Raw genomic sequence first — 72,089 nt, 5'->3', positions numbered from 1 at the left:
GCACACATACATCTGGAGATAGAGCCCTTAACAGTCTTCTAATCTGTAACACGTTATTGGTGTTGATCCTATTAAGCGCAACCATCCAGATAAAAGCTTTGATTTTAAATGGAACTTTGGCCTTCCAAATAGTTTTATAGAGAGGAAAAGAAAAACCAGAGCTAGTCAAAAGCTCAAAAAAGACTTGCAAGAATAAAACTCTCGAGGGATCCAAGGAAGTCTCTCATTATTCTCCCCATCCTACTAGCCGCCCCCAAAGAATTCTGAAAATAGACAGAAAAAATAGCAGGATACTAGAAAGACAAGCTTGAATGGGTGTAATCCTACCTCCTAAAGGAAAAAAGCACCCTTTCAACAATCTAGTCACTTAGACACTCTCTCAACAACAGGGCCCCAAATTCTAGCGGATCTAGGATCCCCCCTTCCCCCCCCCCCCCCAAAAACAAGAGGCTCTCCTAAGGCACTCCTAAATAAGATATTCACCAATCCAAATCAAAGCAACCTACCTCCGAGGCTAACTCCCTACCATCCTCCTCCAACAAATTAATAATGGCGATACTGCTCTACCCCAAATTGATCTTAAGCCCTGAAACCCTTTCGAAAACATGGAGACTCTCGAGAATATTTGAAAAAGATGACCTATGATCCTCCAAAAAGAAAATAGTATCGTCAACAAACTAAAGATGTGAAACCGTTACCTCTTCCCTCCCCACTTGCAAGCCTTTCACTAAACCTCTGACCACAGCTCTATAAAGCATCCTACTCAAGGCATCTACCACTAAAACAAACAAAAAAGGGGAAAGAGGGTCTCCTTGTCTAATCCCCCTCATAGCTTTAAAACCAATATTTAGTAAGAAAGCTCATATAATAGATATACATGTACACACAAATATTAAATTACACTTTGTAATATCTGTTTATAACAGATATAATTCCTTTCATCAGATATTATAACAGATATACACGTACACACAGATGTACATGTATATCTGTTATAATAATTTATGAAAGGAATTATAAATATGTTATACATGTACACACAAATATTAGAAATACACATATGAATTTGGGATTATCTTTACACTTTGTTATAGTGACAAAGCTAATATAAGAGATATTATAATTCCTTTTAATCAAATTCATATTATTTTTAGAATATATATGTATTTTATATTTTTAAATTAAAAAAAAAATTAAATCCACAAAAGACTAACGCCTTATTACCTAGAGGCTTATGCCTTCACCTTTTTAAACAGTATATGTGATTATATGCTCAACTAAGGTTGTTGTTCAAAATCTTAAATTGAGGTACGCCGCATTTTGGCAGCACAATATTCTTCTGTTGTCTAACCTGTACAGCCTACAAAAAGTATTAATACAACAAGAGACAGCAATATTCTGGCCTAATTCCTTGAATGAATAGTATAAAAGCCTTGAATACACATTTTCTATTTCAACTTCAACCAATAAAAAGATCATAGAGCATAAAATCAACAGGCAGTGAAATAAAAAACTTAAGAAAGGAAAACACATACCATTATCATCAGATAGTAAATATCTTCCTTGCGCCGTAGTTCTGCAAATTTGTCTCTGTTGAAGGCTGATATCCTTCCTATGTTCCAAAAGTGAAACAAGTTAGGAAACAAAGAAAAGGCATCATGCATACAAAACAGAGATAAATTTTGGATAAAAACCCACATAAAGCATTTGCATGTCCATACAAGAGGTGATTTTCTAAGTTAACAGAATCACTACATCCAAGCCTTAACCTATTATTCAAATTTTTTTTTTTAAATGAAGTTTTTACAGTGTCCACCAGTAAAAGTAGAACAGGACATTTGCTACATAAATTAGATATAATACAAAATGAATTCAAATAATTTTATAAACTACAATGTTTTTAAACTGCAAGGTCTACCAAGCCGAATAATACTTTAACAATCAGCATAATTGGACTTATCATAAGCTTTTCTAACTAAGAGAACATTATGCCCCATTTTGTCAAGATCAAATACTAGAATGTGTCATATATAAATATATTATTTTACTTTAGGTTGCTCCTTGGCGGCGACTGATTGGTCATGTGTTCGAGTCCAAGGAAACAGCCTCTCTGCATAAAAAGCAGGGGTAAGGCTGCTTACACTATGACAACCCTCCCCCTACACTCGCAAAGCAGGTAGCCTTGTGGCCCAGGGATGCCCTTTTACTTTACTAGTTTAAATCCTAGCTTTTTTTTGTTTTGCTTCATTTCAAGCTCAACTAAGCATGCAACCCACTCAAACTTTCATCTTTCTAATTCTCTCCCAAAATTCTCTTTTCTTAGACCCCTGCCTGCTCCTAAAAAAAAATATTCAATACTTGTGATATTTTATTCTCCCATCACAGGAAACTTGAACTTCAATATTTTAGTTTTCAGCATAAGGACATGATGCAGCATCTTTTGGAAGCAAAAAATAGTCAGTTAAATACTTGCTCTCTGCTGATTGGCTTCGTTGAGCTTCTTCAATAGGCTGATTAACTAAATGATTGAGAAAAAGAATCTGTCTTTTTTTCAACGACCAAAACTTCTCTGTATGTTAACTTCCACAAATAAAGTGATGGATATCAGCATCCAAAAGGTGTACAGTTTTAATTTGGGACTGGAAAAGTTGGATACCCAAGCTACTTCTCTTTTCATTTTTTGTGAAGGCTGTGAATGACGTATGTCTTAGGATATGTAATGTTTGCATAAATATATAATAAAATTTTCCTTTATGAACAAAATAATTGCAAAAAATAGTCTTCTCTTTGACTGTGTTTCTCTTATAGGGCCTACTATACCAGGAAAAAGTGCAATCTATGAAGCCCCATCCACATACAAAAGTAAACAATCTGAAAGCCCTACCAATGTTTTAAAATTTGAATCTCTACAACCTCTCATGCAAGAAAAATATATAATTATATTTATATTACAGTAAATGAAATGTTTATTTTTGAACTTGTCTTCGAGTTGGATTTACCCTTTACAGTACCCTGAATAAGAGAAGTACTACTAAAAGCAATGGCCAAAATCTTAAAAATGGAGCATCTTCCTCAAAAAAAGCTTATAGTAATGCCAGTTGTTAGATTACCACTTCAACTTAAAGCTTAATTTGTTAGGTTGTGTGCCAACAATGTATATCAAGGTGTAAAACTAACTTTAAGACTCCGCTGCACGTGGAGATGTAAACAAAATATAAGTAACACCCAACCATGGCATAATAAAAACAGGCAACAAGACTAGAACCCAAAACCTCCTAACAACCATAGCTTTGATACAATGTTGCAAAGTTAGAGATGGAGAATAGAAAAGGAGGAGGAGAAAAATAGAATAGAATAAGAAGAGGAAAAATCAGGCGGCAGCTTCCTGGAGCATATGTGCAGCTCCAGGTCTGCCCTCTTATATAATAACAATAAAAAGGCATGAAAGACAAAAATGCCCCCACTCAACCACATAATTATTGAAAAAAAAAAAACATATTCTCTACTAATACCAGTCATGCTGGTTCCTTTTTTTTTTACCTTGGCTTGCATTTGGATTCATGGATTTGGTTTTGAAGTTGGATTTCATTTCTTCAGATAAAAATCTTTGGGATCAATCCTGCCATCCGACAGCTCATAATAGCAACATTAGAGTCCTGTCAGTCCAAAAAAAAAAAAAAGCAAGGTTCAAACCAGAAGTGGGACCCGGGGGTGGAGGATTGCTAGGTGCAACTCTCTCAATTGACCATTATCGTACCTGGGTGGTAATCCTTTGTCAATTGCTTTTTGAGATACAGTGGTTGAGAAACAAAGGAGACTAGATGGGTGGAAGAGGGCTTATTTACTGTTTGGGGGTAGCTGGGTAGGATTACTCTTATCTCTTTTTAGAATTCCCACGAGGATGCCAGGGACTTTCAGAGAAAATTATGAGAAATTTCTTTTGATATAGTTTTGGGGAGGATAAAAAGGGGTCACCTTTGTTAGCTGGTATGTGATTAAGAGACCCAAATGTGAGGGGGACTAGGGCTTGGTAATGTGGAATCTAAAAACATGTCCTTAATTGGAAAAAATAGTTATGGAGGTTCCCACTTCAGAGGCTAATTCCTCATGGCACAACGTTATTAAAAGTAAGTATGGAATTCATCAAAACAGCCGGGATAAAATGGGAAGTGGCAATGTTTTCTGCATGAGTCCCTAGTAGTCTATTTCCCAAGTCACTTGTCTTTTCTTTCTTCCTACCCGCTTGAAAGTGGATAATGGTAGATTTCATTTCTAGAGGACATTTGGATGGGAGAGACTATCTTGGAGCTGTTGGTGTCTCAGCTTCTTAGACTGTCCACTGTTCATAATGCACTAATTTCAGCTTTTATTCTTTTCAAAGGGGAGCTCTCTTTCATGAAACTTCCATTTCTTCAAGAGTCTCAATGAAAGAAGCGTTGACAAGCTTACTTCCTCACAGGGTGAGCTAGATTTTTTTGTTCCTACCACAGGGGAGGGTAAGGATGCCTGGCTTTGAATTGGGGACTTCTCAGGGTTTTCCTCTTCTAAGACTTTCTTGGCTCATATTTAAACCTTCAAATCCTATATTTTTCCATTTGAATAAAGTTGTTTAGCAAGCAAAAGTTCCTTTTCAGATTTGGGCTTTTATTTAGACTCTAGTTCTCAACAAGATCAATACAAATGTCTTGCTTCAGATAAGGAGACCTTATAAGGCGATCAGCCCAGATGTTTGTCTGCTATGATGCGAGTCAAACAAGACTAACGCTCATCTCTTTTTCATTGCAGGGTCAGGAGGTATCATTGAAATTCTTTGCTTTCTTATTGTGGTGAACTTGCAAAAATGTGTATGATTTTTGTGGGAGAGACTTCGGAACTTCAAGAAAAGTAGAAGTGGGAAATCATTATGGACCTGTGTGGTGTATGACATTTTTGGACTCTCAAATTAAAGAGGATCACAAGAATTTTCAAGGATCAGAAGACTTCTTTAATTTTGCTTCAGGAGAAAGTTATTTTTCTTGTTTCTTTCTATGCACATTCTTTGGGATCTTTGAGGGGTTTCCCTTTTCCAATCTTCAACAAGATTAGAAGGGAACATTACTATAATTAATTTTTTGTTTTTGCTGAAGATGCGTTGTCCCCCATATCTTGTATTTGTTTAGTCATTAATTTAATTTTTGTTATCTAAAAGAAATAGATAAGTGCAAAACTAACAAAAAAAGCAAGGTTGTGGAGCTAATTTCCACCAAAAGCAAGAGGAATAAATTTGAATGTCATAAATATACTTGGATAAAACCGTAACATGGAATGTTTCACCCTTTTTTTTTTTGTCTAATGGTTGTGAACTTTGAAATTAAAACTTATTGAATGTCAAAAAGAAAAAGTAATCATTCAAACATAGAGCAAAAGATAGATGACAAATCTACAACAAAAATTATTAAATAACCAAAAAAACAAATGACAACCAAAGAACCTCAACCTAGGGTAGCTTCTTTTATCTTTTTGCCTCTTTAAACCAAAATTGGATGGAATGGTGAATAAACTGAAAACAATGCATTTACAAGTTGCACATGACAACCCTGACCAATATATCAGCCAGTTTGCAAGTTGAAATTTGTATGGTTTAAAAGAATTGTACAGATTTCTCATGGCGCAACAAAATGGGAAACAATGAATAAAAACCTCAGAGTAATGACAGAGCACATAGTCCTTTATCTGCCGAGTAATACCAATCAACACAATTAATAGAACGGTCAAAAGTTCACATTTGTAAGGATTTTACAAATTGTATGAAGTATTAAAATATTAAAATAGATAAAGCTTTTAACATCAATGTAGCCAACATATTTATGGAAAGATCAAAAACTCAGAACCACATAGCACAAAAAAAAAAAAAAAAAAAGATAGTAAATGTAAAGCTGTTAAACAATGCTCTACAGGACTAACACCCAACCATGACAATGCCCAGTGAACCAGAAACATATGATTAATTAACCAAATGATGTCCTTCCAAATTAAATTTATCTTCAAATTATAATTTTAAGTATGGAATTGAACAATTTGATGAACTCCAGTTTCTTCTGTTTTGCGCCCAAATTGCTAAGTAATTTTACAAAATACCATCCACATACATATGAAAGGTGAAATTCTTTTAGCCAAACAACAACTCAATTACCACCAAGACTTCATTCAAAATCAACTCACTTGCCTAAAGAGGATTCAGAGAAGTAATCACAGCCAAAATGCAAATAATTTAGAAAACCGATGCAGGAAACATCTCCCGAACTTCGATGGGTTTGCGTAATTGTCCTTTCGAATACAAAAATTGTGTCCTCGAAGTGGACTATGACAGACAATTTCATAAATTCCCAAATTCCTAATACTCGCCGCACACACGGACAAACTTACGAATTGAGAGCTCGGTTCCGTTGCCGAGAAAAATTTAGAAAATAAACTACAATTTTAAATCATGCATTTCTAATTGTTTGCAATCCTAAAAAGCATAAACCTAGTGCTTGCCTTATTGCCTAATATGGGTTTTACTTCTTCTTAGAGAAAAACTAAAAACGATTTTGGAATTTTCTTTTCTCGTGCTCTATTCGCTTTTCTTGGCAACCAATCATTGCAGTAGATGAGAAAAGCATTACCTGATCGATGAGACTCTGGGTGAAAACTGAATTATGAGCAAATGCAACACTATGAAGCAAATATTCAAATGCGAGTTCGGCATCTTTTGTCTTCGAGGGAAATGAGGATTGTCGGAGAATGGCGACCGAACCTCCTGATGGGGTGTTCTTCTTTTCCCATGTGTAAACTACTGGTTTTCTTTTTTCTTTTTTTCTTTTTTCTGAGAAATATAGGTTGTTGGAAGAGCATTTTAGGAAATTGAAAAATAGACCATCGTACGACAAAAATATTATTCATATCAAAGCTCAAACCCTTTGTTAACTAAGTTATACAACAAATTGGATTTTTAGATTGAATAAAAATGATAGGGAGAAATTTATAATTATGTGATGTTAGATTATAAAAAAATACAATATATTATTATATGATTACGATGTTTGATGTTTTTTTTATTAATAATTGTATTATATGACTCAAGCTCGTAGTGATACAAGTTGACGTATTAAGACATTATGCGATGTGTGGATTCTAGGCACTAGTACCCATTGTTACCAATCTACATGCCTGCACCCACTGATGTCTTGCCACATAAATCCGTGCCATCATGGATTTTTTGAGAGACCTAACATTTTCCATTTATTAAAGGTTCGGAGTTAAAAATATGGGATAGACTATTTTTCATTGTGTAACTTATGCTCAACTATTCAAAAAAAAAAAAAAAAAAGGTTAGCTTATTATAATATCACTTTATTTTGTGATTTTTCAATCACAAAATATGGTGTGATGGCCTTTTAAATTTTTAAGCATATTAGTGTAGAGCACATGTTTTAACTTTAAAATTTCATTAATCTAATTTTTATGATAACAAACTATTGTTGACTAATTATTTTGTACCGAAGTTATTTTCAACAAAATTTAAGTCATTAAAGTTGAAGAAAAGTAAGATAATCAATAGACGATATTTAAAATTTGTAATCAATTTATTCCTTTTATTTTTCTCTCAATCTTAATGTACTTTAATTTGTAAATTTACGATAAAATGTAAGACATAACACTTAAGGACTTAAATCAGTATTTTAGGAGCAAAAAGTTAATCAAACCCTGGCCTTGTTCCAAAAATGATCTATCGGTTCTAAGGAGTGATTAACTAATCCCTAAAGATGGTTGACCGATCTATCAGCTTTTTGCCTGTAATTGTCACTTTTTCCTCTCTAACAACTAATTAGCGGTCGATCGAACCCAATGAGAGGTCAACTGAAACTAGTAAACGGTCGACTAGTATAACAAGCTAAAAGGCTCAAACGGTTAAAAAGAGTTTGTTTTCATCCAAACTTTATATGTGTGTCCTCCTAAACCTTGAGAACATTAAAAAACAAACCGACACTAAATATTTAAGTGTTTTTGTTTGCATTTTTTCTTAATCTCTCTTTGTTCTTTCATTTTCTCATCTTTAAGAGAAAAACTCTTCAGCAGCGGTCTTTATTATTTATTAAAAGTTTGTCTTAAGATTTTATTAAAAACATTTCCTTGCGAGGAATTTTCTTTTGTAAACTTTGTTATTTTGGTTGTCTTGTCTCCATAAGAAATAAAGATTGTAATTTGGTTGTCTTATCTCTGAAAAACAAGGGATTGTATTGATTTCCTTAGTCTCTGTTAAAACAAAGGAGAGTTAGTAAAATCTCAATATAATTGGTCTTGAAAGAATGGACGTAAGCCGGTTGCTAAACTATTATAACAAAGAGTTTACAATTTCTTTTCCCTTTTTCTTTAAATTGCTTTTATGTTTAAGTGTTTTGCTTAATTGTTTAATTTGTCTTAAATTTTATACCAAGTTTTTAATTTTCAGTAAACCCAATTTACCTTTCCTCTTGAGTTGCCACTTATGCCAACATCATGTTGTACATGTGGTGTCACATTTTAAATTTTACCTCCCTCCGTGTTGAGCGCTATTCAAGGTAAAGATATGCATATAGAACTAACTCAAAGACACATCCGAAAATTATAATTTTATTTTTTTCAATAAAATTTAATAAAAAAACCTCGTCATGATTGATTGAAAAAAAAAAAAGGACACTTCAAAACTTTGGTTTTAGTTTATAAATATTCAATATATGATTTATGTAGTGATCCTAAAAAAATTTAATTAAATAATTAATTAATTAAGTAATAAGAATTATTAATTTAATTATATAATATATTAATATAATATAATAATAATATTATTATTATTATATGTAAGGATACTTCACAAAGTAGCCTGATTCAATTCCAATGGAAGATTGGAATTCAATTTCAAAACCCCCGTAGAATGCCCGCACTCTCTCTCTCTCATCAAACTTTCTCTCTCTAAATTTTCTCTCGATTTCTTGGCCAAATTGAAAAATGAACATTATTTCCGAGTCTCAGTTCCGCTCCTCAACGTTTTAATCGTAGAGATTTCATCGTTTGAACGTCATAGGTACCACTCCAGGGTTAAGGTAAAGGGAATAGATTATGTCAGGTTTCTATTTTTAAAAAATTTAACCTCTAAAATTTGAGTATATGATTTTGGGAATATTTTTTTAGAATAAATTAAACTGTAGGAATTTGATCAGATCGGGTTTTTGAAAATATTGTTGGGATTAAATTAAATTGCAGGGATTTAATCAGATTGAGTTTTTGGTAATATTTTTGGTATTGGAGTAAACTGCAAGGATTTGATCAGATTAGGTTTTGTTTGGAAATATTTTTTTGAGTTAAATTAAATTGCGTGGATTTGATCATATTCGGGTTTATATATATATTGTGAATTAAATTTTAAAACGGGTAGTTGATCGTACCGTCATTTTAATTAAATTACCAAGTATATATATACATTTTGAAAATTCTGCAAGCAATTCGTGAAATTATAGTTATTGTATAAATTGTGTGGCATGAGTTAATTTATTTAATGCATAAATAAGCATGTTGAGATTTTTTTTTTCCCGGTGTTATATTTGGTATGTGTTTGATTTGGAATATTGATGAGATTTATGGCAAATTGTATGATAAAAAAAGATAAAATTATTATTATATGATGTTATATGATGAAAGAGCCACGAAATGAGTGAATTGATCATGAAACGTGTGAAGGGCCATGAAAGAGGTGAATTGGTCATATAATGTGTGAAGGGTTACGAAATGGGTGAAATGACCATATAACATGTGAAGGGCCACGAAATGGGTGAATTGAGAAATGAGTGAAATGGTCATATAATGTGTGAAGAGCTACGAAATAGGTGATAGTCGATTTTTATACATATTTGTAAATTTATATAAATGGAGCTATTAGTGAGCCAGTGTTATATATATTTATATATTGAAGGAAAATGTAACAACCTCAAATCTCATACTATTTTTTTTTTTATATTCACATCCATACCTAAACAACGAAAACACATATCATGCAGTCATTCACATATTTACTATACAGTACTAGAATTCAGTATATACAGACCATAGTCATACAAAAATACCCCTCCAGCATCATCTACTCAAAAATACACCGCTCTAACAAAAACTCACCCTATAACCAGGGTGATTAAACTACTTTCTATTCGCAAGCCTGATCTGCTCGTCTAATTGGTTCACCTGAAAAATGGTGAAGTAATGGGGTGAGTCGACGCTCAGTAAGTGAAAATATGCTATTACTAGTGTGTGACAACTAAGTTAAGAATACTTAAAATAGTACTGAACTGTAATACAATAAATCATCTGTAAAGCATATCATTCTTTCACAATTTAAAATATATTGCATCTTCTGTTTTTTTACTTTTCATACTGATAGTATCATACTATATTTATCATATACTGTAAAACTGTATACATTTACATATCTATGCTTTATCCTTAGGACTCTGTACGTCATGATTTGACCCCTCATGACAGGGTTGTGCGGCCCGTAGGCGGGACTTCATCTGGTCGGCCCTCCAGATAAGTCAATATACTCTACACTACCTTAACCCGGCCAAACTGCATCTTCTCCTAGGCACGGAACTGGCTGCTACCTTGTCTAACCGGCCCCCTCTACCCAGCGTACTGGGGAGTTGCATCCTCTCCGAGCACGATTAGACGGTACCTACACACTATCTGAAATATGTGGTTGCACTCCATCTGTATATAGCAACGGTACCGTGCTCTGTAAACTGTATCTGTCTGTAATCTTTCCACAAGGATCTAATACTATATACATATATACTCTTTTACTGTTTTCTTCATGTTCCTAAAGTTACCATAATCTCTGTATACTATATCGGTAGCATCTTGATGCTACCCCTGTATATCTGTCTATACACTCTGTCTATATACTCTGTATGTTATGGTAATAGGAAACATGACATACTATAACTCTGTATATACTATTCTATATAAAACTGTGATATAAATACTGATTTGAACAAAATTGTACACAAGTATACGTGTATGATATATATATATATATATATATATATATATATATATTTGTTTCATGAAATTATTCATAGAAGAGCTGTATATGCAGGTACATTTCCCTGTATAATCTCTGTGAATATATATATATATATCTGTATGTCCAGTATAATATGATTCATTATGAAAGTTGTATACATTTTTTCATTACATAAAAATCTACTCAGGCCACACAAGTATTTAAACTCATATTCTATAAATACTGTATAATAAACTGATATCAATATGTATTTATGAAATCTCTGATAGCATTATAAAAATTCCTAGCATAATATATTTTCCTTACCTTAACTTTGAAAAGCCCCTATAAAATTCTGACTCTATACCCACAAGGTTCCTAACCCAACATCCTGAAAACACAATCCCTCAGAACAAAACATCAGTATTTTCTTACCTACAACATTTCTTATAGCTGAGGGAAAGACAAATACTGAATAAAATGTCATACCCTGAGATTGGGACGAAATCCAACCCAACTTTTCCAGCAATCAGCTCTGACAGACTTGTAGAGAATCTCGCCAGGAGCGTCGTGGTAGCCTCAGATCGTCGATCTGGCAAAAACAGGCCTGGAAATGAAGAGAGAAGTGAGAGAGAGTCGTAAAGAGAGAGAGGGGTGCGGATAAGTGATAAAAATCTGAGTTTTCCACTTTTATACTGCGGCCTTCGTCGACGACACACATCATCTCGTCGACGAATCTTTCAATAAATTCGCCGACGAGTCCTTGTATTCGTCGACGAAATTCAAACTACCCCATAACCCCTCTCGGTATTTTTTCATCGGCGAGGCCCTGTATTCATCGATGAATTTCCTTATGTACTCGTCGACGAAGCCCTGTATTCGTCGACGAGTTCTGACAATTTCTTGAAATTATTTTTCGGGTCGTTACAGAAAATATGCATTTTTAAATTATATAGGTGTGAGTTACAGTTTACAAATGTTTTGTTTATTTAAAATTACATTAATGGTTATATTTGTTTACACTAAAACTCATGTTAGCCACACACTGATAATACTTTATTCCGTCTTACCGAAAAGTGTCTCCCCCCAAAAATTTTATCACATTTCAGGAAATACAGGGAGTCGAGTTTAGCGAGCTTCGGGCGGGAGTTTAGTTATTATAGCTTAGAGTAAGTGCATGTGTGACACTGATATGTATATAGATATGCTTTTGTCTATTTGGGATGTAGTATAAATGCTTTTGAGGTACATGTGTAATTATGGTGGTATTAGAACTCTGGTATAGTTTTGAGGTTTAAAATATTTTCCGCTGCATGATTTTAAATTGAGTTATGGACAGGTGTACTCGATACCCTACTTTGGGTTCGAGTCATTATATCATGGTATCAGAGATTATATGAATTTATTTATGAAGAGTGGCACTCCGGACCCACGCCGGGTTTGGGGCGCTGCAATTTATCTTCATTCCTAGAACATTAATATATCATAGGAATATTTTGTCAACATTGTTTAAAGAGCATACTTCTAAATCAGGAGTCAATATGCGTGATAAAACATAAATATCGCTTTTCATTTGTTGTAGTTTGCATATATTCAACACTATTCATCATGCCTAGTCAAAAGAAATTATATATGCATTAATAAAGGATATATATATATATATATATATATATATATATATATATATGTTTGCATCCCCTTGGAATAAATAAGAAACAATTAAAACACTACACATATAAGTTACAAGATATTATTTGATTAAGTGAAAAGAAAAAATTACAAGAATCAAAAGAAATCACTATCCAAATAATGACCTAAAACCTTCAAGCCGACAACCAACAACTGCTTAAAAGTTGGTACTTTTGACCCATCTCTAAATATACAATCCCCTTACAAATTATTATTAGTCAGTGCTTATTTTTCTCATTGTGTATGAAAATGCTAATTGCTAATTATGTGAATAATTACTTGATATCATAGAGATAAACAATGATTATCAATTATATTAACATTTCTAAAAGCAATATTACAAAAAAAAAAAAATGTTTTTAATGTCTCTAAAGAACTAAATTTGAGTTTAGATTAAAAAAAAAATTAATTTGTGAACAAAAGTGCCCGCAAACTGAATATGTGTGTGTTGTAGGGAAAAATAAACATCTAAAAAAGAGAAAAGTGCTTCGAGGTAATATGTTGTCGAAAAAGTATTTCATTCACCATATTATTAACCAACAAAATTTATTTATATACATTATTATATCATTGTCACTATTTCTCTGTAAAAATCATTTATCAGAAAGATGGTGGTTGAAAGATGCATTTACAAGAAAGTAGTAGTTCTCAAATACTGTGGATCGCTGAGAGAGAGAGAGAGAGAGAGAGAGAGAGAGAGAGAGAGAGAGAGTATTACATGTTGATTCAATTGGCTAGCTACTAATGTAAATAGTTAATACCGAAGAGCATGTCATGTTTTAACAACCAATATCTTAGGAGAAAAAAAAAATAGACTAACAATTGTCATATAGGCATTGGTAAATGACTATCAACTTTGATGCTGATGTGGGAACTCAATAGCACCTAATATTTTTACTAATTTTACTACGCACAACTTGTCAAAATAAAATAAAAAAGCTTTCTATGTATAAAGAAAAATTAAGGAGACAAAAGGACATGCGGAGAAATGACAATAAGTGGGGAGAGAGAAAGTCATTAGGAGATGAAATGCTAGGGAGTTAAGTGTGTAAGAGATAAGTTATTTGAATTAAATGAGAAAATGAAAATTGTGAGAAGAATGGAAGAGTATTGAGGCTTTAATGGGAGTATTTTGGACATCATATAGCATAAACAAAATAGAAAAATAAAAGTTAAAGGGTAGTATAGGCATTATGAAAGTTGTCATATAAGGACTACCAATAAAACTTATTTCGCCTTTTAACTAGTTAATTACACAGTGAGAATTCAAAGATTATTTGTTATTGCATCTTTCATCATAGATTTTGATAAATAACTATTAGAATCAAGGAGTCTTCATGCTATCTTAGCATTAACTTTAACCAAAAGTTTAAACTATTTGGTTTTAGGTTCAACCGTATATATTAACTCATTCATTGTTCAAATTTTGAATGTGAGACAAAACTCTCATAAGTAATTTTCAACAACAACAAATCATAAAGAAGGGAAAAAAATTATTATTTTATCATTTAAGGGAATCTCTTTACTATATTGTTTGGTCAGGACATCTACTTTATTGCTTTTGTACGGATATTTACTTTATTGCTTTTGTTTGTTGTTGTCACGCCATCTTCTTTATTGTTCTTGTCAGTTTATGTCAACAATCCTTATTAATGTAAGAAATCGATTTCAAAGTAATCATTTTCATTGTCTTGCAAATAATTTATTTGGAAACTATTGTCTTCACTTGTGTAGGTAGACATATATTCATTGAGGATTTGAAGAATTTATTCTCTAGTTTTTGCCAAGGCAAGCCTTCCATGCATTTGAACCTTTGCCATTAAAAATTCTAATTGGTCATTAGACTTGTTCAGTTATGGATTTTATTCAAACCATTTGGATATAGCCAATTTTGTCAAATTGCTCAGATTTATATCGTTTTATCGTTTAATTTTAATTTATCAGTCAAAATATGAAACCTTGTATTTATGACTTTAACTTGAATCGTGTACTCCATTATAATAATCCATGTCAAGTCAAAAATCTAGTAAAATATAGATAACATAAGGTATTCTAGCCAGTGGTCCAAGAGATTAATATTGTTGTTGTAGAATTTGTAAGTCTCTTTAAGTTGAAGGGTAAAGAAATATTTAGATAGACTAAATTTAATCCCCAACTTGTGAAATCAATAACGGACTTCAATTGTCATATTTCTGTCAAAATATATAAACCAAGCAAGGAAAAATCCCTTATTCTGCCTATACAAAGTTTTGTCCAACCATATTTATAATCCCAATAATTAAACTCCGATGAAGAGAATGGTTGACAAAATATTGTTGTTGAGTTCGGGGTTGCATCCCCAACGTTTTAAAGACAACATACGATTAATTTTCATTTTAATAAAAGTTAATTTTGTTAGATCATGTTTGTCAATAACTTCAAAAATCTAAGTTGATCAATCAAGATAAATTCATTAAAAATTTTGTTGCTTCTTGCCATGCTAGGGAATTTGGTGGAATTCATCGTCAATAATTTTTTCAACAATTTTTTTAGGATTATCAAGGATTTATGGGGTAAAAAATTCTAGCTCGAGAAAAGAATTTGTCAATATATGGTTTGATCAAGTAAGGGAAATGATCACGGTTGGTCTGAATAGCGAGGAAGATGTTGTATGTGCAGTTGAGGATTTCAAGACTTTGTCTTTGTAGGTGCTTAATTTAGATTGTAAGTGAGGAAAGGATTGTCCCAAAATAGAACATCTATTGGTCAAGGGGATAGTATTGGATGATTTTGATTTAGATGATGTGGTAGGGAGAAGGGAGAAAGTGGGAATTGGTGGTAAAGTTTTATACTGTAATGGTCGTGATTAAGGTGTCTTAAAGGTAGGAGAAAATTTTGTCATGAAATAATTTTTCATAGCATTTTTTCTATAGGATCAAGGGGGATATATAATTTTTTATTACATATTTGTATTTGGAATTAGTCTTAAGTTTTTTCATCACTTTTGCTCTGTAAAAAGTCACAAGTTAGAAAATCAGGTAAAGAGTTTGTCTCTCCTTTAATATCTTCAATATCAAAATCAAAAACGGATAATAAAGTCTGTCATCTAACAAAGATTTATTTTGATGTTAAATTTTTTATAGCTATTTACAATCAACCTTAAAGGGTATTTCTTATTTAATAGGCCATCTTGGAATTTTGTGATACACAGACCTATTGCTGGTATTTTTATTTTTATTTTAACGATGGAATATCTCTCCCGAGTCTCATTTCATCCTTCAAAGTGAAACTCACTAATTTTTTTTTTATTGTCAATTACTTGTTTTAGGATTCAGCCATATCCGATTTCTAACGCATCTGTCTTGCAAATCTTAAAAGTGTGTGGATTGCAAATTATCATATAAATGAGATTCTTGATATTTGCAAATTATTGTTAGTTAGTGCTTAGTTTTCTCATTGCATATGAAGATGCTAGTTGCTAATTATGTGAATAATTACTTGGTATCATAGAGATAAAAAGTGATTATCAATTATACAAATATTTCTAAAAGCATTTATAAAAAGAAGTATTTTTAATGTGTCCAATGAACTAAACTTGAGTTTAGATAAATTTATTTAACTTGTGAACAAAAGTGCCCACATACTGAATGTATGTGCATAGTAGGAAAAAATATAAATATAAAAAAGATAAATGAGCTTTCACTATATTATTAACCTACAAACTTATTTATTAGCATTATCTCCCTAATTATATATCTCTCTAATTTAGGTTACTCTTGTAGTATGCCTTCATCACCTATAAAAGAATGGCCTCGTACAATTTTATATACAAAAAGAATAATACAGAGTTTTTGCTATCAGAGCCTTCTAAACCTAGGTTTCGAGCCTTCTAATCTCCTAACGCCGCCGCGAAACTCTGATCATAGCCCACCCCTTGCTCTCGTCTGTCGTGCAGCGTCCTTCTTGATTTTCTGGCGTTCTTGTCTTCTCAGACGTATCGTGGACTCTGCTGCTGCAACTCTCGGTATCCTCTCTTCTTGATTCTTTGGCGTTCTTGTCTCCTCAGACGTATCGTGGACTCTGTTGCTGCAACTCTCGGTATCGTGGCCTTCTTGATTCTTCGGCGACATTCTTGATTCTCCGGCGCTCTTCATTCAACATCATCATCTCGCTCGGCCACTCTATTTCTCTTATCTCTCAGCGTCGTCTCTCAGCTTCGTCTCTCGGCGTCGGCTTCGTTCTCCGGTAGCAGCAACAGCGGTTACGCTGCTGCAACATCTGGTGGTGCCTTCGCACGGCCAGTGGGCTGTAGAACCAGTCTCCGCTCTGATTGTGAGCCATAGAAACCCCACCGAAACCCAACATTGCTGGAATCGCAAGTATTTCACCGAACCAGAGAAGAGCACTTGCTGGCGTTCTCTTTTTTTTTTTTCCTCTGTTTTCTGACGATCTCTCTGACACCACCATAGCACTGATTCGGGACTTGATTATTTTTTACAGTAATTCAAAATTTAAATATTGTCCTTGCATCTCTCTTTTTTCTACATGACCACCACATGCAGGATATAGATAGCTCTTGTAGCAAACCGCCTCACCTCTCAGTTCCGTACTCAGCTCTCTCTGACAATGTTCTTTCTTTGGGGAAGCATTAGTTTTTTGGCGTGTATCTCTCAGACTTGCCTCCTAGAGTGCTCGTAGATCCCAGATTCGTCTCTCAGATTATGTTAAATTGTTTTTTATTTTAAATTGGTAATTATTATCCATTTTTTTATGGCATTTTTAACTAATGTTACTCACCCTATAAAGATTGTTTTGAATGACTCCAACTACAATGCTTGGGCCCAACAAATATGAATTTTTTTGATTGGTCGGAGATTATGGTGTTTTGTTACTAGAACAAAACAAAAATTCACAAAAACTGACACGTAATCCACAAAGAAGTTTGATGAGACTCTTGATGAATAGGAAAGTACTCACAGTAAGATCATTTCCTAGTTTAGTAATACATCAGCTCCTATTATTCAGAGTCTACTTCCTAAATTTCATAATGCCAAACTTGCTTGGGATTTTTTGGCAAAATGATAAAACTATGGTAGCAATGTTGCTCTCGAGTTTCAGTTAAAAACTAGGCTTTCCCAAATGCATTAGGAACCTGGACAGTCTATTGTTGAGTTTCATGCTTAGATTAGTGGCATTTGGGATTGGCTTTCTCAAGCTGACCGTGCTTTTTCTGATAAGCAGTCGATTAAGCTTTTTGCTGTATATCAGGATCGTTGTCAGTTTATATACTTTATGATGCATATCCGGGATGAATTTGAGAATACTCGAGCTTTCTTGTTACATTGATCTCTTTTTCCTACACTTGAGGTTGCTCTTGTCGAGCTCATTTCTGAGGAGACATGACAACAGACTCATTGAGTTCATTCTACCGATATGGTCTTGGCTACTTCTCCAAGTAGCTCCTCTACTCCGGCTACTCCAACTGTAGTTGTTGCTTCTTCTAAACCGCGCTGTTTCAATGGCCAGTGCCACTATTGTAAGGAAGACGGTCACCGTATTTCCGATTGTCCTAAGAAGAAGGCTAAGGATGCTAGGGATGCTCTCCAGGTTAAGGCATCTTACTCTTCCAAGCCTATTGTTGTTGTCTCCACCAGCTACTCAATTTCTGCTCCATCTTCTACACCTCCTTTGTTATCTCTTTCTGCAGTTGACCTTGAGGCAATTATTACCAAGGTTCTATCCCGCACTTCTACTGCCTTATTGGTCTCCACAGGTACCTCTACACCTTGGTTTATTGATTCTGCCTATTGCAATCATATGACCTCTGATTCCTCTTTAGTGATACATAAATAGTCTTTAAATCTTGTTCCCTTAATTTATACTGCTGATGGTTCACATATGTTTGTTAGTCATCTTGGTTATGTTTCTACTCCTACTTTTTTTGTACTTGACGCATATGTTGTACCTAACTTGTCTCTTAATCTTCCTTTTGTTGGTCAACTTGTTGAAAGTGGTTTAATCTTAATCTTTTCTCACAAAGGTTATGATGTGCAGGATCGGAAGATGGGCCAACTTTTTGGGACCCGCATAAAGTTGGCCTCCTTTTCGAGCTCACATCTCTACATTTACCTCGTTCATGTTCTCTTCTGTCTCTTTCTGCTGCAGTGTCTTCCAATGTTTGGCATTCTCGTCTCGGTCATACCTCTTTGTCATGTGTTCAGTATTTAACTTCTAGGGGTTGCTTAGGAAATGTTAAGTTTGAACCTTTTGATTGTATGCCTTGTCAACTTGGGAAATAGAAAGTTTTACCTTTTAATGAAAGTAATTATTTGTCTTCTGCACCTTTTAATTTGGTTCATTCTGATATTTGGGGACCTACTCATGTCCTTACTAAGGGCGAGTCTTGTTACTTTGTCATTTTTATCGATGATTACTCTCGGTATACATGGATTTATTGTTTGCATGATCGCACTGGGTTACTTAATGTTTTTCGTGACTTTAAGCAGATGATTAAAACTTAGTTTGATCGCACCATTAAAGTCTTTTGGTCCGATAATGCCCTGGAATATACTTCTACCCCTTTCATTGAAGAACTTCAAGAGGCCGGCACCTTATCCCATCGATCCTGTCCATCCACCTCCCAATAGAATGGTCGTGCAGAACATAAGCATCGCCACATTCTTGACACTATTCGCTCTCAATTCTTCTCTGCATCCCTCTCAAAATCCTTTTGGGGTAAAGCTGCTCTTACTGCTGTTTACACTATTAATCGGGTTCCTACCTCTACTCTTTCCAATAAATTTCCATATGAGATTCTCTATGGAAAGGTACCTGATTATTCTCTTCTCAAAGTATTTGGATGTTCTTGCTTGGTCTTACTCCCACCTTATGAACATAAAAAACTTGAACCTCGCTCTTGTCTCTGTTGCTTTCTTGGTTATGGCATTGAACACAAGGGTTATTGATGTTACATCCCCATAGCCAAGCGTCTTTGAGTCTCTCGGCATGTTCAGTTTTGAGAACACAAAATGTTCACTAGTATCTCTCTATTTTCTTTCGATTGTTCCTCATACTTTCCCATTTTCACTAACCCAGCCATTAATCCCTCTCCCGATTTTTCCTCTAATGCAAGTCATGACAGCTTATCAGGTGATCACTCCACGTATGCCTCTCCCGAACCTAGACTGTCTGATGATCATGTTATTGCATATACTCTACCTGAGTCCTCTAATTTGGATGTCTGTCGTTCTAGTCAAGTAATGGCACCTCCTACCTATCTTAGTGATTATCACTGTTTTTCTACTCTTAACTCCCTTCACGAGCCTTGTAATTATTGCGAAGCTTGTTTTTTTCCCGTTTGGCAGCCAGCTATGTCTGAAGAACTTGATGCACTTCACAAAACTCATACTTGGGACCTGGTTGACCTGCCTCCTAGAAAGACTGTAGTTGGGAACTAATGGGTGTATAAATAGAAAACGAACTCTGATGGTTCTAAAGTAAGACATAAAGCTCGTTTAGTGGCAAAGAGCTTTACTCGGGAATATGGCATTGATTATGAGGAGCCATTTGCCCTTGTTGCTTGTATTACCTCCGTTCGCTCCCTTTTGGCTATTGCTTTTGCCGAACGACGACCATTATTTCAGATGGATGTCAAAAATGCCTTCTTATATAGTGATTTGGATGAGGAGGTATATATGCAGCCCCCTCCAAGGTATCCTCATCCACTTGGTAAGGTCTATCGTCTCTGTCGTGCTTTATATAGGCTTAAGAAAGCTTCCCGTGCTTGGTTTGCAAAGTTCAGCTCCACTGTTGCATAGCCTAGGTTTGCTTCTAGCCCCTATGATTCGGCCTTTTTTACCCGTCACATTGCTACTTGCAGCACTATTCTACTACTTTATGTTGATGATATGATCATTACTAGTGATGATACTTCTGGTATTCATGAGCTTAAGTAATTTCTGTGTCAGCAGTTTGAGATGAAAAACCTTGGTTCTCTTCGCTACTTCCTCAGCTTAGAAGTATCCCCTACCTCTGATGGCTACTCTTTGACCCAAGCCAAATATGTTTCTGATCTTCTCACACGTGCTGATCTCAGATTGTAAGATAACTGACAGTCCGCTGGAGCCTAACATCAAACTTTGTTCTACTGATGGGGAGCTCCTTCTCGATGCCACTAGTTACCGACAGCTTGTTGGGAGCTTGATTTATCTCACTATCACTAGACCATACATTGCCTATGCAATGCATCTTGTTAGTCAGTTTATGTCGGTTTCTCATTCCGTTCACTATGAGTAGCTATTCTTCGCATCTTACGATATATGAAGGGAACATTAGTTCATGGGCTTTTTTTTCCTCTCACTCATCCTTGACGTTGCAGGTTTATTCAGATGCTAATTGGGCAGGGGACCCTACTGATCGTCAGTCTACCACTGATTTTATTTTTCTACTTAATGACTCTCTTATCTCTTGGTGGAGCAAAAAGCAGACTGTTGTTGCTCGCTCTAGCACTGAGGCTAAGTATTAGGCTCTTGTTGATACTACTTCTAAGCTTCTTTGGCTTCATTGGCTTCTCCAAGATAGGGTGTTCCTCAGCTTTCGAGTACTCGACTTTATTGTGATAATCATAGTGCTGTCCAGAATGTTCACAATGATGTCTTTCATGAACGCACCAAACACATCGAATCGACTGTCATTTTATGCGTCATCATCTTCTGGAAAGGACACTTCGCCTTTTGTCAGTTCCTTCGGCTTATCAGTTGACTGATATCTTCACGAAGGCTCATCCACCTGGTCGCCATTGTGCTTTAGTCTGCAAACTCCAATTGACATGTTTTGTAATGACCTGACATTTATCTGGTTTTTTTTTTTTATATATATACTATAACAACTATAATGCTCTAATACCAAACTGTCAACCTAAGCAGCAAGAAGCGGGATTCATATAACCATATCCAAATTATACAATACTAGAGTGCTAAAATGTTCCCAAAATATACATGTACGGCTGTTCCGCAAAATACCCTCAACTGGGCTAGGGCTATACAGAAATGCTCCAAAAACATACTCACTCTCTACTAACAGGGTAGTACTGAGGCCCCTCTATCTGCGAGCCTGGTCTACTCCCCTCCCTGGATCACCTGAAAAATGTTAAAGTAATGGGATGAGCCAACGCTCAGTAAGACGAAATATGTTATTACTAGTGTGTGGCAAATGAGTTTCAATACTATGAAAACCTGTTGTTATATAATCATGTATAACTTAATCTATAATTACAACACAATTAATAGAAACCACCACCATTTCCATGTTGTTTAACATATCAGTATTTTAGGTTACTATTCAAAATACTTCTAATGTACATAAATATATTCCCTCTCCTTGTAATTCTGTATATACATAATAATAACTGAAAACTTCTCGGTGGATAACTGTGTGTCATGATTTAATCCCTTATGACAGGGTTGTGTGGCCCGTAGGCGGGATCTACCCTGGTTGGCCGACCAGGGTAAACCACTATACTCGCTTGGTCTGATCGCTCTCCTCAACCCATATCTGATGGGGAGCCTGTCCACTCGTGGGTACTGTATGATCGACCTACTACCACGTATTATCTGAATTGGTGGTTGCACTCTGAACTAAATATTTGTAGCTACGATACTGTGCTCTGTAAACTGTATAGTCCAACAGGGTCTGATACTATATAATACATCTTTATATACAACTATCTGATTTACCATGATTCTGAAATAACTGTATTAACCATGACACTGAAATAAACTGTAACCGTGTCAACTGTATTTCTGAACTGAACTGTAATCTATAAGTGACCGATGCAAACTGCAAGTGCACAATATCGTAATTTTATAATATAATGATGTGTAGAGTATCATCCTTAGGGATTGATGTCTTAATTTTACCAAGTACCGAAATTTTACTAACCTTGATTTTATTTAGAAAAATTAATAATTTTAGACTGCATCATTTAAACAAAGCTACTTTAAATAAACTATTCAGGAGAATTTAAAACTGGATACCGCGTGTCAAATTGATGATGTGAAAACTTCTAGGAAACCGATTTCACCTAGTTTCTCACTATACTTTACTCATTTAGCTAATTCAACTTCGTTTTCTTTGTTTGATAGCAAATCGCCAATTTTTCCAAAAGCCTCTTTCAATAGTCAATCAGAACCTATTCTTGTTTATTATTTAACATAAGAGTATGCAAATTAATAACGCAAGAACGGAGTAAGACCCTCGATTTTTAATGCTACGTAGGTTTATACAAGTCTTTCGATCTCTATATTTACCTACGCTGAATTATCCAAGATCTATCCTATAATCCCCCCCTTTCGGTAGCAAATCATAAAACTAAAATCATTTAATTAATGGTCAGTTAATTAAAAGCATTAGGCACAGAATAACTCAAACAAACATTAATGAAAACTACTTCAGATTAGCATCAAAGAGCAAGCATAGTTCGAAACTGGCTACATCGTTTTCCTAGAATTCAAAAATTTAGTTCATTCCGAAAATTAAATCCAACATAACAAATTTCACCATATTTTCTTCAATTTGGAGCATACGGGAAAGATCAACACTCGCCGCATTGCCGTCGCGCGTCACGAACACTCCGAACACCGCCGTTGTTCGCTGCCTTCCGATTCTGAAAAAATATTATTTTTGCGTGCTTCCAACTCTCTTTTGCTGGCTGTGTGTATATCTTCGCAGCACCCCCAAAAGAAAACCACAAGAAAGCTTCCAAAAAATAATTTTTCCTCCAAAACCTTCTGCAGTTTGGCCTCCCTTGTGTGTCTCACCAAAAAAAAATAAATTCTTTTTTTCTCCTATGGTGCGGCCTTTCTCTCCAGCACAGCGCATGCTGCCCCCCTCTTCTCTTCTTGCGCACCGCTTTTTCCTAAGGAAACCGTCCTCTTTTACTTTTTCATTCCCTTCCTTTTGTCTTTCCTTTCTTTGCTTTTCTTTCCTTTCTTTTGTCTTTCCATTCTTTTGTCTTTCCTTTCTATATACCCAGCGCCTCACCCTTCTGAGATGACCCGGCTGCACGGCCGGGTCACATCTCATTTTTTATTTTTTTATTTTCTTTTTTTCTTTTTTTTCAAAGGTACACGAACTGCCCTCCTCTTTCAAGCCTACTTTCGACCCTCTTATAACTTGTAACTCTCAAATCTTAAGACACAAAAGATGTAGAGCTCTTTTTTAGCTTTTCTCATAATTTTGAATCATCTCAATTGGAGCTCGGATGAGAAAGTTACGCCAAGATTACGAAGAATTGTCGAAATAATCCATAAAATGGCGTATGCTAACTTCACGTCTGATTTCGATCTTGATACATCCATTATTTCGTAAAATGCAAAACATGAAAATTGTAGAACATTTTCTTATCTTTCTATGGCATCTTGAATAATCTGAATCGAAAGTTGGATGAGAGAGTTACGCACAGATTAAAAAGTGTCGTCGGTTTTTAGCTTCCGATAGTTGCCCTACAAGAAAAAATACCAAAATTTCATAAATTACTTAATAAAACTCAAACATTATAAATAGAACATAATGTTAAAATATTGAGAGTAATTAAGCATTTAAATACAAAATAGGATTCCCAATGCATGAATTAAAGCACCTAATTACGCAATTTAAGCGCGTAATTAGTAAGTCATGGTACTGAAACTGTATAATCATGGTACTAAAAACTGTATAATCATGGTATTCTGTAATTACTATAAAACATATCCACTGGTTGTATATTCTATAAAACATACTCTGAAAATACTGTAAAACATAATTTTGTACTATTTTCGTATTCTTAAGCCACACAATAATTTAATACATAATATTCATAATTAATAAACTATATAATGTCCCGTTGTGAATAATAACCTAATAAAAATATACATTTCATACTGAAAATCATTTTAGAACTACTTAGCATAGCATATTTCCCTTACCTGTTTTCTGCTAAAACCCTCATACTAAGACGAGTCCTACACCCGCAGGATTCTCCACTCAATACCCTAAAAACCATATATCTCAGAATAAAACGTTACTATTTCTACGTCTATAGCATTTCCTACAATCGCTGGAAAGCCAAATTTCAACAAAAAGACCTTATCCTGATTTTGGGGAGAAATTCAACTTGATTCCACTGACGATCCGTCCTAGCAGACTTAAAGAGAACTCTGTCAGGAACGTCGTGGTGGTCTCAAATCGTCAATCCGATGACTGACAAGGCCGAAATCAAAGAAAATTGAAAGGGAAACTATAGGAGAGGAAGAGAGGGTTTCTCGGCTGAAATTTTCTGCGTAAAATCCGAGTTTAGAATTATTTATACTGCGGAATTCGTCGACGAGCCACGTCACCTCGTCGACGAGCCTTGTAGAAAATTCGTCGACAAACCTGCACCCTCGTCGATGAATTTCAGACATCCCAAAAATCCTCTCTTTCGGTATTTTCTCGTCGATGAGATCCTGAAGAGCCCTTGTCGGCGAAACCCCTGTGTTCGTCGACGAGGCCTGAGAAATTTCTTAGAATTATTACCTCCAAAATGCAATGTCGTCGACGGTCTCCTTCTGTTACTGTTTCCATTTTCCTCTCTCTTTATTATTTAAATATCATTATTCTTTAGGTTGTTATTTTTTTGATACCACCTTAAGTTTGAGGGGGGATGTTAGCATATCTCCCTAATTTAGGCACATCTGTATATTTACTGAACCCTTGTAGTCTGCCTTCTTCACCTATAAAAGGATGGCCCTTGTACAATTTTATATATACAAAAAGAATAATACAAAGTTTCTTAGTCTTAACATTATTTATCTGCATTATTATATCATTGTCACTATTTCTCTACAAGAACCATTTATCAAAGGGTAGTGGTTGAAAGATGCATTTACAATAAAGTAGTAGTTCTCCAATGTTGGGGATTGCAGAGAGAGAGAGAGAGAGAGAGAGAGAGAGAGAGAGAGAGAGAGAGAGAGAGAGAGAGAGAGAGAGAGAGAGTATTGCATGTTGATTCCATTGGCTAACTACTAATTCAACTAATTAATAGTGAAGTGTGTGGTTGCATTTAGGTTGGCTCAAAGAAGGGTCCGGGGTAAAGAGTCTCCTAATATGGCTAAAGTTCTCGTGCACATGCGCATGTTATGTTTTAATAACCAATATTCTAGGGAGAAAAAAATTCACCCCAACAATTGTCATATAGGCACTGGTAAATGACTATCAATTTTGATGCTGCTATAACAACTCATTAGCACCTAATATTTTCTTTATGTTTACTATTGTATGACACAACTTGCTAAAACAAAACAAAAAATCTTTCTATGTATAAAGAAATTTTAAGGAGACAAAGAGGCATAAGGAGAAACGATAATAAGTGGGGAAAGAGAAAGTTATTAGGAGATGAAATGCTGGAGACTCAAGTGTAAGAGAGAGAAATTATTTGAATTAAATTAGAAAATGAAAAGTGTGAGAAGAATGGAAGTCATCAAGGCTTTAATGGGAGTATTTTGGACATCATGTAGCATATTGAGACAAAATAGAAATTAAAAATCAAAGGGTAGTATAGGCATTATAAAATTTGTCATATAAGGACTACTATTAAAACTTATTTTGCCTTAAATAAGTAGTTAAATTAAATGGTGTGAATTCAAAGGTTGTTTATCATTATATTTTTTATTAGAGCTTTTGACAAATAACTGCTTGAATTGAGGAGCTTTCATGTGATTTTAATATACATGGATTAGCATCAACTTAATCTAAAAGTTTAAACTATTAGGTTTTTGGTCCAATTGTATATACAACTTTTGGACGTAAGACAAAATTCTCATGAGTAATTTTCAACAACAACAAATCACAAGGAAATAGTTCCTAACTAGTAGTAGTTTACACCTGGGATATATATTTTGTGAACTCCCAAACTATTGTTTTCTTTAAATTATTTTGTAAAACATTTTATTAATATCATTTTTGCTAAATTTTTTCATCTTTATAAAATAAAAATTAAAAATAAACTACAAAATACTTGTAGCAAGAGTTTGTAACAAAGAAGTATGTTTCTAGACAAACTTCATTATAGTTAAAATAATTTCACATCCTATAATTTTAGGATTATCATTCTTGTATCTTCTAATATCGTTCCTAAGAATTTTCAATGACAAAAGCTCAAATGCAAGTAAGAGTAACTACTACTAAAACTACAAAAGAGATACTCCAGATCTTGAATGAGACCATCTCTATAGATAGCAGTGATGACAATGTTTGTTACGAGTAATTCCGTTGGCGCAAGGAGACATCTTGCGAGGTATAAAGTTAAATTATTGGTACTTGACAATTTTTAAAGTAAAGATTTCTTGATAAGAATAGTAAAGTTATCGTCCGACAAGAATTAAAGTAAAAGGATCGACTGCGGCCAAAAATTAAAAAGAGGCACTCAACGGTGAAGATTACTTGAAGTATAGAAAACTTATTTATAAATTAAAAAGTTCAAGAATTAAGACATATGCAAAACTTGAAAGACTTAAAGTGCACAATTTTTTCTATATTCTTTTTTCTCTAAGTTGTAATCTTCATTGTCATAATTTTATCAAATATTCTAAATCAGTGATAAACTTGTTTGTTTCGGAATATTGCAAAAAAATAAAATAAGACAAATTTTATATTGTTATTATTATTATTATTATTATTATTATTAAATACATAAATTTTATTAAATGTGTATTGTTTCATAAGGTCATTCCCGATGCCCAACGACGCTCTTTCTCGCTCTTCCTTCCTCTCTCTCTCTGTAATGGCTCCTATGAATCACCAGCAGATTCAGCATCACCTTCTTCGATTGGTTCTAAGTTGCAGAAAGATTACGGCCCAGGTTACGAACCCCGGCACCGATTCGATCGTGGCCATGGCGTCGTCGTCGGAACAGGAGTTCATCGCGCAATACAGAGCAAAGCTGAACCGCTTCCCGAGATCGCACAACTTCTGGGACGCCAGGATCGCCTCTAGGGTCGGCGAGAAGCTTGGCATCCGTCTCCGAGAGATCGGCGTCTCCGGCGTCGAGATCGACCTCCGAGAAGAGCTTTCCCGCCCCATCCACCACCGAAAAATGGTCTTGCCGTTGTTCGACTCCGTCAAGCGCACCGGTGTCGCCGTCGCCGGAGCTGAAAAGCTGGAGTCCCTGTGACGGAGAAGACTTAATCTAAGGTTAGGGTTTTGGGAGTGAGCTCCGAAGAAGAAAATTGCATTTGACCATTGATACGAAAAGTCGAATCACTGGACAGGCGGAATGCATCGAGAAATTTTGATCTTGTGCGACTGGATTGTTCGATCATCATTTGACCATTGATCCGAAGAATAAATCTCGGGAACTTTCACTTGATTTGTAAATTTAAAATATGTAATACTTTTTGGGGTATGAAATTGTGACAGATTTTTTTTTTTTGGGTATTTGAATTGAGTTATTTAACTGTCAAATTGGCTGACAGAATAATGTTCGCATCTTGATTTTTCCTTGTTGGGCGTCTATAATCATGAACCAAAAATGTTATATGGTGATAAATTAATTTAATCACTTGATTTATAGTTAGTTTTTATTTTGGTCATAATCATATGGAAAACACTTTGAATGTCGGAACATTTATAAACTTAGGACCGAATAAATACTCACCTTATGACACAATAAGGTTTACACCTTATTTGTTTTTTAAGGGTTATGTATTAAATTCATGGATTAATAAATAACATTTTAATATCTATATAAAATATATTTTTTCTTACTTTTATCATTTGAAAGTATTAATTGTTGTGTTAACAAAATATAATTTCAAACCTAAGGAAAAATCGACCAAAGAAATCATGACTATAGAATTGAAAAGAGATTGAACTCAAATATAGAATCGGAAATAGTAGAGATTATAAAGGGAGCAATAACGCCATATTTGAATTTGTATGAATTTAAATAAAATTTAATATGATTTTTTTTTTTATTTTGTATGAATCCTTGTACATAAATATAAAGTCCAAGAAATCCAAATTTCCACTAAAGTTAAGAGGATTTTTAAAAGTATTTTTGAATAGTTTTCTTTGTTTTTCTTCAATTTGAATGAGAAAAATTGTGACCTTTTTTTTTTTTTTTTTTTTTGTTTCTTCTTTTACAACATTTCTCTCTACCTCTCTTTTCTTTTTTTCTTCTATTCAAAATATATAAGTAGAGAGAAACATTTTTTCCCTTTATCTTCTTTCTGTCTCTCCACATTTGACTAATCAATGTTATAGAATGGTAGTTGACTCATTAACTAAAAGCTTATAAGTATAATGGTTTTTAATGACTCTATTTCACACTATATTTAGTTGGTTGGTAAAAAGTAATGTTCAAATACGGGAATCAAGATCTTGCTGTAGCAAATATAAGAGTTGTGTTATTGCTAACTTGTTTTTAATTTATCCCAACTCACATATTAGAAAGTCTGTCATGAAATAATTTTTACATTCATTGGATCAAGCTTTAAAATTAATAAACACAAAATTAGAACGAAATCAATCAATGTTGCCCACTTTATATCGATATGACATTAATAATTCAAAATCCTTTATTGAAGAAACCCAAGGTTTTCCCTTTGCATACATGTTAAACACATTACAACTAGTGCTTTGTTCAATGATACAACATATCAAGGTGTTTGAGATAAGAGGAAGCCAAAATTTAAGCCTAGGAAATGCATTGATGGGGATCAACATGCCTTATGTATCCCTTTTACTGATATGATGACACATGGACGCCCTCCCGATCTCCACTCCTTTGTTGACATGGTGACACGTGGACGACTTCCAGATGTCCACTATTGTTTATATCTATTTTGCAGGAACACATGGGATTAATTGAAGATCATCTACTTCTTGATGGAAGACTTTTTTATCCGAAGACTTTGCTATTGTGTTAATTTATATTTTTTGTGGATATGTTATTTCAAGATTATTAGGTGCTTGAAGACCATGCTTGAAGACCCAAGTGAAGTATTGAAGCAAAGTCCAACTCAAAATCCATGTGGCCCCCACATGGCTCCAATGGGTCCCACACGGTTTTGGCCTTCCTTTTGGAATGTGTTTAAATTTCAAATTTGAATTGTAATAATGCAAGACAACTAAGCTTGACTTGTGTGCTTATGAGTTGGAGTTCCTTGTTTTTTAGTAAGTATTAATTATGTTAGGTTAATAGTTGTTGAAAGTTGTTGAGAGTTGTTGTTGAAAGTTATGGAGAGTTGTTGTTGAAAATTGTTGAGAGTTGTTGAGTGTTTAAAGCTTTGTCTCCTAGGCTATGCCTATAAATAGCTTTCTTATTGTAAGAACAAAAAGTTGAAGTTGAATATTGAAGAAGCATCTCTTTGCCTGAGCTTGTAAAGCTTGTTCCTCTCCTTGTGAGTGAGTAGTGTGAGGCTACGGCGTTCTCTCCGGAGATCAAGTGGTGAGAGACCACTAAACTATCCAACGACTCCATCAACCCCTCCTCCATCTAATATTCTCACGGCCCCCATCAACACCACACTGCCAGCGTCTTCATACACCCACACGACGATCATCATCTACACTTCATTGCTGTGTTCATCTTGTGATTCAAAGCTTGTACAAAGGACCAACGGTATGACCTAACTACGTGTGGAACAACGTCAAGTCATCCAAACCAATATCTTGGTAACTTCAATACTTGTGTTTGAATCTTTTTTTTTTTTTTATATTTTGTGAACCCTTGCTAGTAGATTAAAATCACATCTTTGAATAGCCCAGTTGATCCATAGATTGTAATATTGGTACTTGCTAGTTAAAATCAATTGTATGAATATTAGTTTGCTGCTAACATAGAAATTTTATTCTTGAATCTTTGAAATAACAACTTTTCAGTATATAACTTGATTCCTTTGTGAAAGAACCAATCGGGACTTAATTGCTAGACAAGTCATACACCTTTTCAAAATCCTTGAACATGTGAAATAAAACATGATTTATTGTGTTTATGTTTGGATAATTAAATTCTTAAATTAAAGTGTTTAAGTGTATGTGCTTGTGTGAGGGTTGAATCGTAGGACATAGGTCGACCTTTCCCGTCCTACATCATGCATGACTGCACGAACTATGTCTTGATTATAATATCATCGAGGATATTGACTGATGGCTTTTGTAAACATAAAATTAGAAAGAAATGTTAGCATTGCCACCTCTAGGTTAGGTGTCCCATAAGAAGGAAAGTTTACCCTTAAATGAAGCCTTTTGAAGTGGATGTTGTAGGGTTGGTAAAACTTTTGGGATTCCTAAAATTGTTTTTCTTTTTAGGAAGCACCCACGCATACATGGCACAACTTTAATAACCGTCCCCTACCTCCTTCCCAATGGTTTTGAAGGGGCATGTCAAGGTTTTGTCTCTCTCCTCAAGCTTTTATCTTCTTAACTTTCTTTTAAGGGCTTTGAGTCTAATAGAAAAGCTGACAAGTTAAATCGTGACTTTAATCATACCATTGTTTTCTTTATTGTATTTGCGACCAATTATAAATAGGCTTATTAAATTGTTGGTATTGATGACAACTAGTTGCTTAGTTTGCATAGTATATAATAACTAATCAAATAATATAAAACTTCTTTTGTGGATAATTTATTTACCACAACAAGCTTAGGAAGATTGCCATAATATTGTAGCAATTATAATTCATTCACAAGTGTTAATCTTGAAGATAAGCTATTACTCTTGGAATAAATATGCACAAGCATTATACATTTTAGAACTTTTTGAGTGTAAACTTGATTTATTGAACAAATTACATGGACGCTATAATTTAAATAGTTGATTCATCGTTATCAAAGAGTTTGTGCACTTTTTAAACAATTATGGAGCATTGCTTAAACTACCACTTGTTGTCATAGCCTAATATCTCTTACATTTCTAGTAATCACACTACCATGTGAATTCCATAGATTGTGACTAAGCCCTTTTAGCTAGCACAGTCATAACCCAATATTTAAAGGGAACATGCAATTTGAGCCTTAGATTTGACCGTATGTACAATTCAACGTAAAAAACACATTTTCTTATTATATTTGTTTAAATTTATACAAATCTAAATTCAAGACGTGAACTCCATATTCCCAACTATAGTATTATGATTGTTTGTAATTTGATTTTTTTACGATGCCCATGTTGACATTGCCATGATACAAACAATGGTGGAAGTGTGGCAAAAGGATATTTGTCACTGTTTGTTTATTCTTTTAATATGGTAATAATCATATTAATACCATGGCTATTTTTTGTAACGACCTGCTCCTTTTTCACATATTTTTTTTTTATATAAATAAATTATCATCACATCATACATTCCAGTTTAGCAGGTCATAATCCACCTGAGCCCGTGGACACCAGGGATATAACAAAACATACAGCAGAAAGTATAAAATCATATACATCTCATCATAATGTGCATAACACATACCAGAGTCACTACAATTACTATCTCACAGTATATACATCTCAAAAATGAAATTTAGGGACAATCCCCACAAACTTAACTGTCCCTACCAAAAACTTACCCTTCCAAAGAGGGCAAACAACTGATCTAGATCAGCGGGGCTTTTCCCGCTCTCCTATTAGGGGCTACTGAAAAGTTAATAAGATTTAGGGGTGAGACACCTCTCAGTAAGGGAAATAAACTAATACCAGTGTGTGGCAACATGAGTATTATGTGTTCTACATACACCATACATAACATATTTAATACTGTTTATCAAATATGGGAAAACATATGCATATCAAAACATGGCAGAACATACTGCCTTTTCATAAACATTTTTCATCTCATATCATAATAATAATAACATAAAAACAACCCTGGTAGGTTAGCTGGCTGTTGTCAAGTATTACCCCCACATGACTGGGTTGTGTGGCCCGAAGGCGGGACCTGACAATGGTTGGCCGACCACTGCCAAGTCAAACAGTAGTCTGTAGGTCCGATGGGTCTACCCAGACTGGTCCGTACACTAGGGGCGATAACAGCACACTTCTTGAAAATAACCACATCGACCATCCAATCTCACACCACTCCGTACAGCGGCGTTAACACAGATATCATGATCACGAGGACCATGGACACATAGCAAAGGTACCGTGCAAGTGCTAGCCTAGACCAAGCCAACCAGGTTCTGATATCATATACATATACTAAAATCGTGATACATGGATATCTCATATCAATAATTATCAAATCAATCATATCATTTTTCACATATACATATTTCATGAAAATCATCAGCCCGTACGCCGGTATTACACATTTTAACATAGCACGGCCCGTATACCGGCAAATCACATAGCACAGCCCGTACGCTGGCAAACCACATAGCACGGCCCGTACGCCGGCAAATCACATAGCACAGCCCGTATGCTGGCAAATCACATAGCACGGCCCATATGACGGCAAATTTCATCCACATAGCACAGCCCATACGCCGGCAAATCACATATACATATAAAAATATCTCGGCCCGTACGCCGGTTTTCCATCATAGAAATCCATATCGTTCCCATTCCAAAAAAAAAAACAGTATTTCACAACATTTTTATACTTATGCCACACTAAACAAATTTTCTACGTATTCAACATATCATCATTTAAACAGTAATTTCCAAATATAAGTCATATATATAAGTATATTTATTTTTCTTGAAACCAGATGCTATATATATATACATACATTTTCTCAAAACAAAACTAGCTTAGTTTATCCCCTTACCTGATTCCTGAAAAGCCCCTAAGAAAATCTTCCCCGTACCCACAAGGTTCTCAACTCAACACCCTGAAAATGAAAACCTTCAGAATTAAAGTTTAGTATTTTCGTACATACAACATTTTCTATAACTACCACTAAGTCAAATTCGACTTAAAAAGTCTTACCTCAACTTAGGAATGATTCCCAACGTTCCCAATCAACACCTTAGAACTGAAAATTTCCAGTATTAAAGTTCAATATTTTTACGCGTATATCACTTTCTTCAACTGCCAAAAATCCAAATATTGAATATAAAGCCTTACCTTGGATTTGGGATGAAATCCAACTTCGTTTCCCTGACGATCCACTCCGGCAGACTTGTAGAGAATTTCACCAGGAGCGTCGTGGTGGTTTCGGTTTGTCGATCCGGCATAAAACTAGCCCGGAATCGAAGAGAGAGAGAGTCGTAGGAGAGAAGGAGAAGAGAGAGAGAGAGAGAGAGAATGAACTCAAAGCTTCTTAAAGAAGCTTGTGTTATTTTATATATATATATATATATATATAATAGTAAACATTTATTAAAGTGTAGCTTCTTGAAGAAACTTTTATACTTTATATATATACACACACACACACACACACATATATATATATATATATATACATGCTTTAATATTTATATATATATATATATATATATATATATATTTGTTCCTTATCATACTATTCATTTTACTTGTTAATTTAATTAATTAATTTTATTTTATTATTTTATTATTATTATATATATATTTTTCCCGGTTACTACATTTTTCCTTTTATTTCCTCTCTCTCTCTCTCTCGCCCCCCTATTCAGGCCCGTTGAACTTGGGCTTCAACAATGATTATCTCTCTTTTTTACATATTCCTTTTCATCCTTTGCTAATATTAAAACCTAAAATCTTGTGGGCTTAATATTTTACGGTTGAAGTGATCTATGTATGACAGTGTTTTTTTCTTTTACCTATTCTTCAAGGTGGATAAAACCGTAAATAAAAATAGCAAAACGCACAATAACAACAATAACAATAATCTATGATATTACAAAGGATATTTCCTTTTCTTTTTCTTTTTTTTTTTTGGCTATGGTTTTTGAGATCCCAAAAAGGTCCCTATAATTACCTATAAATACTCTAAAAATGCTACTATAATTGCGTGTAAGTTTTTAAAAAATACCCAATAACCAACCATAACTTCTAAAATAACATTTTTTATTTAAATTAATAATATTTTATTATGTTATAATTAGGATAATAAACTACTATAACTCAAAAATTGCGGAGCACTTGTACTGCACGTGCCTAGAACTAATAATAATTATTGATATAATTTAAAATAAGCTCCACGTTAACATCAACAATGTTGTACAAAAGGCCAAAAAAGAAGAGAAATTGACATTAACATTTCCTAATAAATGTTTTCTAGTTGGAATGTAACTTTCATTATCTTAGCAACTACCATTAAAACGAAAATCAATGAGGGTACACCTCTCGTGCTTATGAAAGGGATCTTGTAAGAGAGGTAAGGACATTTCATGCCCATATATATTTTTTACTACTACAAACATACAATTCTTCTAAATTCCCTAATTTAAGTAATTAGAGTAATCCCCCAAAGTACACTCTAAGTTCTCTAATCCATTTTTCATTCATTTTTGGCAGTTGATTAAGGTCGTGACTGATCCAAATTTTGCTGGACAAATTTTGGCAACAATAATTGGCGTCGTCTATGAGACACTCGGAATGATTTCTTTCAAAAACTCAATTATGACCGCATCATGTAATTCTGAGTTCGAACTTGTTGCTGGGAATCAATCATCCAGTTAGTTCACTCTCCATCACCAGATAATTCGTCACAAATTGTGTTTTTAGACCAATTTCTAGCCTTCCAAAGGAATATGGAAGACATGTGTAGCATGATCTTACAACAGAAAAAAAAAAAAAACACATGGGCCAAGGGCTGTTTAACCAAAAATGTCACCTACAATTAAGATAGTGGTTCCACATGAAGCAGCCTTAAAAATTTCAAACTCGACAAATAAAGAACAATGATCTCATGAATTTGAAGAAAAACTTAAAAAAAAAATTGATGAGTTGGAGAAATTGGTAAAAAAAAAAAAAAAAGGGCTTTCAACTAGCCTTTGACAAGAGAATCATTGGTTAAACTTTCAAATCCCCTTTTTACTAAGCAAGTAATGAAGATCCCCTTGCCTATAAAATTTAAAATGCTTGCCATGGAAGGGTATGATGGATCATCAAACCCCTTGGATCATCTCAACACTTTTAGAATGTTGATGCAACTGCAAGGCAAACATGATGTTGTAATGTGTCGAGCTTTTGCAGCAACCCTAATGAGAAATATAAAGGCATGGTACAAAATGTTGGAACCTGGTTTGATCGGGTCCTTTTCTAAAATGAAACAGAATTTCATGGGGCATTTCATTAGTAGTCAGAGTAAAACCTCGACCCATCCGATAAGCCTTGCTTAAGCAAAGGAACAGATGCTAAAAGAGTTCATGCACCATTTTATCAATGCAACTTTAGAGATCAGAAACTTGGACCATCGAGTAACAGGACCTCATGACTTCCTAAATTCCATAAAAAAACCCTTTGACCGATATGGGGGATTCAATGGCGCAAGCGCAAAAATATATCAACCTGGAGGAGGTTATCACCACAGAATAAGCATATCGGAATTGAAGAGAAAATATACTAGAGACACTGATAAAATTGTTGAGAGAGGAGTACAAAAACATACCTATAGTGAAGACTTCCCTTCCAAGTATGGAGAATAAGAGAATGGAAAGGGACTATTTATATAAGAAAACAAAGGTAGGACAGGCCACGAGACTTTGTCAAATGTGAATCATTTTAGGGAAATCTACCTAAAAAATATGCTCTAATCGTCAAGATATGAACCATCTGATGAGCACCTCTCACGAGGCCTTAAAATGACCATCTAATGAGCACTACTTATGAGACATCAAGAAGCGATCTTGCCAAGATATAGCCCATCTGTTAAGCACCACTCATGAGGCCATAAAGTGCCCATTTGATGAGCACTACTCGCCAAAATATGGCTCCTATGATGAGCATCGCCTATGAGGCCCTAAAATATCCACTTGATAAGCGCTGCATATGAGACACCAAGTAGTGAGTTATGCTCACCAATATAAGATCCATCTGATGAGTATTGCTCATGAGGCTCTAAAATATCCATTTGATGAGCACTACTTAAGAGGCATCAAGAAGTGAGCTATGCTAATTAAGATGTGACTCATCTGCTGAGCACTACCCATGAGACATCAAGAAGCAAACTTTGCTTGCCAAGATATGACCCATCTAATAAGTAACACTTGTGAGGCCCTAAAATGCCCTTTTAATAAGCACTGCTCATAAGACATAAAGAAGCGAGTTCTACTTGCCAAGATATGTCCCATTTGATGAGCACCACTCATAAGAACCTAAAGTGTCAATTTGGTAAGTATTGCTTAAGAGGCATCAAGAAGTGAGTCCTGTTCGTCAAGATATGACCCATCTGTTGAGCATCGTTTATGAGACCTTAAAATGCCCATCTAATGAGCACCGCCTAATGGCTGAACTTGTTTACATTGTTTGCAACTCAAGTGAAATGACTCAGATGGAGCCATTATAAAAGAAAGCAGCTCAGATAACTACGAGTTGGCTCTGGTGAAGTCGTGTACGCTAAAGAAATGGCTCAAGTGAAGTCGTTCCCATTGAATGCGACTCAAATAGTTAAAAATGGCTTGGACAAAGCCATCTAGATGAGAAAAAGGCTTTGGCTGTTTGAGATTGACTCAAATTAAGTCATTTGACGGAATCGTCTTGGACCAAAAGCAAGCGACTCTTGTGATAATTGGTCCAGGAAAACTCAACCCGTTTCACTTCAATTCTTCCAAGTCAAGCCAATAAAGCAACTCAGCCCAATTTCTTGATAATGAAAGAACTTATAACAAATTTGATATACTCTTGAATTAAGAGATAACTCTAAGATTCGAGAGTAAGTGGGCAATTGATATAACATAAAAAAAAGTTCCATGTTTTAAAAAAAAGGTTCCATGTTACAATCAACATTATTGTGCAAAAGAAAAAAAAAAAAAAAAAGTTCATTCCTGAATAAACGTTCATAATTAAAATGTAACTTTCACTATCTTAATAACTACCCATTAAAATGGAAATTAACGAGGGCACACTTTAGTACCAATAAAAGGGATCTCGTAAAATTGGTAAAGACATCTCATTCTCATCCATATTTTTATTATTGAAAACATACCATCCTTTTAGATTCCCTAACTTAAATATCAAAATGATCCTTTTGAATACATTTCGGTCCTTTAAGCTGTTTTTCTTTCATTCTTAATATGTGGTTGAGGTTATGATTGATCCAAATTTTCTCAGACAAATTTTGGCAGCAGAAGCACCGGCAGCAGCAGCAGCAGCAACAACAACAACCATAATAATAATAATAATAATAAATAAATAAATAATATCCAGAACTAGTCCTCTGTATGCCAAAGTAGGTCCCTCTAAGTTTGCGTATGTCAAGGTTTGCATTGCATGCATATATGACAAGTAACGACCCGTGGCCATGACCGGAATGTTAAAACTTCTCAACTTCCATTGTTCCACATTACAAGTCTAAAACCACTCGTATATATGAAACACAGAAACTCACAGATCAGAGGACAGAAAGAATTTATAAGAAGAACTGGAGATCGAATTGAAAGTTGGAATACTACGAAGGTTCCTCTGCTCTAACAAGTACTCATCATATCCCTCTGCTCCGAAAATAAATACACATATCATCCCCACCATCAAATGTTGGAGTATCTGGATTTGATTACGTACAGAGCAATTGTATTTATCCTCTGAGAAATTACTCGGTGGCTTCCTCTTCCAAACTACAGGGTGAATTTTTATTGTCTCTTCACCTATGTATATATAAATTAATTAGGTATTCTTCTGTATCAAATCAGCTGGAAAAATGGGATTGAGAAGTCATTCAGTAGCAATCCGCATATGGGTCTGCGCTATATGCTTCTTGTTTCTGAAATTGAATGCTTACACTTCAGATGGGATATACAGAGTTAATCTGAAAAAGAGACCTTTAGACCTTGATAGTATAAATGCTGCGAGAATAAGTAGTGCTAGTGCACAACACATGTTTGATAGAAGTCCATGGAATGCCAATGGCGATTCAGATAGTCCAAAGGCAAATATAGTGTATCTGAAGAATTATTTGGATACCCAATATTACGGAGAGATTGGTATCGGCTCTCCCTCGCAGACCTTCGCTGTTGTTTTCGATACTGGGAGCTCTAACCTTTGGGTCCCCTCCTCAAAATGTTATTTTTCTGTAAGTTTGATTTAAGTGCCATAGCTAGAGTTTTCCCTTAAGTTGAAAATCTGTTAAAATGAAAAATTACATGTGCAGATTGCTTGCTATCTTCACTCCAAGTACAGGGCAAGGCTATCTCGTACATATACCAAGATTGGTAATGTTAAGAATTTCTTTGACTTTACAGAAGCAATGCCTGATAATTTTAATGATTGAGCTCAAGATATATATATATATATATATATTGAAATGGAAGCATATATGCTCAGATTTGTTGTGTTTTGGTTTAGGAATATCTTGCAAAATTCATTATGGTTTGGGGTGGATATATGGATTCTTAAGCCAAGATAATGTCAGAGTTGGTGACATTATTATCAAAGATCAAGTGGGTTTCCTCTTTATACTGGTTCTACAGTACAGTAGATATGTTCGTGTTTTGGCTTCGATCAATTACTTTATGGCATTTATCGCCTAATTCAGGTGTTCATCGAGGCAAGGAGGGAAGGCTCATTAACCTTAATGCTCACAGAGTTTGATGGGATACTTGGCCTTGGGTTTCAGGACATCGCTGTTGGGCAAGTCATGCCAGTGTGGTAAGAGTACTTGCTGCACATATAATTTCAGTATCAGTTAGTTCCTTAACATGAATTTTCTGGGTATAGTGCAGATTTATTTGGTTTTAGTTCTATCCATCTTTGTTTTGATGCCTTCACACAGATGTCTACATCCCTGGCTTCAGGTATAATATGGTGCAACAAAGTCTTGTGAGCAAGCAGATCTTCTCTTTCTGGATAAACCGGGATGCAAAGTCAATCATCGGGGGTGAGATCGTCTTTGGTGGTATCGATTGGAGGCACTTTAGGGGTGATCATACTTATGTCCCAGTTACTGAAAACGGTTACTGGCAGGTTCTTCAGAATCGAAATATTTTTGCTCCACAAATAACGTTGCCCATTTTAGTTTGTCTTGTTATACTTAAGGGTTCATATTTTAGTATTATATCTATCTTTACAGATCGAGATCGGGGACTTTCTTATTGCCAACAATTCAACAGGTGATGGTGTTATATTAAAACCATGTGGTATTTCTGTTCCCTTCATTTAATCATTATCAAATTTTTTTATTTTAAGATAGTTCAAGGCAAAGGATAAGGGCTGGGGATTGCATGATATTGTTTCTTTGTTTGCAATAATCTTAGATATCAACTTTCTGATTCTGACTGACCAAGGGTTCTTTTAGGAAATCTAAGCTGTGAAAGATTAATAAAAAGAAGATTCCATTGATTGGAGGACTGTTCTATTATAGCTTGGTCCTCTTGACGGCTAGTGCATGCACAGTATTCTTAACTTCCATTTCTAGTAAAAATTGAGATGCCATTCTTTTGTGGTCATTTAAATGCTAATTCTGTAAGAAATGACTACCCAGTTCTTATTCTCTCTTTAGTGTGGTTTCTGCACTAACAGCCCAAATGTTTGCAATTCCAAATTAAAAATTTTCAGGTTTTTGTGAGTTTGGGTGTGCTGCGATTGTGGATACAGGTGCAACCTTTATTGCTGGTCCGACTGTATGTGTTTGTGTCTAGAATGCTTGCCTTTTCTATTATTTTCCTTCTCAATCAAGTCACACTTGCTTTTCTATTTCAGGCTATTGTGGCTCAAATCAACCATGCCATTGGAGCAGAAGGATTTGTGAGCTTAGAATGTAAAGGTGTGGTCTCCAAGTTTGGGAGTTTGATATGGGAGTTCTTAGCATCAGGGGTTTGTAGTTTTTCCCCTTTATCTTTTCCTTTTTCTTTTAGAGCCCGTATGGTTCAAGAATTTTGGTTGGGAAAAGGAAAAGATATGAAAACAAGAAGGAAACTCATTTTCTATTATACTTTTCCTCTATACCAAATACTATTGAAAACGAAAATTTGTTTTAATATGGTTAAAAATTAAGAAAAATCAAATGTAAAATGGTGTATGAAATCATATTCTTATTCATTAATTTGGTAAGTTTTTTGTTTTCTTTCTTACTCTCCTTGATAATCAAACACGAAAAAAGTGGATTTCTTCATATTTATCTTTCCTTTCCTCAAGATTTTCCAAGTTCCAAACAGGGCCTTAGGGTCAGTTTGGATCAAGAACTAGGGTCAGTTTGGATCAAGAACTCTGCTTGGGGAAAGGAAAGGAAGGGAAAAAAAGAAAGAAATTCATTTTACAGTATATTTTCTATCTATATCAAATACCATTTAAAATGAAAAATTGTTCTAATATGATTAAAAAATAAGAAAAACCAAATGTTAAGAGTGTGTGAAATTAAAACTTTGTCCATTGGTTTGGTATTTTTTATTTTCTCTCTCATTTGCCTTGATAACCAAACATGAAAAAAGTAAAATCCTTCTTATTTTTCTTTCCTTTCTCCAATATTTTCCAAGTTCCAAACGGACCATTAACCTTCCCCCCTCCCTCCTCTCTTTCACTTATATTTTGCTTGGTTGCAGTTACAACCAACAAAAGTATGTGCAGACATTGGACTATGTTCATACAACAGGTCGCACCATGCAAGGTATGTAGCACTTTCCCCCACCTCTTTTGCAGAGCTCAACTTGACTGGAATTGTTCAGTTTCAATTTGTAGGAAACTACTAAATCTGAACTCATGCAGCTATGGCACGGACACAGTAATTGAAAATAACAATGCAGATGGGTTATCTGTTGATGAGAATGCTCTATGTGCTTTCTGTGAGATGACTGTCTTTTGGATTCAAGTACAGCTTAAACACCATAAAACTAAAGAGATAGTGATGAAACATGTGAATGAGGTGATCGATCGATCATTACTCTACAAACAATATAGATCTGTCTAGAAAACACATACAGAACTAACAAACCTATATATCTCTCTGTGATGAAGCTGTGTGAGAGGCTCCCCAACCCCAAAGGAACATCCTTTATCAACTGCAATAGCATCGAGACCATGCCAGATGTTTCATTCACAATTGGAAATAAGTCTTTCCCCCTCACTCCAGAACAGGTATCGGTTTTTAATTAATCTGTTCTATGAGCCTTTTACTTATTCTCAGATAATTCGAAACACATATATTTACTGTTGACTTGCCACTGTTTTTGAATTCTGGATTAATGAAATAGCACACTTTATATAAATTTTATGTGTTTTTCAAAATTAAACTTAATTTATCATTTCATTCAGAACACAATTTTCAAGCCAGAGAAATTCAAATTGCAATGGTGTGCTGGTTTGCTTATAAGTTCTTTCCCCTATTCCTTTGTGATAAACAGCATCAATAGCTTTCTTGAGCACAAGTGTTCAAAATTTGAGAACTAGATAAACTGTTTTTTTTTCTTTTCCTCGCAGTTCTTCTTTCCTTTGTCATTGGGCTTAATTATTCTTTTTTTTTTTTTGGGGGGGGGGGGGGGTTTGTGCAGTACACATTGAGGATTGAAGAGAACTGTTCTAGTGTCTGCGTCAGTGGCTTTGTTGCCTTGGATGTGCCTCCCCCACAAGGTCCCCTCTGGTATGTCAACATTATAATATGTCATTATGTGCAAGATATTATACATGCAAACCAATTTTCCTAATCTATGTATGAATCTGTTACTTAAAATGTATGCTTTCACAATAAAATTATTATTTACTGAACAAAAAACATATATGCCTTCAGGGTTCTAGGAGATGTGTTCTTGGGATCATACCACACGGTGTTCGACTTCGGTAATCGTCAAGTTGGATTTGCAAAAGCTGCTCAGTGATTCTTCAGCTTCCCCCTTCCTAAGCCTGCAGGCTTGTGGTAGTGTGTAAATTGTGAAATGTAATGATGAATGAATGCATAATTCATTCTATTATATATATATATATATATATATATATGCTTATCTGTGTTTATATACACTTCTCTCTCTTTTGTTTTTGTTTTATAGTTTACTACACTGGCAGTATATTGGTGGGCAATTATTAATGTATCTGTCGAGTAAAAGAGAATGGAAATGTAATTAAAACATCATAAAGTTGCTATGCCACTTTAAGGCTACATGTGTCCCAAATGGAAAACCTACTGTTCCATTTATCATTTGCAAATGCAGAAGTACCTATTCTTGTACTTGGAATTAATGTTGGGTCAATATTATTTTAGAAAATTATAATTATTTAAACACAACGGTAAAGTTGTTGCCTTATGACCTGATGGTCACAAGTCCGAGGCATGGAAACAACTTCTTGCAAAAAAATAAGGTAAGACAATGTATTATAGACCAGAGGGAGTTTTGTGCACTAAGCAGCCCTTCTTTATAATTGACTAGAAAGTTAATGCCCCGTTTATTTAGTTGTGAAATTTTTTTTTTGTTTTATTTTAAAATTTCTAAACTGTCCAAGTAACCTATCCTTCATATGAAACTCTGAATAAAACCTTAAGGTTGCGTGAAAGTGTCCCAAATTTTAACCTGTCTCCTTGGGGTATTATGTTTTTCAATTTTCTAACATTTCTAGTTTCTAACATTTCTATAGTTCGAAAGCTTGAAACATATAATTTTATTATTTTAAAAAGTCTTTCACACAAATAGTGAAAAACTAGCAAGTAATATGACATTTTTGTAATTTTTTAAAAATTAAAAATTATTTTCTGTAACTAAAAAGGTTTGAAAACCTCCACCTTTTGAAGAAAAAAAAAAATCAAAATTCCAAGATAAAATGGACCAAATTTTGGTTTTTTTTTTTTTCTGTCGAGAGAGAGGAGATTTAGACTTGAGTTTCTGGTAATTGATTTCTTACTTTTTTTTTTCCTAGGGAAATTGATTTACTACCTATAAAAAGAAAACCTTGGAGTGACCATTACACACACACACACCATAATGCATGGTGTCACCATTGCACATCGGATGTGTACAAAAGAGATCTTAGACTTACAAAGATGACATAGACTCTAACTATGTGAGATATCTTTTATAGGACAAACCTGTGAGCCTAGTATTAGTATCGGAGGAGCTCATAGGTGGGTTTGATATACATGAGTGAACACCAACTTGACCCAAAAACTTAAGCCTTCTGGGTCTTGAATCCAACCGTATATGTAAGCACCTATCATCCAACTCAATTTCTTCAATATGAGACAAATTCAGGAAATTCTCAATACCTACACCTAGTAAACCAAAACGGACAATATTTCACCGGAGTTGGGCATATGACCATTACAAATGACTTTTTATTGCTTTCGGTTTACAAATTTTTATTTTCTTTTATCTTTATCTTTTTGGATTCAATGATCACTTCTTTTTTTTTTGGGTAAGATTCTAGGAAATCATGCAGCTGGCAAACCATTGCTTTAGCAAAGCAAGAGGCAGTGAAAAAGCAAGTCTCATGATTATGAGATTGGTGCAACCCCTTTTTGACTTATTTGGTAAAAATAAATCAAATCAATTGACCCAGCTTGCACATAGGACTAAGCTGCCCTTTATTTTTTTTTCTTCAATTGACACACATTAGGCTTGTTGAATGAGAAGTTATAGAGATAATGGAGAATTTTATAAATACAAATTTGAATTGAAAATTATCTCTTCGCCTAATTACGATCCGTACATGTGTGCTAAAAAATCCCTAAACTTAAGAAAATAATGAGAGGATAATAAAGATAATTGGAGAGTTATGGACTCTGGAACAGTTTTTTTTAAGAGTATTAATTTATTAAATTGCTCATTAATTAAAAATTTAAGAATGTTATTTTAGGAAATAAATGAGACAAAAATTATAAATTGAGAGCTACATTGCCTAAACTTTGATGCGTTGCAATATTTATAACGACTTCTTCGACTTACTTGAATTTATATAGATTTGCTTTTAAAAAAATTTTAGTTTAGTTTCTAGTATTCCTTATCTTATGTGTTTTTTTGTTTTTTTTTTTTGCCGATTTTTCTAGGCTTGCTTGCGCACCAGAATAATCCCACACCTAGGCCAGCTGTGCCCTTAGTCAACATGTAGGAGGTAAATCGTAGATGTGCGCTGCAGGCGGTAGAGTTTGAATCCCAGACTTTACCTTTGTTCAAAGCCGTCTAGTGAACATCCTTACCACCTGAGCTTATACTCGGGGGCAACTGTGCTTTTGATTCCTCATATAGGGATGTGTGTGAATAAATGACACATAGTATGGTTACTTTGAAATCTAAAAATGTGAAAGGAAAACAAAAGGCACTTAGAGTAAAACTAAGGGAAGATAGAGGAAGAAACTACGATACATGATAAATTAATAAACAAATATTTTAGCTTTAAATGATGCTAATTTCTTGCATTTTTCTATAAAATATAATTTTATCAATTTTAAAATAAATATTAATAAAATTAGATTAAAAAGAATTTCACTCAATTTAGATAGAATATGCTATGAAAAATTTAGAGAAGTTCCAAAACTTTTCAAAGTAGTCCTAAATCTAAATTTTATCTCAAAAAGATACTTATTTTTGTGTATCTTTTAAAGCTAAAGACACTTATTCTTATATATATTTTAAAGTTATATCTTCTTTCATACGAGATATAAATTTTTAATAGCATCTTTCGAGAAATGTTTCCTTTAATGAAAGTTTGTATTTGTTTAATGAGATTACATCACGTATGAATGCATGCATAACAACATCTTATCCTCAATCTTCTCTCTTTTCATCCCCTTCTACATTATTGGATTTTTGTATATATACTTCTGCTTTGAACTATATTATTTACCCCATCTCTGCACATAAGGGTGTGCAATTGGTCGGTTTGACCAATTAACAGAATTAATTGAAAAAATTCAGTTAATTATTCATCATAACCAAACCAACCGAACTATCCTTTTTACTTGAACCTTACCCAATCGAACCCAAATTTCTGTTAATTATAATTAATTATGAGAAAAAAATATGATTGTATGCTTTCAATATTTAATTTATATTTAATTATTAATTATATAATAATTATGAAACCCTAATTATAAATTATATAATTTATATTTAATTATTAATTAATTATATAACTAAATTAAATCAATTAACCGAAATATAATTTCTCCATAATCGAACCAAAAACTGAATAATCAATTTTACTGAAATATAAAACTGAATCGAATTGAATTAAAGATGAACCAAACCGAACCAACCGAATTTAATCGATTATTTCAATTAATTCAGTTTTCACCGAATTATGCACCCCTATTTGCTCATATATGTCGGTGTAGCGAAATAGCTTATGTTTTATCTTGAAGACATTGTTTGCATACATCTAAGGAAACAATATTGTCTTTAGGATAATGATTATCTCGTGATTTACAAGGTTTTGTTTTAATTATATCTATTTGGATATATTATTTTCAACCGCTCAAGCAAATTCATATACATAAATAAATATATATTATTTACATTTTCTAAGAAAAAAATCACGTTCATGTTCATATTTTTTGAGAAATAATTTTATTTATAATCTATAGTTTTTAAATAATTTAACCTTACTTTTGAAAGTTGCATAACAAAAATTTGAAAATGTATTTTTATTATTTTTAAATTTCCTACATAATATTGAAAATAAAGATACCCTACATGCCCATGACTGTTAAGGGGAACTTTTTTGTAATTTTAAAATCTAAAAAATAAAAAATAAAAATAATTTTCATAATGGAGGAAACCTAATTGTTCATCACATTTTTTTTTTTTTATTATCTAGGAACTTCAGCCACCAACGAGTCATTCAGACCCCCTGATGCGGCACCAAACTTATAGATCAGTGTCATCCACCCTCAGGTCTCGCTGATCAGGGTAAAGTCCAGATGCGGATACGGCTTCTGTGTATCAATTGGATGTTCGACCAACCCGATTCCCGGGACATATCTCTATTATTATCCACGGTCCCCGCTGGCTCACAGAATGAACTCTTACCATCCACGATTCCCGTTGGCTCACAGAGTAAACTCTCATTTTCCAAGGTACCATTGATTTTGTAAGTGTATTTACCTGAAATTGAACCCTCGATACTCTTTTTTACTTGCTGATATCTTTCTATCGTGCCATACTGTAGGGGCTGTTTATCACATTTTTCATCTCCAATATGAATGATCATATTTTTCTGTTAGAAAATTTATCTACAACGGTAACATCACATTTTAACATTTATCACGCTCATTTTATATTAATATTTGAATCTCTTATGTATAAATTTTCACGTGGGGGTACACAAAGTAATCAAAATCAACTTTAATACTTATAGTTTAAATACTCATTTCATGAAAAAAAAAAAAATCGCCAAGAAAATTATTTTTTATGCTAAAAGAAAAGTTCTAATAAATGAACAAATTGTAATCTGTCTATTTGCTATGATCAATTTTCACCAATTACAAATATTTTAATTTAAATTGCACAACAATATTTCCTTAATTTTCTTATTATTTTCAGTCAAATCTAATGATGAATATAAAAAAAAGTTTTAAAATATTAAATTTTTTATATTTTATTTCTGTAGGTTTAAATCATAAAATTTCAATATTTTTAATTTAAATTAGACTTTAAAATATTTAATAAAATCTAAATATAAATAAACAGACTCAATAAATTAATCGAATACTAAAAAATTCTCTATAGAAAAAGAAAAGAAAAGTTGAAGACAAATATAAAAATAAGAACAGAACAAAAAGTCAAGGAGGGCAAACCTGTCCTGCAAAATTACAAATCATTAAAAAGGTTCTGCTCCCCCATAAATCCCGCAACCGTTGCGGAACTTTTCTGCTCCCCTTCTCAAAAAAACTAAAGTCCTACGGCTGTGTTCGTCAATTCCGTCACCGCCCAACCATTATCCCCTGTTCGAAGAAATCTGCGACGGTGACCTGGGAAGGTAGAAAAAATCTCTCCTTCAATTAATTGTTAATTATTGTTCATTTATTATAATAATAATAATAATAATAATAATAATAATAATTATTATTATTATTATTATTATATATATAAGAAATGATTTTTCCATTTATTTATTATTATTATTATTATTATTATATATATAAGAAATGATTTTTCCATTTTTTTCTTGTTTTAATGTTCGAAGGGAAAAAAAGTGAGAAACCAGACAAGCCAGGGGGATTTCAAGCCTCTTCCCCCTTTGGCTTACACACCCAACCTGAGGTAATTTCTGCAATTTTCGTAAATTTTCCTTGCATGAATCTCTAAAGTTGTCGTTGTTTTCTTCTGCCAAACGGAATTAGGAAGGGTTTTGCTAAACTCTTCTTCCTTTAATTGGGAAGTTTTTAGCCGTTCTGTCTCAAATTTTTTTTTTTGGGGGCATGTAGGCTGTTCCAGATCGGCCGTCGTAACCCCTGAATTTCATTCAGAAGTAGTATTTCTCCAATCTCCGGTCTGGGTAAGTTTTGGTTTTGGAGAGTTTTGCTTCATTTTCTGAATGTCTGTACATTCCAACTTTTCTTTACGGCGCCGGGAAAGCACAATTTTTGGTGAATTTTGGTTTGTTTGGTTATGTTTGTTAAGGGGTTCTTGGTGAATTGCTTGTGAAATTATTATTTTTTTTAATTTCATAGGAGGGGTTTTGATTTCCATAGAAAATGGGGGTCATGTCAAGGAAAGTTGTGCCCGTCTGTGGTAACCTCTGTTTCTTCTGCCCTTCAATGCGAGCAAGGTCAAGACAGCCCGTGAAGCGGTACAAGAAGCTGCTAGGCGATATCTTTCCTAGGTCTCAGGTGAATTTGAGCATACTTGTTATTGCTTAGTTGTAACTTTTCCCTTTTTTTTTTTTTAAAGCATAATGTTGTTGTCGTGGTCAATGCTGTTTGTGCTTTAGAATGTAGTTTGTTAGAATTGGGTTACTAAATTAGTGCAGAATGATTATTGAACTACTTGGAGTTGCTTTGATGAGCATAGAATGCTTGATCCTTCGGTACCAGTCTCAATTAGATCTATAGTCTACTGCTGTAGTTTTTCCATTTTTGTTCAGTTGGGTAGTTTATTATGATTCTATATTTGTTGATAAAATACTGTCTTCTAGCCTACAAATGTCTTTCAATGTGTGTAAATGCACAAAAGTAAAAATTCTATTGTAAAATATAATTATTATTATCGATGCTATGTTTTTTCCTCTTTATCTTGCTAGATTATGAAAATAGTTGTTTTTTAAAAGGAGTCATGTGAACATTATTGTTGGCTTTGCGATTGAATTTAGGCTCTTGATGATATTACACGGCTTTTAATGAATTTTCCATTTTTCTCTTAGTTCCTTGTTTCTGAATGCTCGTGTGGGTTTTTTAGTTGCTTATTTGCTTGCAATCATGACTTGGCAGGATGCTGAGCCAAATGACAGGAAAATTGGAAAACTTTGTGAATATGCTTCTAAGAACCCTTTGCGAATACCTAAGGTGATCTTTCACCTCCTGTAACTTCAGAGGCTGTCATTTAATAGATTTGACATGCACTGTTTATTGATATTGAGATTCTTCTACATTTAACGTAATATTTGCGATGAAAGGGGAAAACTCCCCCGACCTCTCTATTTTTTAAATTGATCATGTAAATTTGCAAAAAATTTATAGCCACGAACTGATAATCATCACCCATTACATGCTTCTCAGTATATGGAAAGATAATAAAGTTACAGTGGAATTTACTTGCTTTTTGCATATAACTATTAATGAAGAGTTTACAATTTGGTCTGTTTAAAATAAACGAAGTTTAGAAATTTCTGAAGAATAAAAATAATTATCAGCCACAAAGGATTGGCTGAACATTTGAATGGTGAATGAATATCTTGTTAAAGTTTGAAATCTTGGTTTAAATGCCCATCAGTTTGTGGCTAATGCAATTGAGTGTTTGTCATCTACAGATTACAAATTACCTAGAGCAGAGATGTTATAAGGATTTACGAAATGAACACTTTGGATCAGCAAAAGTTGTGTTGTGCATTTATAGGAAATTGCTTTCCTCGTGTAAGGAGCAGATGTAAGTTTGAAATTTTGTTTTTTATTTTTATTTTTTTCATTTGTGACAAATATATCGAGTTTCCGAATTTTAATTAAAATTATAGGAAGATCCCTTTGTCTACCAAGCAGACAGTAAAATGTAGCTTGTTAGTGGTGTTTAAGCATTTTCAGGGCTTCAATTGGGTGGCAAAACCTTCTAATGATTGCCATCTTGTTTCTACACCAACCATGACCCAACCAAGTGAAAGTAAATTCTGTAAGATCATAAGTATTGAATTATATATATTTTAAAAATAATTAGTATATCTTTTTTTTTTTTTCAAACAAAGCTACAGTGACTTCAGAAATTATATTTTTATTTGGTGCATAGAGGTCTCCCAATATTACTGATTTTATGGTGGCACCGAAATATTTAGGACATTGACTGGACACTTTTAAGACCTATCTCGCTGGCATTAGTTCAGTTGAAGACTAAAATGGATATGACTTTTCTTTTGGGTGGGGTTGTGGGAAGGGGGATTGGTTGGTTTGGGGGTGATGCTGAAGATAAGTTGTGTGACACTATATGGGCTGGTTGTTGTGATTTTCTTTGTATATATTTTTATTCATATGTCTTATCTCAAAATTGAGTTTGTTTAGTTTGGTTCATACTTGAAATTTCCCATATGCTTGCATTGTTAAAAAAATGCAACATTCAGTGCACAACGCTCCTGTGTCATATAGGGGGTCTGACGAGGCATGACGTATGCAGCCTTACCTCCACATTTGACGAGGTTGTTCCTGTGACAGGTTTGGCTAATAACAACCTTATCATTGGGTCAAGGATCGCTCTCATGTTTGGGTTGTTAAACTTATTATAGATTTTCAATGAGTTGACATCTAATATACTATTTGTTTTTTAGCTTCTGAAACTTCACATGTGCAAACTGCTGAGGTTTGATGCTCTTTTTGAAGTCTATAACCATACTATATTTTCCACTATTATTTATTTGGTAATAGGGCTCAATTTAAGATGTATTATTGGAATAATTGAACCAATAAATTTTAAGAAAATTTTCTGTAAGGGAGTATGCTATGTAGTGGATACTTTTAAACAATCTTTGAGGTCACTGTCTTTCCAATATTGGACAGAACATGAGGTATGACACTTCAGGAGTTTGCTATAGTAAGATACTACTGATTATAGTTGAGATTGTTGTTTTTATCAGCCTTTGCTAGCCTTACATTTCCCTTGCACCTGATAGAGTAAGAGAATAAGAAACAAAATGATTGAAAGTAGAACGGTTACTGTTAGACAATGCTATGTGAACATCACAAATGAATCAAACTTGTCATTTTTGTGTTAGTATGTGCAATAGCAATCATATGAAGATGGTTACAAGATCAATATAATTTAGGATTTTTTGGGTTGTGGGAGAAGGGAAAGGGGGGGGGGGGGGACACTCATCTGGATGGAAGTTACAGAACTTTATCATACTATTTGATTGGCATTGGATTATTATGCAATAGGTCCTGCCATAATTCTTCCCTGTATCCTTATTATTGTAAATTTTGTATTTATGGTTATATTCACCAAAGTCCTTCAATGTTTGCAGGCCACTATTTGCCAGTAGCTTATTGGGGATTGTTCGGACACTATTAGAACAAACTCGACAGGATGATATGCGGATTTTGGGTTGCAATACTCTTGTTGACTTTATAAGAAGCCAGGTATATGCTTCCATTAGCTAGAGGGAAATAGAGATCTGAGCAGTGAATCATTCTTTCTGTAAGCCAATACAGTGTTGTTGCATCTGGTGCTCATGCACTGTGTTTTGTGTGCCACTCCTTTAATTGGTCCCAGTCCTCTAGCACACAATATGCTACTTCATCAAAATCATATGGTAGTTAGAAACAGAATTTCGTCATATGTTTTGGACATTTGTAGAGAAGATATGAAATGTGTTGAGAAGTTAGTATGCCCATGCATTAGATGATCTTATTTTCATTTTGATGCTGCTGTGGAGGGGACCCATTGAATGCTTGTTTCTCTTGACCATATCTATGCCAAATATTGCCAGGCTATAGTTAGATTACAGAAGGCAGGCTTAGGTCTTCTATATATTAGGTTTTATTAAATTCTGAAGTGATACTAATTTTTTGAAATTAAAAAGTAGATGGATAGCACATACATGTTCAACTTAGAAGGCCTCATTCCTAAACTTTGTCAACTGGCTCAAGAGGTTGGAGATGATGAAAGAGCTCTACGTTTACGGTCGGCAGGACTGCAGACTTTGGCTTTCATGGTACAGTTCCTATTTACAGTCTTGAAAAACCATGCATGCACATGCTTAGACAAACATAAGCATCCTAGTAATGTTTCTTCTGGCCAACTTGTTAGATTTCCAAATGTTTTTGTGATACCCTTGTGCTTATTTCTCCATACTTCCCAGTGAGTATAATGTTTGGAGAAGTTAACATGATTTAGGTTACGTTTGGTTCGCGGAATATCTATTCCATGGAATAAGATGGAATGCAATGAGAATTTGGGAGTAAAGGTAATAGCTATTCCTATATTCCTTATTATTTCATCCAACATGTAATAAGAAAGAAATAGACATTCTCATGGTGAAATTTGGGAATAGTTATGTCTATTCCTTGTTATGGATTTATAAAAGGTTTCACTTTGTTATTTGCTTTATAGTAACAACATAATTTTTTGTATAACTAATTGTAACGATCTATTATAGCTAATCTATTCCTAGGAATAGGCGTTAACCAAACTAAGCTTAAGGCATTAATTCACCCTTATATTTTGACTTATAGTTAATAAATACTTCAAAGAAAGCTGTTTCTGTTGAAAGTGAAATGTAATGCTATAACGTAAGAGATAATGGTCATGTTACATGTTGCATGATGTATGCTGCAGTTGTTGGTGTAATACCTTCTCTCTTATTTAACCCTTTGTTAACTGCACATGTACTTTCATGTTCCCATCCATAGCTTCAGGGCGATTGACTGTCTATAATCTATTTACCTCCTTTGTAGCCAAAGAATGCTGTCAATTACGCTAAAACTATTCAAATCTGATTTCTGCTAAAAATATTGTCAATCGTCCCTCTAAATACTTAGAATTGCTATTCACAGTTGCCAGTGTCTTTTTGCAGAACCTCAGTGAAGGTCACTATCTTTTGCCCATATTCCAAATATATGTAGATAACTAAGATTGTTTTATTTGGACTTCATATGTAGACTTTAAAACCTGTTGGCGTTTCCGCCTTGCCTATTGCCAGCATTTACTCTTTTGGAAGTAATCTTCAAGTTCTATTGTAATGCCATTGAATGTTGTTTGATCTGCCTACATGGGCATTTGGATCTGTTATTATTCAGGTTGTGTTGCTAATGACTTGTCATTGAATGTCAACATCTACCATTTCCATTGGATTATCCTTAATTACAGGTTGAATCTTAGAGGCTAAGAATTTGGAGGAGGTTAAGTTGGCCCTACATCACCGCTCTATTTTCATCATCTTTAGAATTTGAAATTCAATAAGTGGAGATAATCCATATGCTACATTTGATCCATAGAAAGGGATCATGGCATGTTTAAAAAGGTTGGTGGTGTTTGACATGGCTGGCTATTGCGGTTGGTGGTGGTTGTTGCAAGTGAGAATTGGCTAAACATCAATGTTTTGGGCAAATGGAGCTATTGAGCCACCACAAATTTGGAGGTTTCTTGAGCTTTTGAGTAATTACTAGCCCCAAGTTCCAAAATTTAAACCATTTCAAATGCTTTAGAGATGGTGTTTTTGTTGGTGGGAGGTCACTAAACATGCAGGGGCCATGATTTGGCATTTAGCCAACTGTCATTCTTCCCAGACTAGTCTAGTATATTGAAACGTCCCTCTTAGAGGGCAGGTCATCTCTCTAGTTGGCAATGTTGGTGTGACAAAGTTGTTATGCCATTGAAAATGTCCACGAAGGAGAATGGGGACCGTAATAATTAGTAAGAAATGTTTGGGACTTTTCCACTTTTGTGAAAAAATAATTTTTTCTTGTGGTGAACTCTCTCCCTCCCCCCCCGACCCTATTTTTTGTGTTTCTCTCACTGATTGTTGTGGCTGTCACAGGAGATGAATGTAGGGGGTTGCAAATGTTCAATACCCAAGGGAAAACCTTTGATTTGAGATTTGGATAAAACGGGTGTTTCACTTGTTATAGGTGGGTGAGATTTTCTTTGGTTAGTGCAAATTGGTTCTTTAATGGGTTCTCGTTGCTTTTCAGAAGTTTGGCGTAGGTGATTTCGAAGCTGTTGTGTTGGAAGTGTGATATTGGTGAGCGCAAAGGAGGGAAAGTTTTTGGAATTGGGGCATGGGTGGAAAGGAAAGAGGTTTTCAGTATTTGTTCATAGTGGGTCTAAAGGTGATGGGACACTGTTTTTGGGAAGAATTTCATGCGTTGGTTAAGTTTTTATATCCTAGCTGGTGGTGTAGGAGTTGGAAACATAAATCATGTAGCCAAGTTGTTTCAGCTAAGAAGGGAATAACAGAGAATGAAGGTATTCATGGTGGAAGCTTTTGCGAAAAAAAAAGCATGGAATAATGACATGGTAGTAGAGAATAAATAGTGTTGTGTTGGATTTGTGGGGGTATTGCAAGTGAAGGACCATGGGTCATCGTCACTGGAAGCAAATAAGGATCTTCCGGAATTAAGGTTCCTACAGTCAAGAAGGCTAGGGTTTTGTCTGGAGATGCAAGGGTAGTAGAGGGGGCCAGGGCTTCTTTCAAGGAAGATAGAGCGATGAAGGCTCGGTGGTATGGGACTGGGTCTCTAATGATCTTCTTGGACTTGGGCTGATTATTGGAAAAGGAGGTTTCACAATTCTTTCATGGGCAAGCCTATTGAACAAGCCCAAAGCCAACTTGAAATGATTTCAAATTTGGGCAACTTAAAAGTCCAGGACCAAGCCTTTTTGATATAGTTAAACTCCAAGAGGAGGTTAACCAAAGCCCAAGGCCCATCTCAAATTGTCCAAGAGGCACTTGTAAAAAGTTAGGCCCAGGGTTCACTTCATAAATGTTATAGGCAGCCCAAGGGCTCTCCCAAGCAATCAAGTTTTTCTTTGAAGCAAATTTAGAAAGTCCAAGTGGATGTTTCCTCTTTACAAGTAGGGCTACAAATGAACCCACTCATGGACAATTTGGGAGCTTAACTCAGTAAGAACTTGTTCATTATATAAATGAGTGATTCATAGGCCCAATATTTTTTTGAGGCTTTTTTAATAAAAAGATGAACCTGAACATGAATGGGTTCAGCTCATTTCAGCTCATGAGCAGCTTGGTAATGGTTATAGCCTTATAGGCTTGGTTGGGCTCGTTTAATAGGCTCGAACTAGGTTGGCTCGATTAATAGGGTGAAATTATGTTTGATAGACGATAGTGGGCTTATTTAGCCTAAAAGTAGGGGCTGTGTGGGCATGGGCTTGTTTTGCCCAGAATCCATAACCTGAATTCAATAATTGGGCCAAGGCAAAATGGCCAATTGGCTTGGTGGAGGCAAAGAAACCCAAAGGTAGTATTGGCAAGTCTAATATCACCTTTTTCCTAACAAAACCTTAAGTGCCTTTCACATCTCATAGTGAGAGGTTCCAAAAAACTCAAGGCATTGGTGAGCAGCTTGGTAGCTTGACTCTGTTAGGGTGTCGTTCATTTGCATAAGTGCTCAAGCTTGAGCAAGTATAGTCAAACTTGGTTTGAGCTTGGCTTGACTTGAAGCTCAGTTAGAATTTTAATAAGCTTCTTGAGCATGGTAAAGCTTGACTTAGCTTGTTGCAACCCTAATTACAAGAAAAAAATCAGTGTGTCATAAGGGTAAAAGAAAGAGGTGACAAAAGACAGGTCCTTTCCAATCAACTCTTTTGGTTTGATTGATGACTTTGTCCTTTTTCTGGGAGAGGAAACTCACGTAGAGGAGAAAACTTCGGTGGGCCTTTTGCAATGGATGAAAAGGTGAGAGGGACAGAGGGGGTTCTTTTAAGAACTAAAAATCTGGTGAGGATGGGATTTGGGGGGAAAAGTGTGGTTTTGGGGAAGAATCTCCTGATAAGGAAGCTCTCTTAGGGGCCAAAAGGTCTATGCTTGCCAAAATGAGGAAAAAGTATGAAGAAAAGTGAGTTACTTCTAGTGAGGAAAAAATATTAAGGAGAGATAATGAAGGAATGATTGGAGTTTTTTTTTTTTGGTTTTTGGGTGAAAATGACGGTATGGAGAAAAAGCAAATGTTTGAGGATCGAATTTTGCCCACCCCTGTGGAGGAGATTTTTGGGAAGGACATAGAAGCTCAACATTTGATGGATAAATTTGGTTTATGGATGTCTAATTTTGGAAGAAATTAGAGAAATTGAAAAATCAGATTCAAACTTTGGTGCACAGAGTGAAAAACTATTGGGCATTTGTGATGGTTTTCTCTCTCATGCAAAAACCTTTCCATCTCTTGTTTTTTTTCATGGTGCTCTTAGATCTTGATGGTGGGGGTTCTTTCAGTTTAGACTGAAGGATTTCCCTTCGATCTGAGATTGGATAAAGTGGGAAAGGTTGCAGCTTTGTTTGTTCTTGAGAAGAATTGACAACACAATCAGTGCGTTAGACTTTTATCGGCTGCTGCAACATGGTTCTCACAGGGATTTTGTTTTCACTTGTTGGAAGGTAAAGCAAGGGTTTTTCGAAGCTTTTGGTGGGTTTCGTTAACTATTGGATGGTGATTCATGTGACGAGGGCAGGTAAGTTCTTGGAATTAGGGCATGGATGGAGGGGCAAAAAGCACTCTAACTTTGTTCCTGAAGGGTCCAAAGGCAATGGGTGGCTTCGATTTAGCGAAGAATTTAGTGCTCTGGTGAGCTTTCTTCTTCCTGGCACTGATGATGTAGGTAGCAAAAAGAAAGATAATTGAGAATCATTCTTGGAGTCGGGTAGTTTCAGGAAGTACTAACGCTGCTGGTGTTCGTTCGACTTCTAAGGGTGCGTCACAGGTGGTGTTTGTTCATTGTGGGGGGAAGATGCGAGAGGGCCTGCTTTGCTCAAAGTTTTCAAGGGCAAGGATTCCGGCTGGGTGGTTAAATCCAGAGGCAGCTAGAGTTTCCTGCATGGATGAAGGGTTGATGAAGGTTGGGTGGGTTGGGCCTGGGTCACAAATGATTATTTTAGACCTGGGTCGGTTGTTTGACAGCAATAATGGCTTTAATAGCAATAAAGGCCTATTAAAACCTCTGACAGGCCTGTTGGTTAAGGAGGCTGAAAAATCAAATTTATGGCTCTACTTTGAGTTTGGTTAATGAGAAAGAAAACCCTTTGGGTATGCATCAGCCGGGCCAACTGAATGAGCAGGCCCAAGTTTTTTCTTATTGGATTTAATACCCCTGTTGAACGTCAGGTCCCCAATCAGAATGAAGCTCATAGTCTTTCTTTTAAAACCAGCAGGTCTGCACCTACATTCAGAGCAGAAGCAAGCTGTGACTGCATCAGTGCTTTGCTCGACCTCAAATCAGATCCATGGTGGTCAAGAGGAGAGAAGCAGCTGTTCTGAAAGCAGAAAAGAGGAGGAGGTGGAATTAGAAAGGTTGGTTTTTAGAAATTCAACTTATATTCTTGAGGGTGATTTTTCTCCTGTTCAGGAGAAGAATGTTAGTGGGCAGGGTTTCTGGGATGAAATTTCAGGAGCTTCTAAGAATATTAATTCTTGTGAGAATGAAATTCAGGATTTTATTGTTGGTTCGGAAGGAATTTCAGCTGGTAAGGGAGCAGATTCAGGTATTTGAGGAGTTTTGCCGGCAAGCATATGGTTTTTTCTGTTTTACGTTTCCAACTTGAATTTTTATTACTAATTTATATTACATTTTTATTTATTTTTTCACCCACTTTCCTAGGTCATTTGGCATTTTGATTTTCTCTTTTATTTTAATGCATTGATTGTTTCCCCTCATTATTTTTTATGCCTAGGTGTGGTTCATGGGCGAGCACTCCCACATTTCTATGGACTTCGACCATGTAGGTTCTCTTTTGCTTCTGTAGATGTTTATTTCTATGCGTTGGATGCAAAGAAAAAGCAACCATTAAAGAGGTTCATTGCAGTCACATTGCCAAAATTGATGTTTGACTCTTACCACAAATAAGATTAACAAAAAAAATTTATGAGTGTCAATTTTAATTTGAAATTTAGAACATCTGCAAGTTATGTATTTTCAGATTTTGGCGTCATTGTATCAATCTGAAAGTGCTTATACCCCCTTATTTTATAGATTATATCAGTGACTTTGGAGAATTATAGGGACCATGAAATGAATGGAGAAAATGATAAGAAAGGCAGACAATATTCTCAACCTCAGGACCAGTGGGAAGTGCTTAAAGAAGAACATCATGACTCATCATTTGCAGACATTAGTAAGGGGGTTCTTTCCTTACCCAACCTCATTTCTACCAAGCCTGAATTGGATCACACAATGTAAGGCCCCAGAAATTGATGTTTTCGGTCTATATATTTCTTGGAGCATAATTTTTATTTTATAAAACATCCTTTGATTCTTTTGCTGCTTCCGCAGGGATTCTTCCAAAAGCCCATGTTATTGGTCTAGGGTTTGCTTGCGTAATATGGCTGGACTGGCAAAGGAAGCTACGACAGTGCGCCGTGTGCTCGAACCCCTTTTTCATAATTTTGACACTGAAAACCACTGGTCCCCTGAAAAAGGGCTTGCATTGTCTGTTTTAATGTATTTGCAGTCACTCTTGGAGGAATATGGTAAGAAATGGCTGATACTGTCTTTCCTCAACTATGATGAAAATTCTAAAAGAACCCTGTGTCAACATTAATGTATTGTTTTTTCTTAATCATCAGGGGAGAAGTCACATCTGTTGTTGTCTGCCCTGGTCAAGCACTTGGAACATAAGAATGTTGTCAAACAACCTCTTACACAGATAAATATCATTAATGTCACCACACATCTTGCACATGATGTGAGGCAGCAGTCCTCAGTTGCAATCATTGGTGCAATATCCGACCTGATGAAACATTTACGCAAATGCATGCAATTATCAGTTGAAGCATCGAGCCCTAGATATGATACAGAAAAATGGAACACCGATCTCCAGTCTGCATTAGAAAATTGCATCTCACAGTTCTCGAAAAAGGTTTGTATTTGATTTATTTTCTGCTGTAGTGCCGTGTTAAACATTTTCTCTGAATTAGTACTTGAACACCTCACTGCTGTTAAGTGTAGAAGTTGCTAGTCTTTGTCTGAGACCTTCTCTGTTAATTTTTTTTTTTTTTATAGCTGATTTTTCATTGCTTCCTGTGAAATCCTCTAAAACAGCTCACATGCTCCTTTAGATGTACAACAACAACAGACAAGCCTTAGTCCCACTAGGTGGGGGCTGGCACATGCTCATTCAGATGTGCTTGTAAAAAGAGAACATTTAAAATTAAGAATCACATAAATTCTACAAGTTATTTATCATTGTATGAAATTCAATCCTAATATGGTTGGATTCATCTTTGGAGGATGTCTCTCATGTGTTGGAAACCTCCACTGTGGATTTGGATGGAGTTCGTATTTAATGCTGATGGATGTAGTAACAATGAGAATTTTGGTCAGGCTCAGAGCAAATGAGAAATGATATTAAAGGGGATGGATGGAAATGAGAAATGATGGTAGGTGGTAAATTAGAAGGATATTATGGTCCAAGAGCTTTTGGATAAATGGGCTCCAACTGTAGTGGTCCTGGATGCTAGGAAAAGAGGATGGATGGGGGTAAGAGAGAAGAAAAAAGGGTAGATAGGCAGAATAGATAATTTAAAATGCTCCATGAACTTTGATTGGAAGGGTCTTACGAAGGTTTTTTGAACAATTAGTCCTGATTTGTTTTGTTTTTGTTTTTTACTTTGGTCTCAGCCTTGTTGATTATTTGTTCAATTTAGTTTGCACTCTCTCTAAATTTTGTTTAATATGTAAGTGAAAAAAAAAAAAAACTTAGATTCTACTAAGATGGTAATAGCTAGCTTTTCTTTTTCAAAAATATATATTTTTCCTTCGTTTTGGTAGCATTGCCTGATGGTACAGAAGGACTATTGTTTTTCTAAAGGTTGGTGATGTGGGACCCATTCTTGATATAATGGCTGTGGTGCTGGAGAATATCCCAACCAGTACTATTGTAGCTCGAACAACGATATCTACTGTTTATCGAACGGCACAAATTATTTCTTCCATTCCAAACATATCATATCACAGGAAGGCAAGTACATTTTTGAACTGATAGATTATACATGTTCGCACACTGCAAAATCATCTGAGTCTGAGAGTTTGTAATTTGAACCTTTTCAGGCCTTTCCAGATGCTTTATTTCACCAGTTGCTCTTAGCAATGGCCCACCCAGACCACGAAACGCGAGTTGGGGCTCACCATGTTTTTTCTGCTGTGCTTATGCCATCTTTGCTTTGTCCTTGGTTACGTGGAAGTATAAGATCTTTAGATGCTCGTGCGGAGCTTTCATCTGTTACTGCATCGCATGATGTCAGGAGCAGCAGTTTCTCCATGCAGGATGAAAGCCAAAACAAACTAAAACTTGAAGATGGGGGATGTATGGAGGAAACTGGTCAAATTTTGGATGTGGATGCGAGGCATTTGACGAAGTGGTCATCTCATGGTCCTGCATATAGCTTCAAGTTTGCTAGAACTGATGGAAAAACTGTATGGAAATTCAAACTCTTATTTTTTCTTTTAAATTTACATTCTCAATTTCTCATCATCTAGCAGCGAAATTTAGTTTTAAAAGAAATTATTAAGGTAAATCTTTGTAACTGTTTTATACCCGAAAAATTCCAGGAGCTAACTTCCCTTCGGCTGAGCAGTCATCAAGTGAGTCTTTTGCTTTCATCAATCTGGGTTCAAGCAACATCTGCAGAAAATGCCCCTGCAAATTTTGAGGCAATGGCTCATACCTATAAGATTGCTTTATTTTTCACCCGGTCTAAGGTGAGTTCCTATGCATATTATTATGCTATTATTGGTTTTAGTCACTATTATGTGCTGCAATTTCTTTATTGATCTTTTAGTTTTGTGCACTGTAAGTCTGTAATCCTCCGTAAAGCAATACTATTGTTTTTGTTGTGATCATTGTTGTTGGCATAGTTGCTGTTGTCGAGGTTTGCAATTATCTATTTCTGCACTGCCATGAGGTTACTTTGACATACCTGGTGGTTAGAAATTAGGCAAAGTCCTTGCCATGTTTTTATGTCTCGTGTTATAATTTCTTTATGTCAATTAGAAGATGTAAATAAGATGGTTCTGGTTCCTCTTTTGGAACTGAGTTGATTGGACCTTTATTTGTGATCATCTATGGACTATGGTTCTAGCCATTGATCAGAGATCGAAATAATGACTTGAAATTGCAACGACTTTCAGGTGATAATTATGAACACTGTTCCTGTGGAATAGAGAATATCATATTGATTAACTATTAGCTTTGATATCATTTTCAAAAGTGGCATATTTGTTGCTGCTATTTAACTAAGCTTTGCAGCAAATTTCCTTGATCCTTGATAACAATCTCTTTGTTATTTACTTGATGTCTTTTGACTCTTGTCACCACTTTCTTATTAATTCATGTTGCTTATGGCAGACATCCAGTCACTTAGCTTTGGTTCGGTGTTTTCAGCTGGCATTCTCACTTAGGAGTGCTTCTCTTGATCAGGAAGGTAGGTTGTATTTATTATCTATGGGTTTTTTTTTTTCATCCTGATGACATATGTATTAATTCTGTATTTTTGTATATCGTGAAAAAACAGTAAAGTAAAAATATTCACTGAGCTGATGAAAGGATGGTATTTCTTCAGCATAATTGTGCATGTAGACATGCAAATGAAAGCATGGGCTTGTGGCATAGTGGCTCGTCTCCTGTGTTTGCACCCCCTAGGGGAGGTGGAAAATGCTGAAGACCACAGGCCTGTGATGTGGTGGGCCTGTCGTGTTTACCATTGCTCTAGGGGAGGTTGTTTGTGTTTGTGGTATGTATTTTTGACGTGTGTTTTTAGGGTGTTGCTTATGTACATTTAAAAAGTGTACATATGTACATTGTGCATGCAGCCAGGTTTCTGTTTTGAGATGTTTTTCTTAAGATTTACAAGTGTATGTAATATGTGATGGCTGAAATGCCGCTGAATGGTCTGCCTTCTTGTTCGATCCTGTTGATATTGCCTACTTTTTTTATCCTTTTGGAAACGGTGGGGAGGGGCATTTGAAAGAAATGCGGTGTTGATATTGCTCTCTCTCTCTCCCTCCCTCTCAGATATCTTTTGGATCTAATTGTGCTTGTGACGTCATAAAATATGGTTATTCTTAAATTTGGCAGTTGTCTTACACTCTTTGCTGTTTGATATAAATTATACTTTTTTCTATCCTTAAATGGTCTGTATTTTTTTTCTTTGGTTATAATTTGTCTTGTATATGATTTTTGTGTTTGCATGTTGAAGGAGGCTTGCAACCGTCTCGCAGAAGGTCTCTCTTTACCCTAGCATCTTATATGCTTTTACTATCCGCTGGGGCAGGCAATCTTCTGGAGCTAATTCCTATTGTTAAAGCACCTTTGACCAATACAACAGTTAATGCCGAAGACTTACCTATTTATTGAGGCTCATATTTTTCTTTCTTCATTGATGAAAGAAATATCATATTGTGTTATTTGGATCATTTTAAGTATTGCAGTCACAAAGAATGGTCCTTTTGACAGGTTGATCCTCATCTTCAGTTAGTTGAAGATATTGGACTGCAGGCTGTCTTTTTAGAATCAGATAAGGAGAAGATATTATATGGATCACAGGATGATGAAGTTTCTGCCTTGAAGTCTCTCTCAGCAGTTGAAGTAGATGATCAGCAGTTGAAAGAATTTGTTATATCTCACCTCACAAAGAAATTCGAGAAATTATCAGAGGTAATGTCCATTTCTTTGTCTTTTAAAGTTTTCTCATCTGTCTTAACAGTCTTATTTCAGCTACACTTAAATGTTTTTTTATATGTTGTTATTTTAGTTGGCTAACATGTTGATCATATAGTTGGAAAAAAACTTTCCGATCCATATGGTGTAGATGGTCTTAGAGCTATCAGAAAATTTTTGTTTCTAATTTTGGAGGAATTTGACAATAGCATAGCATGTTGCTGTTAGAAATTTATGACAATCAATTTTAATTTTTTGTTGATTATCCCTCCAATAATTACTAATATGTAATGGCAATTATATGCATAAGAGAGGATGCTAAGCTGTATCTAAGTCTTTAAGAGATTATCTTTTGTCAGGCTGATTAATAATGATTAAGAGGAGGAGGATAATGCAATAATGCTCCTCTTTTATAAATAAAGATTTATTTCATATTGAACATATTGAGATTTACTTATTTGGAATAAATGTGTACCATATTTTGGAATGTTCATGTCAATTCGCAGTTAATGTGGGTATTATCTTTTTCTGGTAATGGTTTCATCTATAAGTATAGTATCATCAGCAAAATAGAAATACAAAATGGAACCTCATCTTCAATTTGTCTAGCAAGTTATTCCATAACTGAAGCAAATATACAAGGACTGAAAGGCCCAGGACGTCTCTTATTTTGCAATTTGAATTACATTGTTTCCTCTTCTCTTTCTCCCCTATTAATAGTCTTGCACTAGCCATCACTATACTGTAAGTATCTTGATGACATGAGCATGTGTACTCCCCTGGTCCCTTCTTTTTGAAAACCTTTGATAATTATTCATTAGATTAACTGTGTAAATCACTGTTCTTTTTTCCCTAGTTTTTTATTAATCATAATATCATATTAATGGGCATATACATTATGCAGTCAAGTGTCTTTGATATAAAACCTAACTGATTTTCTAAGTTGCTTATATAGTGCTTGTTCAATTTATCTTTTCAAAATTTTATTTTACGATGATTTGTAAGTTTCATTCTGTGATAGTTATAGACTTGAGGGCTTTTCTTCTATTCACTTGGCATTTTCTTAATGTTATAGTTTTCCTTAAAAAAAAAACAAAAAGATCCATTTTTAATACATTCTTCGTTTATTAACATTGTTGTCATAATTTATGCATTTAATATTACCTATACATTTACTGCCTATTCTTTTTCCATAGCAAGTTTGTATGTCTTTCTGTGCATCTTTAGTGTTTAGTTTAATATAAACTTCTTTAAATATTCTAGTTTAGATTTACAGTTTTTTGCACATGTATGTGTAATGGAACAATTACAAATTTTTTATTGTTTTGTCCTCAATAAATATGGTCACCTATGCTCTTTCTTCCCCCAGGATGAGTTATTGGGCATAAGGAGGCAACTTCTACAGGGTTTTTCACCTGATGATGCATATCCATTGGGAGCTCCATTATTCATGGAGACGCCAAGGCCATGTTCTCCTCTTGCCCAAATGGAGTTACAGGCTTTTGGCGAGGTATAGTTGTCAAATATGATATTGTTCTCCTCATGACTCTTGCTACCAATATGCATGACAATGTTTGGTTACTATTCTTTTCTTTCAGGTAATGCCTTCAGCTGCCTTGACAGATGATGAAGCCTTCCCTGAAGCAGGTGGAAGCCAGTCAGATCGCAAAACATCACTGTCCATACATACACTTGACATTATAAGCGTTAATCAACTTTTAGAATCAGTAAGTATAGATTTTATTTATGTGTTCATTTTTTCAGTTGTAAATTTCTAAGAAAGGCAAATCTAACAAACTTTCTAGGGATAATGTAGGGGAAAATTTATTCATTGCATGGCAACATTTAGTGATAAAGTTTTTTGAGATAGACATTGAAGTATGTTTTGAGTTAAGAACCGAAAGAATTATGTTCTTATTGGTTGAGGTTTTTGAGAGGAAAAAATTATGTTCTTGGGATGCTCTGATATTTGTTTTTTGTTCGTTTGGTAATATATATATTGCTATGTGTCTTGTAATTTATAGCTTGGATTATTTATCTCTCGAACAGGTTCTGGAAACAGCTCGGCAGGTTGCTAGCTTCCCAGTGCCTTCTACACCCATACCTTATGACCAAATGCGGAGTCAATGTGAGGCCCTCGTGACGGGTAAACAGCAGAAGATGTCGGTACTTCAAAGTTTCAAGCATCAAAAGGAAGCCAAAGCAATCATTATCTCTACTGAAAATGAAAACAGAAGGCCTCTTTTACCAAACATGGTGAGAATGCTATGGAAGTTTTGAAGCTCCTTTTCTGTTTTATTCTGTTATAAGATATTTCTTCTCCTAGTTGAAAAAAATTGTTATATTGTTCATCAAATGCCATTAGAGAATGGAAAGAACAGTAAAAACAGATTGTCACTGGCCTTCTCTGACGCTTTGATATCAATAACTTTAGGTTCTGTCCCCTTTTAGTATCAAAAAGCCACCTTGATCGCTCAGTTGTTTTAGTTTTTTTTTTTTTTTTTTTTTTTTATGGAAAAAGGAACTTTATTGAGAAGGAGAAGAAAAAGATGCACAAAATGAGAACAAGTAGTCCTCAAACAGAATAACAAAAGCAAAAAAAAAAAAAAACTACATCTTAATAAAGCATTCCAGTCTCTTGAAAACAACAACCCTTAAGACTGCCTGCACTATGAGCTCAAAGCGTAGAGAAGCATCAAATCCTATCCCAAATAAATCCCACTGATAATCTCTTCCCTGTAGCCAGCCAACTTCCTGACAACACAGCCTTTTAGCATCCTTGCCTTTCCCAAAACCAGCAAAGAAAGTCAACATATCTTTTGTTATGGGTTACTGTAGTCATATAGCATTATTGCTATGCGCTATTCCTAATTTTCTATGTTAGTAAGCATGAGATAGAGCATGAGTTCGTAAGGCTATTATGGTCATGGTTATGTACTTGGCATATATTATAGAGGGAGAGACCTGTCATGATTAGGTCTTCCAATTTGCCCAATAACTCAACATGATGTCATAGCAAGATTCGACCTAAACCCTTAGTGTGTAGCCACCATCAAGTCTGCTGGGAGGGTCATCAACTTTACCAAAGATCAGAAACAACTCCACAAGTCATCAGAAAACACAGCAGTCACTGGAAAAACTCTTGCATGTTACTGCCATTTCAGAACCTCAAGAACCCCTTATGATTTTGGTAAACCAATTCTGTATATAGTCACAGACACTGCTGATCTATAAGCCTTTCAGATTTCTTTGCTGGAGGAGCAGCCACAGGCACCCACGTGCCAATCGAAAGCCACCAAATCCAATGTCATGTGCCAGCAAGCAAGAGTTCTCATTGTGTTTTTTTTTTTGCTCCAATTTCTTCTAGAATGCCTTGAATACCTCCATACTCCGTGATATCAAGTTGTGGTCATGTCCCTTGTTCTAAGATCTAACCTTTTTTTGGTAGTTCACTGGTGACACTTTATAATGATTGTTTGCTACCACTAGGGTTAAATTATAGTTTCTTGGGGTTGTGGCAGTGTTTTTCTAGTTTGTTTACGACTGATTTCTGATCATTTTAGTTTACAACTAGTTGTTTGTGGTTGCTCCATTATGGTTGTTGACCTTGTTCCTTGTTGGTCTTGTTTGTGAGTGTTAGAATGGAATCCATGAATCCCAAAAGTTTGTTTCCTTTGTCATTGCCGCAGAGAACAATTGAGAAGTTGGATGAAAAGAATTATGTGTACTAGACTGAACATTTATAGGTAAATTTTATCACTTGTTTCGATCTGGGCCTTGACGTCAAAATAAGAGAGTATTGATTTGTGGAACTTGATGGAATTCCAGATTATACAGATGTGCATGCATCTGGTTGTGTAAAGGAGATCTGGGTTTATGTCAAGCTCTTATATTCCAGTAACATTTCACATATGTACGACCTATCCTTGGAGTAATTTCTGTTACAATATGGAGACGAGCATTATTGGGTATTTTGCAGAAATGAAGCACATGCATAAAGAGCTTAACATCATGCAACTCATAACCGGGGATGTCTGTGAGATGCAAAAACAGAGGCAGCTGGTGACTGTCCTTTGGGTTCTAATGGGTTTGACATCTGAGTTTGAGGTAGTCTGGTCCCATATCGCACAAAGTTGCCATCCTTTGCTCATGGTTTGGTTGATTTAGTGTCATAGTACTTGAGTTGAGTCTTCAACAGTGTGCAATGGAGATCATTTTGTATCTTGTCATAGGATTCTTCTCGTATATGTGGATGATATTGTGATTTTTCCTGATGGTGATCAAGATAACTAGTGCCTAAATTATTTTCTACAAACTAAATTTGAGACCAAAGATTTAGAACCATTGAAATACATTTTGGGTACAGAAGTATCTAAATCTCATTTGTCAGTCATTCTTGACCTTTTAGATGAGATTGGCTATTGGGATCCAAACCATACACCCCGTGGATCCTGACATCAAGTTAGTGTCAGATGTGGGCTATTTGTTGGTCAACCCTGGACAGTACTGAAGACTTGTTGGAAAGTTGAACTATCCCAAAGTTACTTGACCAGATATGTCTTTCATAACAAGTGTTGTGAGTCAGTTGCTTAATTGTCCAAGAACAAGTCACATTCGTATCTTGAGGAATCTTATAAGTTCATCTAGGAGAGGTTTCTTATAAGTTATATCTAGGTCTGGGTCACAGCTATATTTAAGGATATACAAATGCAAATTGGGTTGGGTCACCTTCCGACAGATTGTCTTCTTGTTGGTGGTAACTTGGTATGGTGTAAGAGTAGAAACAAATTGTAGGGTCAAGTTCTAAGTCAAGAGTATCAAGCCATGGTCCATACTCAATGTGAACTTGTTTGGCGAAAGAACATGTTGGAAGATCTTGGTTTTTCACATCCTCAGTCTATGGAGTTGTTGTTCATATTGCTTCCAACCTAGTGTTGTACTCTTGTATGACCAGACAAAACACCTTGAAGATGATTGTCACTTTGTTCCAGAAACTTGCGTAGAAGCTTGTTGCAGCTGCTCATGTGAAGTCAGAATTCCAACTTGCTGATTATTCACTAAAGCAATGAGGATGCTCGCGTTAAATCCATTTGTAACAAGCTAGGAGCATATGATATCTATGCTCCAGCTTGAGGGTGAGTGTTATGGGTCACAATAGTCATTTTGCATTATTTTTGTGGTATTGTTGTGTTAGTAAGCATAAGACAGTAAGGGTATTATTATGGTCATTGTAATGTACGTGGCTAATATTATAAATTGAAGTAGAGGTCTATCATTGTGATTGGGTCTTCCAATTTACCCAATACTTCAGCATCTTCCATTGCATTTGGACAACCCATAATTCTCCGAACACCCCCAAATCATGGAGTCTAATGTGTGTGATTTGATTACTTTTTTTTTCAATAACAAAACCAAAATATTATGAGAAGAAATATCGAGAGCAAGGCTTCAAATTTAATTATTAAACTTAAATTTCAATAGCATGACTTCAAATATTATTTAGAAGGGAGGGAGTCGGATGTCAACACATGCATTTATGTGTCTATGTATGCATATCAATGTGTTTGGACTTTTTCCTTTGGTCATTCCATCATACTTTGGAAGTATCTACTGCCTACAAAATTCTTTTTAATTGTCAATTCCCAAACTGGCAGGCAGGAAAATTTGAACTTGATGATCAAATTGTAATATACTTGGTGAAAAAATAACTATTTTGGTATATAAACATATGCACATACATAATTGTCCTTTGTATATCTTTCAGAAAATGGGGCTTTCAGAAGGAGATCTAAGATTGTTTTCCATGGAACAAGTTCGAGGAAGGGATCAGCTCCTCACCTGTTCGCGGGAGTTCGGACAACATTCTTTCAGACTGCCACCTTCAAGTCCTTATGACAAATTCTTGAAAGCAGCTGGATGCTAAAGCAGCTAGTGTGTCCTATGTATGTTTGTAACTAATAGTTTGTTTCTTCTTCTTCAAGCAGTTGGCAATTTTTTCATTCTTTGTACTAGAAATTTTTAGCTTTAATAGTACACAAATTTTTGCCTTGGTGAGATTTTTACTACCTTCCCATACCATACCATATACCCAAATGTGTGAAATGAGCTCCAAGAAAGAGTAGTAGGGAAACTTAGTTTGCATTTTCACTAAAATTTGTTCTTATTTAATTCGATGTATCTGTACATTTTCAAGTTTCATGTATGTAGCAATTTTATTATATGTTCCTTTTTTTTTCCCTGAGCAATTCTTCATTGTTGTCGAGATCATGTTGCTAGCTTCAGAAATTTTATTATTTGTTCCATTCCTTTTCTTGAGCAATTATTCATTTTCGTCGGAAAACATGTTGCTAGCTTCCATGATGTTAATGTAGCCATTTGTGATTCATGAAAGATGTAGAATGAAAGGATTATTCTTTTTTGGAAGAAAAAAAAAACATGGAGAATGGAATGAAGTGCTTTGGGAAGCTCACGAGATAGACCTCATGTTTAGTTGCAAAAAATAGTTCTATCTTCTTTAATTGTCATTTTATTTTATTTTTTAATTTCAATGTTTATGTAAGAAAGTTGAAAAATATCTACTTTTGTTTACCTAATTGTTATTGGTGTCATTATCACTATTATTATTATTATTATTATTATTATTATTATTTAATGAAAGTATAATAGAAGTCTCCAACAATAACAAGACCTAGCTAGAGCAACCAAAAAAAAAAAAAAACCCCCCCTTACTCCATTTGGGACTTAAATATTAGGAAAAGGAAAAGAAAAAAAATGAAGGAGTTGGTTGTCAAGAAAAGTAAGAGGGAAAATATTATATACAGCATATTGCATTTAGTATTTATTTTGTAATAGTATTATCATAAATTTTTATTTTTAATAACATTGGATATAAAGAGAGAATAAAATGAAAAATAATTTTTTTATTTTACATTTTTTTTTCAATAAAATTCATGATCTAAATGAGGTGTAGAATTACCCAAAATGCAATTTTAAATATATTAATAGTCTTCATTTTAATTCTAGTCATCGGCACGCATGATACATGTGATCCATGACTTTTGAATGATAATTGTAATAAAATAAATTAAAAATAAATAATCTTTCAAAAAATACTAGGTAAATATATTAAAAGAAAAATATTATTTTAATGTACTTATGAGTTGTTATTAGGTATTTATAAAGGTATTTTTAGAATATCCATAGGCAGTTATAGAGACTTTTTAAAAATATCTATGGGAAGATATAGGGACAATTTGGGATGTTAAAAATCAAATTAAGAGAGGGCGATCCCTTTCTAGTATAGAGATAAAAATTCTTGAGTGCGTTTTAATTTCCTATTTATTTATTTATTTTTATTATTTCTTTAGAACTCGAAACTTCAACTAGGATAAGTCTTTCAAACCCACCCACATAGAGCGAAAACATTGTCGTCTGCCCATTGCAAGAATTGCATGCTAAAATTTTACACATAATGCAATAGTTATGAAAGAAATACTTGCAACATGTTCTCTCTCTCTCTCTCTCTCTCTCTGTCCCTAATAGGGCAGCCTGATGCATAAAACTCTCGCGTATACGAGGTCCAAGAAAGGGACGGACCACAATGGGTTTATAGTATGCAGTCTTACCTTATATTTTTATAAGAAGCTATTTTCACACCTTAAACCCGTGACCTCTAATTCACACGACGACAACCTTACCGTTGCGCCTAAGCTCTCTTTCTTGTTCTCTCTCTCTCTCACTCTCTCCCCAAAATATACAAGATAATGATAAATAAAATAACAATAAATTAAGAATAGAAGTCTTCTTCACCGAATTATCAATCAAAAACTTTCAATTTTTCAATCATGTAAACAATGAACACAAAAGAATTATAACTATCATCCAAATTCAAAATCACAAACTCATTTCCATGTTTTTTTTTTTTTTTTCAAAATTAAAAATGTAACATAAGGTCCTATAAGAAACATAAATCATATATTGGGGACTAGGAAAGAAAAGTGTCACTGTCCGACTATTTTCACACCGTTGTGAAAGGGTCGTGCGGCGCTAGCTAAAACACTATTGTTTAACTAGCCGGCCTATCGTTTACCAACATTCATCCACAAAACACCTTCATTAACGCTCAATCAAATGGCAATAGAAACAGTAAGCATTCATGAAAGTAGTGGCAAGCAAGCAGTAAACATTGAATCTACGCAATTCATTAATAACACCTCCGTTGGCATCGTGTATTTAGCGAGGGGGGCAAGTAGGCTAAACACATTGACAATAACTAGTGATTTTTACAATGACTGATGAACACTCACCCTCCTCTAAAGAGGTTTTTATGTAATTATCATCTTGCCACTAAAAAACATCAAAGTGACCGAGGAGTCATACTACCTTATTTGACATACAAAGACATTACTAGTAGAAAATAACCCTACACTAGTCTTTACATGATGGAAACTCATCCTAAGCACACGAGACAAGCGGTCACAGGCAAGCGTAATGCCCTGAACAAGCTTAGCTCATGACATTCTCCCCCACTTATGCGGTCGACGTCCTCGTAGACTTTGGTGCTAGGTACACTTCAACTTTGTCCACGAATGGTTTCATATCTCCCGCAGAAATCCAACTGATTTCTTTGTCATCAAGGCATTTCCACTTCACGAGGAACTTCTGCCGCTTCTTCCTTGAGGGTATGAACTTTTTGTCTGCAAGGATCTCTTCAACTTCGCATCTATCAAGTTGCACTGTCTTCAACTCTGCTCTTTTGGACTAACTTCTGCTCAGGTCATTGGTGTCAGCGTTGAATAGCTTGAGGCAGCTGACATGAAACTGTGGTCTTCTCCCTTGATCTACCCACTTCTTCATTTGCTTAGAAGCTTTCTCCAGATAGGCTTAGGCAAACTCTGCATTCTGTCTCCAATCTATGGTGAAGATGTACGCCCTAGGACTTTTTCGTCTGTATGGCTCGCCCACTGTGTGAGATAGTAGCGGCAAATGGCCTGTAACAAGCTCAAAAGGGCTTTTGTTAGTTGTTAAGCTCCTTTGGGCATTGCCATAGAATGGAGCTACATCAAGTAGTTGCACCCCATTCTTCTGGTCGTCGTTGACAAAATGGCGCAAGTACTCATCTAACAGTTCTCTGATTCTCTTCATCTGTTCGTCTGTTTGTCGGTGATAACTCGAAGAGATGTCAATATGTGACCTAGATATCCTGAAAAATTCTGTCAAGAAGTTGTTAGTGAACATTAAGTCTCGGTCACAAATAATAACTTGGGGTACACCCCAATATCTCACAATAGTCACAAGGAACAAATGTGTCATCTCCTCTGTCGAACAGTACTTTGGTGCGGCCG

The 72,089-nt window shown here is 34.9% G+C and overlaps 4 protein-coding genes across 7 annotated transcripts in view; 3 read left to right on the top strand and 1 right to left on the bottom strand.

Moving 5' to 3' along the window:
- LOC131150616 (uncharacterized) overlaps window positions 1–6,829 on the bottom strand; it is a 69,123-nt gene extending 62,294 nt beyond the window's left edge. For 2 of the 3 annotated variants that reach the window (XM_058101446.1, XM_058101445.1), the window contains exons 1-2: window positions 6,645–6,823; window positions 1,536–1,612 (exon numbers count right to left, since the gene is read on the bottom strand). In XM_058101446.1, coding sequence (XP_057957429.1) covers window positions 1,536–1,612; window positions 6,645–6,727 — 160 coding nt within the window. In that variant the 5' untranslated portion in view covers window positions 6,728–6,823. Of the gene's footprint in view, window positions 1–1,535; window positions 1,613–6,644 lie in introns of all 3 variants that reach the window. The other variant, XM_058101443.1, reaches the window with a different exon arrangement.
- Window positions 6,830–27,450: 20,621 nt separating this feature from the next.
- Window positions 27,451–28,208, top strand: LOC131150615 (uncharacterized). Its single transcript, XM_058101442.1, has one exon. The coding sequence runs from the start codon at window positions 27,468–27,470 to the stop codon at window positions 27,903–27,905; it is 438 nt and encodes a 145-aa protein (XP_057957425.1). The 5' UTR covers window positions 27,451–27,467; the 3' UTR covers window positions 27,906–28,208.
- A 9,900-nt stretch (window positions 28,209–38,108) lies between these two features.
- Window positions 38,109–42,935, top strand: LOC131151119 (aspartic proteinase-like). Its single transcript, XM_058102322.1, has 13 exons — window positions 38,109–38,884; window positions 38,963–39,023; window positions 39,157–39,251; window positions 39,347–39,459; window positions 39,606–39,774; window positions 39,881–39,920; window positions 40,366–40,430; window positions 40,510–40,623; window positions 41,349–41,413; window positions 41,512–41,668; window positions 41,761–41,880; window positions 42,294–42,382; window positions 42,530–42,935. The coding sequence occupies exons 1-13, from the start codon at window positions 38,513–38,515 to the stop codon at window positions 42,615–42,617; spliced, it is 1,548 nt and encodes a 515-aa protein (XP_057958305.1). The 5' UTR covers window positions 38,109–38,512; the 3' UTR covers window positions 42,618–42,935.
- A 4,655-nt stretch (window positions 42,936–47,590) lies between these two features.
- On the top strand, window positions 47,591–68,990 carry LOC131152105 (protein SEMI-ROLLED LEAF 2). 2 transcript variants are annotated; one of them, XM_058103750.1, is made up of 22 exons: window positions 47,591–47,703; window positions 47,911–47,987; window positions 48,152–48,222; window positions 48,398–48,556; window positions 49,154–49,228; window positions 49,693–49,808; window positions 51,385–51,499; window positions 51,946–52,074; window positions 57,763–57,810; window positions 58,062–58,264; window positions 58,362–58,558; window positions 58,655–58,947; window positions 59,899–60,048; window positions 60,138–60,503; window positions 60,639–60,788; window positions 61,435–61,510; window positions 62,285–62,412; window positions 62,542–62,742; window positions 64,115–64,255; window positions 64,344–64,472; window positions 64,795–65,001; window positions 68,510–68,990. In XM_058103750.1, exons 4-22 carry the CDS (start codon window positions 48,422–48,424, stop codon window positions 68,666–68,668), a joined length of 3,018 nt encoding a protein of 1,005 aa, XP_057959733.1. In that variant the 5' UTR covers window positions 47,591–47,703; window positions 47,911–47,987; window positions 48,152–48,222; window positions 48,398–48,421; the 3' UTR covers window positions 68,669–68,990. The 2 variants fall into 2 exon arrangements, with proteins under 2 accessions (XP_057959733.1, XP_057959734.1); XM_058103751.1 differs by lacking the exon at window positions 48,398–48,556.
- The last annotated feature ends 3,099 nt before the right edge of the window (window positions 68,991–72,089 follow it).

This window comes from Malania oleifera, chromosome 3 (assembly GCF_029873635.1).
Source record: "Malania oleifera isolate guangnan ecotype guangnan chromosome 3, ASM2987363v1, whole genome shotgun sequence".
In the NCBI taxonomy this organism is placed as follows: domain Eukaryota; kingdom Viridiplantae; phylum Streptophyta; class Magnoliopsida; order Santalales; family Ximeniaceae; genus Malania; species Malania oleifera.
The sequence above is the reverse complement of the archived record's forward strand: the minus strand, read 5'-3'. Positions and strand labels throughout refer to the sequence as shown.

Coding starts and splice junctions, on each gene's coding strand:
- LOC131150615 (XM_058101442.1), top strand. CDS start 27,468: ATGCCCAACGACGCTCTTTCTCGCTCTTCCTTCCTCTCTCTCTCTGTA.
- LOC131151119 (XM_058102322.1), top strand. CDS start 38,513: ATGGGATTGAGAAGTCATTCAGTAGCAATCCGCATATGGGTCTGCGCT. Junction 39,775..39,880: donor CTGAAAACGGTTACTGGCAG/GTTCTTCAGAAT, acceptor CTATCTTTACAG/ATCGAGATCGGGGACTTTCT. Junction 42,383..42,529: donor CCCCCACAAGGTCCCCTCTG/GTATGTCAACAT, acceptor ATATGCCTTCAG/GGTTCTAGGAGATGTGTTCT.
- LOC131152105 (XM_058103750.1), top strand. CDS start 48,422: ATGGGGGTCATGTCAAGGAAAGTTGTGCCCGTCTGTGGTAACCTCTGT. Junction 60,504..60,638: donor CTAGAACTGATGGAAAAACT/GTATGGAAATTC, acceptor GAAAAATTCCAG/GAGCTAACTTCCCTTCGGCT. Junction 60,789..61,434: donor TATTTTTCACCCGGTCTAAG/GTGAGTTCCTAT, acceptor TGCTTATGGCAG/ACATCCAGTCACTTAGCTTT.